This window comes from Hydra vulgaris, chromosome 01 (genome assembly GCF_038396675.1).
Source record: "Hydra vulgaris chromosome 01, alternate assembly HydraT2T_AEP".
Lineage (NCBI taxonomy): Eukaryota > Metazoa > Cnidaria > Hydrozoa > Anthoathecata > Hydridae > Hydra > Hydra vulgaris.
In genome coordinates this window covers 48,552,657-48,624,745 of record NC_088920.1, presented here as the reverse complement: position 1 = coordinate 48,624,745, position 72,089 = coordinate 48,552,657, and the positions used below count along the sequence as shown (strand labels likewise).

The 72,089-nt window shown below is 28.8% G+C and overlaps 5 protein-coding genes and 1 non-coding gene across 6 annotated transcripts; 1 reads left to right on the top strand and 5 right to left on the bottom strand.

The window, feature by feature from the left end:
* Positions 1–20,215: 20,215 nt before the first annotated feature.
* Positions 20,216–20,289, bottom strand: trnan-guu (transfer RNA asparagine (anticodon GUU)). The gene has a single exon. It is a non-coding gene; the product is annotated as a tRNA-Asn (tRNA).
* A 4,780-nt stretch (positions 20,290–25,069) lies between these two features.
* Positions 25,070–26,835, bottom strand: LOC100211183 (serine/threonine-protein kinase ULK3). The gene has a single exon (XM_065788435.1). The coding sequence runs from the start codon at positions 26,751–26,753 to the stop codon at positions 25,341–25,343; it is 1,413 nt and encodes a 470-aa protein (XP_065644507.1). The 5' UTR covers positions 26,754–26,835; the 3' UTR covers positions 25,070–25,340.
* A 10,226-nt stretch (positions 26,836–37,061) lies between these two features.
* LOC136074476 (uncharacterized) lies at positions 37,062–37,538 on the bottom strand. The gene has a single exon (XM_065786799.1). The coding sequence runs from the start codon at positions 37,536–37,538 to the stop codon at positions 37,062–37,064; it is 477 nt and encodes a 158-aa protein (XP_065642871.1).
* A 203-nt stretch (positions 37,539–37,741) lies between these two features.
* LOC136074475 (uncharacterized) lies at positions 37,742–38,528 on the bottom strand. The gene is made up of 3 exons (XM_065786798.1): positions 38,342–38,528; positions 38,019–38,293; positions 37,742–37,975 (listed from the first exon to the last, which is right to left on the bottom strand). Exons 1-3 carry the CDS (start codon positions 38,526–38,528, stop codon positions 37,742–37,744), a joined length of 696 nt encoding a protein of 231 aa, XP_065642870.1.
* Positions 38,529–52,740: 14,212 nt separating this feature from the next.
* Positions 52,741–64,329, top strand: LOC100207647 (monocarboxylate transporter 10). The gene is made up of 4 exons (XM_065788433.1): positions 52,741–52,999; positions 55,285–55,907; positions 62,780–63,149; positions 63,242–64,329. Exons 1-4 carry the CDS (start codon positions 52,789–52,791, stop codon positions 63,976–63,978), a joined length of 1,941 nt encoding a protein of 646 aa, XP_065644505.1. The 5' UTR covers positions 52,741–52,788; the 3' UTR covers positions 63,979–64,329.
* A 4,071-nt stretch (positions 64,330–68,400) lies between these two features.
* On the bottom strand, positions 68,401–70,325 carry LOC100198088 (alkyldihydroxyacetonephosphate synthase, peroxisomal). The gene has a single exon (XM_065788434.1). It carries the CDS (start codon positions 70,308–70,310, stop codon positions 68,508–68,510), a length of 1,803 nt encoding a protein of 600 aa, XP_065644506.1. The 5' UTR covers positions 70,311–70,325; the 3' UTR covers positions 68,401–68,507.
* Positions 70,326–72,089: the final 1,764 nt, after the last annotated feature.

Below are 72,089 nucleotides of genomic sequence, written 5' to 3'. Positions count from 1 at the left end.
TGATAAAAAACTACGAGCAACTTATGACAGTTTTACAGTTTCTTACCTAATTATACCTCAAGCTCATTGGGATTTATAGTCTTTCCACCTCAAAAATAAAAGGTGGCATAAAGTTTATTAGCATGGAATAAGCAAACAAACCATTCCAGTGATCTTCCTATTTTGTTTTCCAAAAACGAAGTTACACCATTATTACCTCCAGTATTTTCAACGGTTCCATCACATCCAATCGCGGTAAAAATGACAAGTTGTTCGTCATGTTCACAATCTTGTAAAAATTTAATTATACTCTCTGCAATGTGTTTACCAATACCAGATAATGGTGTTACAAGGCCTAAAAACTTTAAGTTTGGTTCTATTATTAACAAAATGTGCTCTTTGTAGTAATCATTTTGTAAAACTTAGTTCCTTTTTTTTCTTGAATAATTGTCTTAAATTCTCATCCATCAAAATACAATCCTCTATATTCGGTAATCAGGTCCTGACTGTCTTATAAAAACTTTCAGTGTAATCAGGCTTTAAAATTTGTCGACCTATAAAAATCTCGTTAAATTCGTTTTGCCAAAAATTAGTTTTTCATTTATTTCTCACCATAGCATAAAACTTATTTAACTTTATAATATAATTTTATTGCTTTAAATTTTTATAGTGTTTAAAGAAGCTTTGCTTTTTATATATAATTTTCAAAACGTTTTTACTACCCCCTAACAGTGAACCTGAAAAGCACCATTTTTGGGTCTTAAAATTAAAAGCGTTAACCTTAAATTTGCTAAAATCTTTTGAAAGAGTCTGTTAACCCACAATAGAGCTTGGTTCTAATTAGTTTTTGTACATATTAATTAAACATAATTATCAAATACAACATTTACATCAATTTTCACCAAAAATTTAAGAATTTCAAAGAAGACCAAAAAAGAGCTTATTATTAAAAAAATTGCTTATAAACAATCATAACAGATTATATCATTAAACTATATTATTAATTTCGTCTAAACAACGTATTTGTTTAAAATCTTTTTTAAATCTGGACAAGCAATCATGATTTTCAGGAGATAAAAAAAAAAGAACCTCTAGTCTGGGGTTTTTTGCGACAAACATTTTTGTTTTATGTTACAACAAAATTTAAAAAGAGACCAAATCATTTAATGAAAAATGTCGTGGTCAGCAAAATATCATACAGACCTTATATTTTTAAATTGGCTTAACTACACCGAGCTATCAGTAAAAAATCATGATTCACTCATGGGACCCCATAGAATTCAATGGAATTTTAAAGGAATTCTACGGGATACCCATGCAATTCCATGAAATATTTCTGTAAGGGATCGTCAAGGCTGCATTCCATTTACATAAAAATGTTAAAGTTGCAAAGCAGTGCAACTTGTATCCTGAAAATAACAACACACAATCATTATAACTTTTGTGCTTCTTTTACGATATAATTTTTCTGACGCATATTACAGCAAATTTATGTCACCATACCGCTCAAAGACTTTATCAAGTTCAAAATGATGTTTTATGTACGAAACAAATGTGTTACCTGGTATTACTTTACTATAAAGCATGTTTTGATGGCTCTACTGGCCAAAGCATATACAAACAGAAAATGTCTGTTGATAGCCTCCGCAACCTAAAAAAAAGTTTCATTATTCTTTTTTTTCATTTAAACTTTTTTTCGCTTCAGAACACAAATTATTGTCGAACTTTATGATTTAATTTTGAAAAGAAACTACTAATTTATTAATCGAAGAAAACAATTTGAAATATGAGATCTCTAGTCTTGTAGAAGCTTATTATAGTTATCTAATAGCAATTTCATTTCAATCAGAAGCATCATTCAAGGTACTATGATAGATGGCAAATTTACCCCAAAGTTTGCCTAAAAATGATGATGATGTTGAAATAAAAAGACATAATGTAACAAAATTCTTAGGTGTTTTTCTTGATGAAAACATCACATGGAAAACGCATATCGACTATATTAGTACAAAAATTTTTAAAAATATAGGAATTTATATAAAACCAGGACATATTTATGTAAAAAAAGTCTAACTCAACTTTACTACTCTTTAATTCATAGTTATTTAAATTATGCTAATGTTGCATGGGGAAGCACTGAAAAAAGTAAGTTAAAATGCCTTTATCGCCGTCAGAAACATGCGATCCGTTTAATAAACTTTGCGGATCAATATACTCATTCCAAAACACTTTTTATTGAAATGAAAGTTCTCAATATTTATGAGCTTAATGTTTTTAAAGTTTTGTGCTTTATGTATATGTGGAAAAATGACATATCTTTACCCGTTTTTAAAGATCTCTTTTGTTTGAAACCAATAAATAAATATACACTCAGAAACAATAATTTTATACATGAACCCTTTTGTCGAACCAAGTTTAAATTAGTTTTGTATTGCATATCGTGCACCCTATCTTTGGAATAAAATTGTTTTGGCCAATTTTGACATGCATTTTACTTTTCCCATTTTCAAATATAAACTAAAAAATTTAATTATCTTAATGGGTGATGTAGTCATGTTTTTTTAATTGTAATTTTATATTTTATTTATAACTTTTATTGTTAATTACGTTTTATTTTGTTGATTATGTTTTGATGTAGTTTATATACACATGCTTGTTAAAAGGTTCTGATGATAAGATCAGTACAATCTTCTTTCAGAAACCTTGTTTGTGTTTGTGAAAGTAATTTATTTACTACGACAACAAATGGAAACTTAAAAAAAAATGTACATTTGATCCAAGTGATCCTGGTGTTGTTGAACTTTTTATTTGTGAAAATGCTTCGTTCTAGAACGTAGATAAATCTAATTCTTGAGTTTTAATTGTAATTTCGTTTAAAACACATTTAATATTTATTTTTAGGATTACATTAATAAATATGAGCTTCTTATTAATTTTTTATGGTTTGTATAACTAAATTAAATAAAAAAAGTGTGTCATTAATTAATTTAAAAAAAACAGCAACTCTAATAACTAAAACAGATAAATTAAATTTGGCATAAAAAACGCTACACAGTCCCACACTGCGTTGCTTACAACTTTTTTAAGTCATCCATATAATAAATTTATTACTTAAATGATCATACCTTCGTAAAAAACATCAGTAAAATTATCAGATTCCTATGAATTTTTTGTCTATTATTAATTTCAAGCTCTTTCCAAAGATTTATAAAAGTATATAATTCTGATAATTTGAAATTATTGCACACATACCTATAACTAGGCACTATTATTACATTTTCTTATTTAAACTCGATTAGGGCTGGATACATTGCCGTTAAATAAGAGATTTATATAATTAAAACTTGAAATATCCAATTCTTATTCCGCCCCTCGAGTCTCTCAGTTTAGTTAAACTGAGCAGTTCCTTAATTTTGTAGTAGTAGTTGTAGTAGTAATTTTGTAGTAGTAGAGTAGCTGTTGGCCAATTACAATAAATTGTCTTTGATCAATTTTAATTCGAGATTCAATTTTTAACGGGATACCCCAACTTCAAGATCTCTAAATCAGTTGTAAAAAGCTGGGAAAAAAAAAGGCTATTTTTATCTATAATGAAACTAACGAGTTCCGTCACATGCTTTTTACTTCGAACTCTTAATGATTCCAGTTTTAATTCCATTAGTAGAGGAATAACAGTCAAGTTTCTCTAACAAAAGTTGTATTCTGAAAAAGCAATTTTTTAATTTGTGTTAAACTTAATCAATTGAGTTAGAGCTTCAGATAGGAAAATTGCGTTGGAATACTTGAGCTGAGATCTTACTAAAGATATATAAGCCAGTCTTAAAAGGTCTTCATTAGTAATTAGTTTTAAAACTTGATAGATAATTACTAGCTTTCAAGAGAACTCCTTAGATACCATAACTCTTTTTTTTTATATTTTCTATATGTGGAGCAAAAGTAAAATGTCAATCGAGGGTTACTACAGTAATTTGATAAACTTGACCGGTTTAATTACACAATTGTCTACCACCATCAGTAGATCATTAGGCAATTTCTTTCTAGAACTTTAAAAAAAAATTACTTGTATCTTAGTTGAATTTATTGTGAGGCCATAAGATTTGCAGAACTTTTTAGTATTATTGAATGTATTTACCAATATAATGATGTCATCAGCAAACTGAATTGTAAAGAATTTGGAGGCATTTGAAAGATCTCTAACATAAATATTAAAAAGCTTGGTCTAAGTTCACTTCCGAGGAAGTCTGCTAGACACTGGCATTCATTGGGTCAATTGATTCCCCTGAATAACTCTCTGCTTTCTATTAAATAAATAGTAGTGGAACCACGAAACTGTTTTCAAACTACATCCTATTTTGAATAACTCATTAATCAGAAGTTGATGCGGAACTGTGTGAAATTCGTTAGACAAGTCAATCGAAACAGCACCAGAAAGTTTATCCTGATCAACGTTGTGCATCCGAAAATCCACGGCATTTATAAGAGCATATTTACGAATTGATTATTCTGTTAACCCATATTGTTCTGGAATTATTTTTATTGCAAAACAATGAAACTTATATAGTCGCGATCTTCTTAAACAACCTTCCTAATACCCGAAGTATTGAAATAAGTCTGTAATTCTCTGATGTGCATTTTAATCTTTATTTTTTCCAAACTGCAACTATATTGGCACTTTTCCACTTTATAGGAAAATAGTGTTTTTCTTTAAAGCTTTTTTTTTAATTTTTGTAATGTTTGGCGAAATAGCAGCAGCTAATTTCTTTAAGGTAAAAGCCAGTAAGCTATCGTTACAAGTGGTAGATTATTCATAAAGGTTTGCTAAACTAAGTTGCAATTAATTTTTTAGAATTCAAATGTGTCTTTAGTGTTGCAACCAGCAATCAAGTTTAACAAAGATAATTCAGGAGCCCTAACAGAATCTGCTAAATAAGAGTTTCAATTCTATGTCCGTCTTTAAATAGAGATTCAAACCTATGTCCGTCTTTTCACTTTTTTGAGAACAAAAACTCAATTCTCTTATGAATGCCCAGGTACTCTTAGTGTTTTTTTGAGTAAACAAATTTCGGCAGTGTTTTTATTGCTTTATTTATACCAATTTTAATAACTTTTATAGTATTGTCAATTTTGTTACCAGGTCCTTATTGTTACAGTATATAGTTTTTTAGCCACACTGTTGCGGAGGTAAATCATTTCTTTAATTTCTCTGTTCATTAACTTAGATTTGTTTTTCCTGAAGGCATACTAATTAAGTGAAATCAAATTTTCAAAAATATATATTACAGAAGAGTGCAAAGTGTCTAACATTGCATTCAGCAATGCCTTATAATTGTTGTAACAATTAACAACTATTTGGCTTGTCATCAAACTAAGTTTGGCAAAATCAACTTTATCAAAAGATTACTTAACAATGGGTTTGATTTTTCTATGAATTATTACATTAAGAGATGTTTCAATCGGAAAGTGGTCACTGATGGCTAATGAGCCCACATACTAGCTAGTGCACAACATTTCTGTTAGCACAGCTATATCTAAACAAGTAGCGGATGGCAATGTTATTTTTATTGGAGCTATCTCTGATAGCTCCAATAAAAATAACATTGCCATCTATAACATCATCATCATCATTGAAATCTAATTACAGCATTAGTAAGATTTAAAGTATTAAGAAGCGACTTGTCACCAAGTAAGCAAATTTTCTAAATTGAGCTGATATCAGTAATAGTTTGGTTAAATTTCAAAAACCAATTGGCTAGAGCATTAGGCGGTTCATACACTCCTAAAACAACCGTAGTTCTTTTAGGTTTTTTTAACTGAATTGAATTTTATGTTGCTTCTATTCCCTGGTCAATAATCTTTGCTTGAAACAAACTTTTTTTTTTTACAATTATATTTGTTCTTTTACAATTTCGTAGTATAACAAAATTTATACAAATTCAAAAATAAACAAATTTTAGATATGTGAGCAAAAAGAAATTTAACATATAAAAGTTAATTATTATAAATTTTCATAAAATCGCAGTGCTATAGTTAAAAAAATCGCAGGAAACTCGCAAAAGACTAAAAGGTCTTATTATCAAAAACCACTGTGCAGCATTCATGTTTTTACAATTTTAAGTTTTTGACTATGGTGTTAAACACCATAGTCAAAAACTTAATATTGCAAAAACAAAAGTTAAAAAATGAGCTTAGTATAAAATAAAAAATATTGAAAACAGAAAAACTCTCAATTTTGTAATTAAAATAAAAATAAAAAAAGTAATTTAAAAGAAGTCATTAATAAAATTAGTCTAAAATGTTCTTTTAAATTAATTTTTAAAAGCAATATATATTTTCTACGCATGTTATAATATTATCTTTTGCTAAGATTTTACTTCAAATATGAGGAGCGCGGTGTTTAACTTTAAATTGTTTCTGCTTAGTTTTTCATAAAGGTTCAATTAAGGTGCCTTTTGTGCGGAAAATATCTTAATACCTTTGAACAAAGATTTTATTTAATGTATGTAATCACCCCACCACCTGAAAATTTCGTATCGTTCCTATTCACAAAGTAGCCTACAAGTGGAGGAGATCCACTAGTGGCTGCTTCATCCAACTTTGTTTTCTCTAAATGGACTGAATGTCCATTAGCCCTACAGGCATTTGTTTTTAAAAGTTACGTTCTAAATGTATTTTAAAAGTTTTTTAAACGTCTTTTAAACGTTCTTAACTTAAGAATGTTTAGAAGACATTTAAAAGACATTTAAAATACATTTAGAATGTAACTTTTAAAAACAAATGCCCGCTGGAAGGATTATGCCGAAAAAATATTTTTCAAAATTTTTTATCTTCTGTGGTCGCAAATTATGAACTTTTGCAGCCTAATTATTTGAAAATTATTATTAGAGCTGGTTCTAAAAAAAATGACTACATCAAGACACCAAATGTGATGGAGGGTGTCTTATTTTGCCAAAAAAATCAATTTCATAAATAACGACCTTTTTTAAATACAACCTTTTTAAAGAAGGTATTGTTAAAAAAACGTCTTAAAAAAATGTATTTTTTTATTTTTGTTAAAAAATATTAGTTTTTTTTTAATAATCATTTAAATAAGTTTTTATTACTCTGAAAAATGAAAAGGCTTTTGTTCTTTATCTAAAATTAGTTTTTATTATTTTTAGAAAGCCTTTATTGCTCTTGAGCCATCGTTCTAATTTGGGGAAACAAGCCCTTGGATTTTTATATACTTTTTCTAAATGACTTTGTTTGCTCTGACAATATGAAAAAACAAGAAACTGTATCAAACAATAAAAGGATAAAACGAACAAATAGATATAATAAAACAAAAACGAAATAGATATAAAAAAAAAAATTAAACAAATAAGAAGCAATTAAAAGCAAAATACCAAGTTAACAGAAAAAAAAATCAAAAAAGATTCGAAATAGTAATAAAAAAGAAATAGTAATCTCGCCTTTCCCTTAAAACTCTTAAAACTTTAACATTGTGTTCGTATGTAAATTATTCACCCAGCCGAGTTGAGATTTTGTCTATGACCTACCGGGATCCCGGTTAGGCGGGATGAAAATTCTTCATATGAACACAAGTTGAAAACCATCCAAGGGTAGACGATACAGCTTCGTTACAAAATTTAAATGGCATTTTGATTGGTTTTCAAATTTAAGCAGTTTGACCATATATAAATGTATGTTTATAAAACTTCAACATTTATTTTTAGTTTTAAGGCGATATTTTTTTTTTCGCAATTCAATTACACTAACACAATTTTTGTTCCTGATTTCTAAGTGTTATTTTTCAATTGCTTATGTCTAAACTATGTGAAAAAATGATTTCATTAAGCACAAACTTTGCTTACATGACAACAGTAGGAAGAAAGCTCATTTTTTTGTAAAAATAGAAGAATTCTTTTTTCATTTTCGTCGTTATGATCAGGTAAAAAAAAATTGCAGAAGGAATAGACAAACACAGTCGGAAACCACTAAACAAGGTTCATAAATATTTAGATTTTCTAGATTTACGATTATACTAATCACTTTCTCGAAGTAACCCCCAAATGCAGTCCCCCATCATGTTTTTGTTATGCTGTTCTTGGTAATGACGTTAAAAGTCCAATATATCTTGATGAAAGCGCTCGCCTTGCTCCTCGGAATGTTCTCATAGCGCCCATGTTCTTTTTGAATTTGATATCTATAACCTGGAATAGATCGGTAACTTTATTTGCAGAATCGTAGTCCATATCTTCATCATCTGCCTCGCTTTTTTTGACTTGCTGCTGTCTCCTAAAGATAGAAAATACCACCAAGGAGGAGTTGGAAGAGGCAGATTGGGGCTTTGTGGTACTAGGGCTTTGGCAGAAGGTATGTCCGGATAAACGATCTAAGGTTTTTTTTTGCCGGTGCGACAATTTTTGGGTTTACCATGCAGAAGTAGTAGTTGCTTGAGTGATCCGTCGGCTCTCGCCAAAGTTGCGTGATAGCAAACTTTATAGCTCACTTCTCTCCTCTGTACCAACCTGTAACATTGTACATAGTAATACATAAGAATTATAATAATTTGAGGACAGGAAATTTCAAAATATGGAACTATTTCAAGATGGAACGTGTTTGCCTACAGTACATGGCTTATAACAAAACTTTGTAAACTACAAATCCTTGAAATGAACTAGATCTATAACATTGAAATTTTATGAAAATAAATTAAAAAACGTCTAAACTAGAAGCAATTATTTAGTTTACCTTCAAGTGTTTTCTTGCAACATTCGCATATAAAATGCGTGCTCAAGATTTGTCTTGGTCCCCAACCGGCACGCCGAAGTATGCCTTGTAGGCCTTGCACATAATACGACTTGCTTTGACAAAATAGTTTTTTGATCTTGTCTTTATGAATTGTCCCAAAAAAAAATATATCAAATAAACAATTTCTCCTAAACTACAAATTGTTATCCTTTCCGTCTGCAATAACACGAATTGGAACCTTGGTCTCTTGAACGTTCTAGAATGTTTATGAGAATTGTAGAAACATCAGGACAGGAATATTATAGGAGGAAGCTCGGCATTGAGAGCAAATCAAGAGTTTTCTCAAAAACACGCGATTTTTCGTATTTCGTTGTCCCGGTCACAGAAGTTAAGTTTTTCTGGAACAACAGCAATTTTCTTACTGTTCTAGACCTAACGGGTTTGGAATACACACTTTTAACCCAGGAACAGAACGAAAGTGAGAATTTGTACACAATGTTAAAAATTATTTATGATATCTATTTCGTAAAACACGCACTTTTCAACTTTTATATTCATAAAGTAAGTGTTAAAATTTATTAAATAATTTTTTTTTAAATCGAAATAGTTTGAACAAAGCTGCTTTAGACATTCTGTGTTAAAATCTTAAGCGTTTTAATCGGTGAGCAAATAAGATGGAAAAAGCATATTAATCTAATAGAAAATAAAATTTCAAAAAGTATTGAAATTATGTATAAAACTAGATATATATTGGATAAAAACTGTATAAAATCTAATTACTTTTCGCTTATTCATAGCTATATTAGTTATTGTAACATTGCCAAGCAAAACAAGCCAGGCGCCTTATAATAAATGCAAAACAAGCCAGCCGCCTTATAATAAATGCTAATAAACACATCACTGCTTAGAAAGCTTGGAGTGCTAAATGTTTATCAATTAAATATTTATAATAATTTTTTATTTGTGTTTAGATTAAAAACCATATGCTGCCTAATATTTTATTTATGAGCAGCCGTGCCGCAGTGGTAGCGCACTTGTCTCAGAAACAAATGATCCTTGGATCAAAACCCACCTCTGGGCAAGTTTAGCATCATCGGTTAGGAAGGAGGCGTGAATTTCCAATTAAATGCGCATCTGCGGTGCTCTGTGATACGTCCGTAAGGACTCCTTGGGGCACTTAAATAAAAAATTTATAAAAATTAAAATTTTTTTTTTTTTATTTGCTTAAGGGGTATACTCCCCCATAAATTAAAAAAATCAAAAAAAAAAAAACAACTGATTTAGATAATTAAATATATGGGGGTTTCAGAAATCATATTGGTTTTACCTAAAAATATCTATAAATACCAAAACTTTTTGTTTTTGAGAGTTAGGTACAAAAAAGAGAAAATTTGGTACCCCTAAAATAATCACTTTAAACCAAAACAACGTATTGATTTCACAAGTTAAAAGCATTTTTGACTTCTTGTTAGACTTGTTAACAACTTATTTTTGGTATATCAAGACTAAGTTCGTTTTTGTTAATTTATAGCTCATTTTTTGTCGCATTTTCTTGCCAGAAGTTGTATACTTTTTAGCTTTTAAACATGGTTAAAGCTGATCGAATTAAAGTAAGAACTAAGCGATCAGGCAAAAGAAAGAAGATTTTTAATAGAAAAGTTTTACGTAGCAGTGTGAGTGTAAATAATGTAAATTTTCCATCTTTAAGCGTAAATATCGAGATACCTGTAAATAGTCAAACTGACATCTTCGATACGTCAAGCTCTTCTCTTCGCAAAGTTGAGGCAGTCATTAGCTCAACATCAAAAAAATATACCAATACTAAAAACAAAGTTCTGACAGGATATAGAATTATTGATTGTTCGATTTTGTCTGATGTTATTAGCGTTTTGAGCTGTCCAACTTGTTTCCAAACGACTTTAGCAATCATTGAAAACAAAAGCAAAAAGCAAGGACTTGCATGTGAACTTTCTATTATTTGTTTAAAGTGTAAATATCAAAATGACTTTTACACTTCTAAGTTAATTAATAAAAAAGGAAACTTTGATATAAACAATCGAACAGTATATACAATGAGGACTCTTGGATTAGGACATTCCGGAATTGAACGGTTTACAACCCTCATGAACATGTTAAAACCAATGACGCCAAAAAACTATGACAAACTTGTTTTAAAAATTGCTAATATTACTGAGAAAGTTGCACAGGAAACAATGACTGATGCTGTATCTGATATAAGACTACAGTGTCAAGACAATGAGATTCTTGATGTTGGTGTATCATGTGATGGCACATGGCAGCGTAGGGGATTTTCATCATTGAATGGTGTATTTGCAGCACTTTCAATAGACAGTGGAAAAGTTTTAGATGTTGAGGTGATGAGTCGAATATGCAGAGGGTGCTCCTTAAATCAAAAACTTTCTAAAAAAGATCCTACTGCTTATGCTGAGTGGAGAAATTCCCACATTTGTAAAATGAATTTTGTTGGTTCTGCAGGTTGAATGGAGTGTGAAGGAGCCAGTCGTATTTTCCAGCGATCAATTAAAAAACATAAGTTGCAGTACTTTAATTTTTTAGGTGATGGAGATAGCAAAAGTTACAATAGTGTCAAGGATGTTTATCCTAATATTAAAGTAAATAAATTAGAATGTGTTGGACAGTATCAGAAGCGTGTTGAAATCAGACTCCGGAAATTGAAAAAAAAAGTTAGGGGACTGGGTGGTCGTGGTAGATTGACAGATGCAACAATTGATCGACTGCAAAACTTCTTTGGTGTGGCAATTAGACAGAATACTGGTAATTTAGATGCCATGAAATCAGCAGTGCTTGCTACCCTTTTTCACGTTGCATCATCAAAAGAAAATAATTGGCACTATCCACATTGTCCAACAGGTGTAAGTAGCTGGTGTAAATTTAACAGAGACAAAGCAAATAGCACTAACACCTACAAGCCAGGACCTGGTCTACCTTTAGAGGTTGTATACAAGATCAGACCTGTATTTGAAGAGCTCACAAAAGAAGATGAGCTTAAAAAATGTCTGCATGGTAAAACGCAAAATGCAAATGCGTCTTTCCATGGGAAAATTTGGGATCGCATACCAAAAACAAAATATGTCTCGCTGACTTTGCTGAAGTTTGGTGTTTATGATGCTGTTGCCAATTTTAACATTGGGATGAAGTCTTCAATCCTAATATATGAAAAACTGAACATGGTTCCAGGTTTTTATACACTAAACGGTTCTAACGACATAAATAAAACACGCATCAAATGGTCGATCTATAAACTAAAACCCGATAACAAGTTGCATCGTCAAAAGTTAAGAGCTAAACAACTTAAGAAAAGAGACAAAACCTTTGAAAAAGAAAGTAAAACATATGAAGCAGGAGGTTTTTAATATTAAATATAGTCCAATATATAATGTTACTTATATTTGTAGATCTTTATTCTTTTATTTTCAGTTTTTATGCGTTTTCTCAGTTTGAGGTTTTTCAATATGCCGGCCAAAATTCCAAGAGAACCGCTTATCTAAATTTGGTGCCGTAAATCCTTAAGAAAGACTCCACAAGTCTTGGCGCAAAACAGGCGATGTTGAGCCAAAAAATAAATTGACTTAGTTTATTAAAGTTTAAAAAATGAACTAATTCTGAAAACATCTTCATTATCCAAGTAATTTTTTATCATATATCAGTGCATCGCTGAATTGGTGTCAACAAGTGCGGTGATCAAACCTCTAAACTTTCTCTAAATTTTTTTAGACCTTTTTGAAGCATTCCAAAACTATAGACCATATATACTTGTTTATAAAATGTTTGTAAAATAAGGTAGAAAATTAATAAGGACATAAGAAAAAAAATTAAATTAAACAAATTGCAAATTTTGTCTTGGTTGAACCTCAAGTTGACAACACTATATACGAATTCTTGTACAAAATTAAACATCAAAAACACGAGCATGGGTAATTCTGTCAAATTTGCATTTTTCATTTTGGTGTCACTCCTCAGTGTCAGGTCGTGATGGTGTCACACGGTGTGCCTTCACCCTCCGCAACCCCTTGCAACTGTCAGAGATATCAAGAGATATCTCTGCCCATAACTGAAGTTCTCATACTTTATTTTAAACAAAAAGATTATCATTATTCAACCAGACGAATGAAAAAATAATGCTAGCCATCCTTCTTGTCTCAAATCTTGAATCAATCTGTTGATCAGACTTTCTAAATCAACATTAAAAACGTTCACTTTTTTTCACCGAAACGCTCACCGCATCGTAACTAGCTATACAAATTCAAATGATGATAATCAATTTATAAGTCTCTTGTTTGGCTGAGCTACTCACTTGTCAAAAATAGATTTTTCACGACTTGTTTAAGAGCTACCAACATTTCTCTTGGCAAGTGGTTCAATTAAGTCAATAAGAGAGCTCCACCTTGTCATAGAAAGTCTATGAGGTGAAACCCCAGTTGCTTCAGTCAGAATTTTTGATTGAGCAAGACTTGCACTAAAAAAAATATGTACCAAGGTTCAAAATTTTTAAAGAATACTTTGATCTCAATGACTGATTCAACTGCGTACACATTAGCCAAATTCAGACTGAGCGCTACCAGAAACGTACAGAGCTTAATAAGTTTGCGAATAATTTTGCCTTATTAAGGTTTGAGCTCCCTTGTAAACATCTGATATATTGGACCCATTATCGTTTCCCTGACCGCAACATTTTTGAACATCCATTCCTAGCCTTAAATTTACATTAGTGATTAGCTTAGCTATATCAACTTCTTTCTTCATCTCAAAAGTTTCATCACACAAGTATCGTTCTTTGATTTTCCAGCTATTAATTTCTCTTTCATAGAGGAATAAACGAATAACAAAGATATCTGCTCAGTAAGAGATATATTGGGGGTACCATCGACAAAGATTGTAAAGTATTCATTCGGGATTTCTTCGACAGCTGCACTTCGGATGACATCACCATATTTTTTGATGAACTCATTTTTAGACAACGGAGAGAAGGAATTAGCAATCATTCTGGAGCTCTCTTGTTGATGGAGTTATACATTTTATAAGTGGGATGCAATGAAGGGGTTGTGGCAATCAAAAAGTTTCCGTTTTCCCCACCATTCACATGTGTTTTTTCACCTGCTAACATAGTTGTGTATAACAATTTTAAATAAATTATTTCAACAATTATATGAATAATTAAAGTTGGTATTGAGAAAAATTTATAACAATTTATCTAGAAAAGCTAAACTCCTATAAGCCAGGAAAACAGTCACATTCAACGAAGAATTGTCCGCCAATTAGCTGTCTCAGAACTTATTCACTTCTGGAACTCTAAATATATACCAGTGGAGCTGGTAAGACGAAAGTATGACTCTTTCCAATTTATGTAGAACTTTTAGTACAATGGGCTGGATTGATGCTACTTCCCACGATTTATAAGTTTCCTCGATTGATCCCTAGCTCCAACGAAGTTCCTATAGTTCTCTGTTCCAGCGAAGAAGGGACAATTACCTACTTTTAAAAACTGCATTCGTGTTGAGGTTTTTTTTTGAATAATAACATTTTGATCTTTTTGACTCAAAACAACTGGCCACAAAGTGGGTTTAGCAGTAATTATTACTAAGTCAGGTTAAACATCACATTTTCAACTGTTAGATATAAAGTTTTTCGTTCTGACTCTGATGATTCAGTTTGAAATTCATTTAGCTTAGTTTCAGGGGAATTGTTTAAGCCCCCTACTGATCCACAATCCTTCAAATCACACATATTGATTGCAGTAAATTCCACATATTGAGCGCAGCAAAGATGCAAAAACTCAAATATTTGATAACTGGACGGGTGCTGGTAGAGGCAAAACCGCTTATTTGTCTAAAAAATGCAACGCTATGATTCTCTCTTTTGCTTCAACAGTCAAATACTACCTAAAAGAGTAGCGCTTTTATCGTGAAATTGACAACAAATGTCTCGTTTGTTTTTTTGCAAGTAGTTGAAGCGAACCCATGGAACGCGCTACCTAACGAAGTTGTCAATTATATTAGACTGCTTCAAAGTGATATTTGATCAGTTACCATTATAATTACCACATCGCATCATCTTCCATACAATCGAGCATAAGCTAGCATTGCTAACTGTTTTTAGGCTTACGGAATACGCCGGCTCCCGTCTAATTCTACTACAATAAATCGTATTTTTTTTTTGTAAAAAATAGTTTATAGTTACTAATAATAATATAATTTAAATTTTAAATTATTTTTTTCATGAACATTTTTATTCCGAATACTAAAGTTTCAATCTCAAATACAAAAACTCAGCGGATTTTACATTGACAGTCATTAAAATATTTTCTATTTAATGTAAAATAAACAAAAAAAAAACAATTAAAGAATTGTCTGGCGCCCCTTAAAGCTTGGCACCGGGTCAATTTGTCCCCTTTGCCCCTGATTCGAAGGCCTTAACTTTTTTGTTGCATGCTACAGTTTTTAAATTTTTCTCAATAGTTTCAAAAATGTTCTCAACATTCCTTTAATATAAACCTGATGTCTGATCAACAATAAAGTTTTTAAGAATTAATTAATTCAATAAAAGCGGTTGTAATTACAAAAAAAAGTATAAAAAAAAGTTTTATTCTTCTACTTTTTAAAAAAGTCTATGTTGATAAAAAATTCTAAAAAATAACACAACAAAATACATTCTTACAACTCAAACGCTAAGCACGCTTTGATAAAATGGTCGAAAATTGTGATTATATAACCGGTGTCGCGTTAAATAAATAGCTCGTTGAATAAGTTGGCAAACAGTAATATTGTATTTGGACTTTAACTTTTTTTGAAGATTTAAAATTTAATCTCAGATAAAATGTAAACATTGTATACAAATGTAATCATTTGCGTATAGTTTATATACGGTTGTTAAAATATTGCAGTTATAGTTCTGCAAATGACTAACCTTCAAATGAACATATAGAAAAGTAACCGTTGCATACACGTTTTGCATACACATGTCACATGTGTTTACCAATGTTTACATGTGTTTACCAAAGTTTACATATGTTTTAAACGTTTGCATATAATTTATATACGATTCTAAACATTACAGAAATAGTTCTGCAATGAATAATATTGCACAAACTTATACAAATACTCAAAAGTAACAATTGCATACACCTTTGACATACAAATGTAAACATTGCAAACAAAATTCTGCAAACTAGTGTTCAAATGAACATTTATTTTGAAATAGTTTGATGAAAGTGTGGAAACACTTGTTTTTTATTTTTTTCCCTTGGGTGAAAGGCTGTACTATGTAACTGCTTGTAATAAGTTGCAAGTTCTTTTAACAGACAAAAAAAAACATGCTTTTAGAGATGTGCACGACTCTAATCATGGAGCTCATGTTGGCCTTAATAACACAAGAGTTAAGCTAAAAAAGTGCTTTTTTGTGGCTAGGTAACAGGGTTAAACATTTCAATTGAATATAATTTTTATCAAATTTTTACATATAATAATTGTCTGCTTTGCATTAAAAATGATTTTCATCTTGGTTTATTTTCTAGTTTAATGAAAAGGTAGAGAGTTTGTAAATAGCTTGAATAAATTTTTATTTTCTAATTTCAATATTAAGCATTTAATAACATCTGCTTATCATTCTCAAACAAATAGACAGGATGAGAGAACAAATCAGATTATTTGGCGAGCTCTTTCAAAAGTAGCTAATGAATCGCATTATACTTTATTAGAACCAGTACTATTTAGTCTCCGTACATGCGTACAATCTTCAACTAAGTTCACTCCATTTTCTTTAATGTTTAGCAGGGAGGCACAACTTTTTTCATCTTTAGCTCTCAATGATAATGATCCTGATTTTAATGATAATAATATTGACATTGTAGAAAGTAATGCAACTGAATCACAGATTCAAGAAATAATAGATTCCTGTATTGCAGTTCATGTCATAGTAAATAATATTTGTATTGCACAAAAAAAATGCAAAAGTACCATGATAAAAGCATTTAAAAAGTTTCAAGTTATTTAATTTTAAAATAGGTGACAAGGTTTTAGTGAAAAATTACAAAAAGATAGGTCGTAAAGGTACCGTATGGAGCATGGAGCATGAACCGTATGGAGCATGATTGGCTCGGACCTGCTATAATTACCGACTTTAATCCAACTGAAGCTGTTTTGTCCCTTTATGGTAAAGTTTAGAAATCAGCTGTAGCTATCCCCAATATGAAGCCTTATTTGGAAGAAAATCTAAGTTTATCTCTTCAAATATTTTAAAAGAACATAATTATTGTTTGCAAATCACTGACCAAATACATATAAAGGGAAAACCATGTGATGAAAATACAAACTCTACTTTCACAGCATTAAAGATTACATCCACATTAATGTATGATTTAGAAAGAAAGAAAATAAAAGTTAGTGAAGTCATAGCTTTTCCTACGTCTCCTAGCAATTATAATACTAACAATAACTATAGTAATAGTAACTATATTTATAGTAACAAAATTTTAGCAGTTAAAGAAGAGACGCTAGTTGATATTGTTGTAGAAAGTGTCAAATCTGATAGTGAATGTAAAAGTGAATGTAGAAGGTCAAAGTTTTCTAAAGTTTTTTGTGCAGTTTCTGTTGCCAGTAATTTTTATTCAAAATTGTCAAAACAGTCTAAAGAAAAAGCCTTTGATATTTTAAGAAATCCATCTGGCTGGCTTGACGACACCTTGATTAATATAGCACAAAGTTTGCTTTCATATCAGTTTCCTAAAATATCTCGGTTTCAAAGTTTGTGTATTTTTAGTTGTTTTAATTCAGGTGGTTTTTTATAAAATTACAGTTTTATGCAAACAATTAATGTTAGAAAATCATATTGGGTGCTTTTAAGTAATGTGTCCTCTGATGTTGTTTCCCATTTAAAGTGTGTTCAGTTCTAAGGTTCACTTTTTATTAGTTCAAATAAAGATGATATACCATTGATAGTGCACAGAGTTGCACGTTCATCCTTGAATTGTCAAACAAGCAGTTCTTTAAGTGTCGAAGTAATGGATTGTCCAAAGCAACCAAATGCAAATGATTGTGGTCTTTATGCAATAGTAAATGCGACAGCTTTGTGTTATGGTATCAATCCAAGTTTAGTTATATGGAAACATAATGATATGAGGCAACATTACCTGAAATGTATTAAGAATGGTGTATTAAAAATATTTCCCTTCGTTACTGTGTTAGACGGTCGTAAAAGGTCTGCCTTTTCTATTGATTGCAATCATTTTTGTAAGTCCAGACAAAATAATAATAATTGATTGTCATTCAAGTTTTTCTGGATATGGATTTATAATTCCTGTTACATCATTAGTGTTTATGTATCCTGTTATTTCTGCAGTTTTTTAGTTTTTATGACATAATACACATAAAAAAGTTTTTTTGTATCTATTGTTGGTTTGTTTATGTACCTTATGTTTTAGTTAATAATTTAGTTTATTTTAGTTATTTAATATATTTAAAATTTGAGTTAATAAGTTAGTTATTTATTTTATGTTTGTATATGTCTTATAGTCGTTTAAAGTTATATAATTGGTTAATTTAGGTCAACTATTGCTTTTTTATTGTTTCATTATTGGCATGATGATTTGTTTTGCTTACTTTGTAGTTTGTTTTTTATTCTTATCAGTTATTTATTATATCAATTATGATTATCGATATATAGTTAATAGCTACTGTTATTAAACTCAGTTCCGTACTTACAAGCGTTTGTTTTTGTAGCAGTTAACTATAAGTTCTTCTACTACGACAAGAGTAATATTTAAAAATATGGTTATGTTATTTTTAAGTTTAATGAGATATTTGATCAATTCATTATAGAATATTGTAATAGTTTAGATTATTCTGGCTTGTAAATGGCGTGACTGTTTTAGCATTTTTAACATTTATACATTTCAAAGACTCAAATTTTATAATAGTAAATAAATTCATTAACATATATTGATCAATGCAGTTGTTAAGTACTTTTCTGGCACAAAAGCAGGTATTTATTATTTAATTTTTTTTTTCACTGCATTTTTATTATACTATTTATGTTATACTATATTTCTATATTATATAGGCTGGTAATTCCATGTGGAAAAATCGAATTTCTTCCGAAAATACCCAAGTTTTAACTAAGTTAATTTTTTTCAAAAGGACATAGAAACCATGTTATTTTATTTTGTTATTTATATTGTGTAAGGATTTTTTGATCTTATTTTCAAAATAAAGTTTTAGTTTAGCACGAAGTGTGTCGTTTCTTTAATATCTTTTTAATTTAAAACATCACATAGTAAGAAATAGTAAACTATTGTGCTATATACATAACACCGCTAAAATGATCGAATAACAACCGTCTAGGTTGTTATTCAACAGTAGTGCAATAGTGGTGTAGTGGTAGAACGCTCACCTCATAACTGAGAAGTTCCGAGTTCGATCACCACCACGCCCCTAGTAGTACCGCGCTCAATTTGTTTCTCCGCGAAACAGTCTTGTCGGTCATAGTTTGTGTTTCGGTGTTAAAAAGTTCAGAGAGGGTTGTAACCTCAACTAAAGTAGCCTCCTCGACTGTAGTGGCTTTCTCGGCCTTGGGAAGGTAAATAAACACACACAAAAAAGCTAGACACTAATTAATAAATCCTCTTCTTTTCTTCTTGCTGTGAAAATGTCAGAATACTTGCCTTACTATTTATGTGCGTGCAATCAAGTAACAATTACTTTTTATCGAAAAGTTTAATTGTTAGTGAAAACTTTTCTTTAATTAAATATTAAATTTAAAATAAATACAGTAGTTAGATAAATAATTTAACGTGAAACATTTTGCTAAAATGCGCAGTTAAATTATTTAGTAATTACAATAAATTTGCTCGTCAGATGACTATTTCATAACTATTTTATTTGATATCATTAAAGTATGCCTTTTATTTGAGTATACTTATCCAGTAAGTGACCTAAGAAAAGAAAAAAGCTTCTCTTAAAAATATGTTTCTTGCCATACTATACTAAAAAGATATAAATTTCGACTAGAATATACTTAAATATTATTAAAAGTAGTAAATTATCACTATAAAAATGCCGTGAAATAACAATTCGCTTTACTTAAAGTTCGTTTAACGTGATTTTTTTAAATTTGTTTGTCTGGGTTAACAAAAAATGCCTTGACTGTTCAATTTGTCTACTTATTTAACGGTCTACTTATTTAACGCGACTTAATACGTTAAGTAAGTATCCGTGAACTAACGCATGCGCAGAATATCATTTTGTCTACTTATTTAACGATGATCTACTTATTTAACGTGACACCGGTGCCGTAACTCATCGGATACGCACGTACCTACTTAAGAACACTCATTGTTCTTGCTTTCAAAGAACTCTGGAAAATAGCTTGAGATAACTCAAGTTCGACTTAACTGGTTTTCAACTTATCAGAAATTATCTGCACATGTTTTTTTTCACTTTTAAATTTTAAGAAAAAAAATTGTGCAAAAGAACGCTCCCGGGTGGGCTTGAACCACCAACCTTTCGGTTAACAGCCGAACGCGCTAACCAATTGCGCCACGGAAGCTGAAGGTTTATAAACTAAGTTGTATATCTATATCTATAACTTAGTGTTATACAACAATTATTTTGAAATGAGATAATTTGACGCAAGTTGTTAATAAAAGACACTAAACCAAAAAAATTGAAAGTAATTGCACTTGAAAATTTTAAAAACAGTATATTGGTATTTGAACTTCATAAATCATTTTTTAATATAAACTAATTTTTTTCAACCTTGTTGTTGAAGCTAGTTTGGTGTTTAATCATCCATATTATACATTGCTTTCAGTCCTGGTTTTAAATTTAAAATACACGGTTTTTTTAAAATGAGAAACTTCTTTATAAGAAACTAGTACTAAAACCCCCCAAAAACTTAAGAACTTTTGGTATTAAGTTACTTTTCAATAAGGAACTTATTTGAACAAGAGTTTGAGGAGTATTTCCTAACTTTTCACCTATATATCACATCAGCATAGCACGGATTTAAAAAAAAAAGCACTGTCGACAACGGTTTAAACGAGTATTTAGTTGCTCATTTAAACGAAATACGTGTAACATATTAACAAACTTAAGAAACTCTTAAGAAACTTTTAGTTAAATTAAGAAAATAGAATCTTCAAAATAAAAAAGTTTTTAGTATTAACCCTTTTTTTGGTTTATATATATCCCTCCATTTGGGGTGTATGGGGTAGCCTAGCCAAGGCTTTAATCATAACATTTATCATATTATTTTATTTTTAAGTTTTCTCTTTTGAGCTAACCAGAGTGTTTTAATAACTTGCCAATCTGAGAAATATTTCTTTTGAGATAACATTTAAATCCTAGACAACAAATATAACTTTTATGGAACGAAACTACTTTCAGAACCGTAATATTTTCAAAGCGTAATATTTTTATTCTCAGAAATAAAATAATTTCAAAATTAATTATTTCCGATTGTAAACTAGTTATATAACAAAATTCAAATCATTTAAATGATTAATCTGAAAGATAACTGACTAAATTTTTTTTTACCAATCTAATGACCATAACTTCGAAAAAAACTCAGGTTTTTGTTTATACAACGATTCGAATATATTAAAAATTAGATTTTCCAATAAGCAGTTATTAATCTTCAAAAAGAAAGTCTTTTTACTGAATTAATTATTTTACATTGTCATGAAAGTGTTAAGCACAACAAAAGCACATAAAAGAAGCGCTAAATCAATTAAGAATGGAATTTTGGATTCCAAAAGTTAGAAATTTAATTTAAAAATTAATTAAAAAATGTTTTTTGTGTCGATGTGCCTGATGTTCCTCCGTTACCTTTAAGTAGAGTAAGCAATGATTATGTTTTTAAGTACACAGGAATTGATTATTGTGGACCATTATTTGTGAAAAATATATATTCTGAAGGAGAAATATTCAATTGTTGGATACTTCTAGCTTCTAGTGCTAGTACACGTTTTATACATTTAGATTTAATTCCTGATTGTTCAGCTTTGACTGTATTCGAGGGTTGCGAAGATTCATTAGCAAATTTGGCGCACCCTACGAAATTATTAGCGTTAATGGATCGTGTTTTACAGCCGATGAAACAGAACATTTGCATCCTCAAAAGGCATTTTATGGCACTTCAATGTTGCAGCCGCTCCGTGGTGAGGAGGATTCTTTAAACGTATGGTACGTTAAGTCAAGAGAATTCTCAGAAAAATATTGAAAACTGCAAGATTATCGTACGAAGAAGTGCTCTCAATTCTTGCAGAAATCGAAGCCGCTACGAATAACCGTCTGTTAACGTTTTCGTATGAAGAACCGGGATACGAACCGTTATTTCCTAATCATCTCATATTTGTCAAAAGAATAAGCTCAGAAACATAATTAATAAAAAACAGTTATATATATATGTATATATATATATATATATATATATATATATATATATATATATATATATATATATATATATATATATATATATATATATATATATATATATATATATATATATATGTATATATATATATGTATATGGACATAAAAAAGCGCGTTGTATATAAAAACTCTATTTTAGAACATTTTAGAAAAGGTGGCGCAGTGAATATTTAACAGAGCTCCGCGAATTTCATGAAGTTATAATTAAAGCGGAAGTAAAAATATTATAAATAAAGGCGATGTAGTAATAATCCAAGATTCGAATTTGGTTCGAGGATTATGGAAATTAGGCATTATTGAAAAACTTTTACCGTCAATGGACGGACAAGTGGATGTCGCAAATGTTGGATGTGTCTCCGCTGGAAAAACTATGTATTCGAATCGTCCAGTTAATAAATTGTGTTTAATTAAAGAAAATAAATTTGATGTTATTGAAACTGCGTTTGTGAATGAAAATAACATTCAGCTATTTGTCACTACTGTTGGTGGCGGGAATGTTGCGCTAATCAAATTGTCATAAAATGAAATCGTTTGGATTAGCTGCTTATATAAAACAACTAATGTCTTGGGAATATGTATAAATAGCGTGCTTATCAAAGCCTCGCTCTCTTTGAGTAACCTATTAAACAACAACGGACTTTAGCAACTCTTCTACTACTAGCTGTGATCTACGATCTTCTGTGTGTTTATTGTATATTTGTATATACTTATTAACTATAATAAATTGAACTTATTTTACGATACGACTCTTACGTAAAACAACAGAGATAGCATAAATGTAAATCTTGGGTATGAAGACGGTGTGATGCAATGAGTGGAAAGAAAATTAAGAAGGAGATTTGAGTAGAATGTTTGTGATCTTTACACTAATGAGGTAGAGTTAAGACACTTATTTATAAACTTAGATGACCCAACAAAATGTCAAAATGAGTGGTCTGGACCACTTGAAAAAATGTTAAATAGAGCCACAGATCTTGAAATCAATCCTAATTTTACAACAATTGATATTGGACCTCCGTTACCTGTTAATTCCCCAGAAGTACCAAAAGTTTGAGTACTGATCAAAGCTATACTTACCAAATAACCAATGCAACATGGTCATTTACCTAAGCAGTTAGTAATGCCAGATATAGAACCTGTTTACCATAGCAGATGGCTCACAACAGCACTAAGATTTTGCAGAATATGGTTTTCTCTGCATGGGCTACCTGGAGTCAACCTTCAAAATCTTACTTGGATTGTTTTATTTATAATAGGAGTTTATATTTCAAACTGGTTCACCATAAAAGCCAAAACATGTTGGATTAAGGGTCCTAGATTTATTTTATACCAATTAAAACTCCTTAAAAACCAGAAGAAACCAGTTCTTGATATTGTAATTCCCATAGTGAAAAGATCTGCTTGCTATGCACATTTAGAAACTATTTTGCAAGCAATTATATGCAGTGAGAACAAAGAAGATAGAGCTCAAACTGTGGAGAATATTCTTAGACTCCATGGGAATGAATACAAGCAAACTAATGTTGATGATTATAGCTATAGGAATCAAAGATATTAACATTGATGCTGAGAATCTTTACAGCCTCATTGACTGGATCAATAATGTTACAGAGCCACCTTTGATATGCAATTTTACATCTGCTGCTATTAAAGATTTTATTAATAGCTCCATGGTTGTTCCCCAATGGAGTTCTCATACGCAATCAGTTGAGAGGTGTGCCCAAATAGTTACAGAAGCTGCAGGACATGTACAGAGCAGAAAGAAGGGAATCTTACATTAGAGCTCTATTCATTAGCAGTGAGTTGATGTCTGCTAATAGGAGCAAAAAAGACATGATTGGACTTCTAAACTATAGTTAAAATGATTTTTTATAGTTGTCTTTTAAAATGACTTTTTGTTGTTTGAATATTTAAAGTATAATTATATACTTAGTATAAAATTTAATTAAGAATAGTATTTAATAAGTATTTCATATTTACTCAAATACTTTATTATTTCTATAAACTAGCTTTTGTTATATCTTTGTTGAGAAATTTTTCTATTTAGATATATTTAATTATTAAATATGATTCTGATACAGTCAAAATTATGAGTGAGTATAAATTTCAAAATGTGTTTAGGTTTTCCTTGAAATTCGGAGAAGTTTATTACTTTATAAAACGTTTATAAAACAACAGTTTTCAACGATTAGTTTATAAAACGACAGTTTTCTTTCAATTTAAAAGCAACTGAGTTTTAGGGACTTTAGGGTGCGCATTTAGCAGTTTCTATATTAGTCATAAACAGTAAAACTAAAACTTGAAAAAATGTAGCAAGCGTTAAAATACAAAGCGTTAAAATGCAAAAAAATTTAAATTAATTTCTTTATTTATAAATAAAACCCTAACTTTTTTTAATTATAACTTTTATGGATATAAATTTTTTTACACCCTAATATATATATATTTATATATATATATATATATATATATATATATATATATATATATATATATATATATATATATATATATATATATATATATATATATATATATATATAAGGATGTGTCATTTATAAAAATTTATATCCATAAATGTTAAAAATTTCTATATCCATAGAGTGCTCAATGTTCCTACAAGAACAGAGCAATAATAAATTAGTAGAAAATCACTTGAGAAAAATTTTTCATTTAACACTATTTTATCAATAAAGACTCCTTCTGATAAGTCTTTATTGATGAAATACAGAGTTAAAATTTTGAAAAACTGCATGGATTTAAATCAGCATTTTAAAAATTTTATTTTTTAGCTAAGTGTGAAACATTAACGATGTTATACTAAAATACCCAAATTGCTGCTGTACATAGTATTTTTCCTCATTGCCTGAAAAAATGAATCAAAACTGGCATTTAAAAAACATTTTCTATTAAACAGGTTTTTCATATGTAGATATTGCCTGCTTAAATCCTCAGTTGTATGTACAATATACTATTTTAAATAGCAAAAACCGTATTAAAAAAATACATATATATATATATATATATATATATATATATATATATATATATATATATATATTACATTTTTGAGTACATAAAATATCAAAAATATTTATATCAAAAATGTGTAAAATATAAATAATAACACAAAACTGCTAGATTATACTCCATATGCTGTAATTATTGTATACAACATAGATTATTTTGTTTTAAATCTTTTTCTTTATTTGCTAAATCAATATAGCGATTTATTTCTTCAGCACGTTCAATCATTTTTTCAGCTTTTTCTTTTATTAAATGTCGATAATCATTAGTATTTGTTGAATCTGACAATAAAGACATACATATTTCAATACCTTTATTGTATTCCTCTAAGGCTTGTTCATATTCTCCGTTATTCTCAAAATAGTCTCCTTTATCTTCATAAATCTGTATGTTAGAAAAATCAGAACTGTTTTTAAAAAAAGAATTTAAATTTTGAGTTTGTTGAATTTTTTTTTTTTCCATTTCTTTTACTGTCAATTTTAATTGCTCAGCTCTTTCGATGTACTGCAATACTTTTTCTCTAATGACTAACTTTTTTTCAGTATCTCTCTCATAATCAATTGCTGGCAAAAAGTGTTCTAAAGCTGAACAATATAATTTTAAAGCATTTTTATAATCTTTTTCGCTATCTAGTTTAACAGCTTCAGTAACAATTTTTACTGCTTTTACAAAACTTTCTTGAGATGGTGCAGTGTTTAAATCCACAAAAGGGTGAGAAAAAAATTCTTCAAATGTAATCCTTTTTTTGGGGTCCCTTTGTAAAAGTTTTTCTATCAAATCTTTACACTTGGAAGATATTATTGGATGTTTAGGCAGGGTAATTGGTTCTTTTGACTTTATTTTCATTTCTAACTCATCAAATGTTTTTGAAGCAAATGGAGCATAACCAAATAAAGCTTCATGAAGAATTACTCCAGTGGACCATAGGTCAACAGAAGCGTCATAATAGTCAGAGCAGAACATTTCTACTGCCATATAAAGTGGTGAGCCACGAAGGTTGTCATGTCCCTCTTTTCCAAGCAAATATTGAGCAAACCCAAAATCACCAACTTTTAAACTAAAATTATTCTTTGATTCAATAAACAAGTTATGAGGTTTTAAATCCATATGAGATATATTTTTTTCTCTTATGTAACGTAAAGCTAAAGCTAATTGTCGTAAAAACTTCCGAGTGGTATGTTCAGGTAATCGTTTATATGTCTTGATATACGATGATAAATCACCACCACTGCAATATTCAAGAATCAAAAATATATGTTCATTATCCCATTCAAAATCTTTCAATTTTACAATATGTTCATGATTTAGACTTTTAAGTATTTCGATTTCTCGAACTAAATTTTCAGTTGATTTTTTACTGAGAGAACTTTTTTTAATACATTTAATAGCAACAACATCGCGTAAATTTCCTTTTCTAAAAGCTTTGTAAACCGTTGCATAAGAACCTTGTCCTAATTTCTCTGTCAAAACAAAATTTTTCATTAATGGTGGAACGTAAGAAAATTTTGCTACCTCTGCGTTTCTAACATGTTCAGCATGGCCAGCCATTTTGTTGTTTTGAAGAATATACAAATTAAAATTATGTATGGAGAACTGCTATTTACAGCACATAATACAAAATGTGAGACGATGTCGTGACGGTGTCGTAAATTATCGTCAATTTAATTCACCGCACAATCGGCCACGGTGTGCAAAGTTCAATATTATTTTTATTCAATTTTTGTATAAAAAATTACTATCCAATAAGCGTAACATATTGATTTATATAAAAATATAAGGATTGTTAATCAAAAAAAGCATCTTACCTAAAACTTTTAAATTTTAATTTGTCACCCTGAACAATATTTCAGGCGGTCAAACCTTTCTAAAATAGTTTTAAAAATATTATTTTTTTATGTGTTGCAGTGACGGATCCAGGGGGAGGGGGTTCGGGGAAGGAGTACGCATCCTCCCCCACCAGAATCTGAAAGTCCTAAAATATCTTAGAAATTGCAGACTTTTTTTTTCAGGCGACGCAAATATGGTACAAAATACAAAAATATTTCAAAATATATTAAATGAGTTAAAAACAGTTTTGGTTGCAGGTATTTGCAGATGTAGACTATGTAGCTAAAATATTACACATAATTTTATACTGCAACGTCTGTCAATAAAACAGAATGAACACTTGTTTTGAAATCCTAATATATATATATATATATATATATATATATATGTATATATATATATATATATATATATATATATATATATATATATATATATATATATATATAAATATATATATATATATATATATATATATATATATATATATATAAATATATATATATATATATATATATATATATATATATATATATATATATATATATATATATATATATATATATGTATATATATATATATATATATATATATATATATATATATATATATATATATATATAATATAGGTTAACTTTTCTAGTTTTATAAATAAGTAATGATATAAAAACGAAGTACGATGACATATAAAACTGCATTAGATCCAATAATATGTCTTTACTTGTTGTTCTCACCTTTGGGGCAAGGGCGATAATTGTAGGCCGTTTTTGTTCCCAGACTCCAATTATCGTAATTTTTTGCGAAGCATCCTTATTTGGCATTATTATAAACATATAAATGCTTAGAATTCACTCCATGTCAGGAAGTTATCTTTAAAACCAAAAAATGCTGGATCCACCCCTGAGTCTATTGTTGTTGATCATATAATTGAAATTACTATGGTTGATGGTAAATCTCATACTGCATTATCAGATGTAACTGACTCGTCGCAGTACTGGTCTCTATGTGGTGGTAATCTTAAAGGGCTATTACGTAAAGAAGCTACAGAGGCCCGGAATAAAGGTTTTAAAAAGTATCGTTCGCATTTTGCACGCAAGTGCGACCCTATCAAATGTAATAAAGATTTATTGAAGCGATTATTTTGTTCTAATGATCCAGTCGTTTCTTCGCAACAATATTTAGTACTAAGAAGAAGATTTTGTTAAAAGGTGTTCTGCAACTCTTAAACAGCAGTATTTAGTTGTTGTTTTTAAGGATTTTTACAGGCTAAATTTTGGTTTCTTGTTTTAATTATCAATGTTTTAATTATCAGTACATATAACATATTTGCAAAAAGTAGGTTGCTGCTATGCAAAAAAAAGGTATTCATAGCAAACAAATAAAAAATAACACCCTTATAAGAGGCGCAGACCTTACACTGGTGCTTGTGTCAAATTTAATGTATGTAGCACACATAACAAATCTGCAACTACAAAAAGTAGGTTGTTGCAATATAAAAATAAGGTAACCATAGCAACTAAATTAAAAATAACGCCTTCATAAGAAGCTTAAACCTTATATTGGTACTCTTTCCAAATATAGTGAATGTAGTACTAATATTAAATTAGTTATTATTTTTGTCTCAAAGTTGGCCTTCTGACCTACGAGGCACAGTCTCACTTTCGTATTTTACTAAGTACTAAATCTTAAATTAAAAAATCACCGTGTATTACCAAGGAACTAAGAAAATCTTCAAAAATTAAACAAAAACTATATATTAAATATTTAAAATTAAAATCAGTAGAGAGTAAAGCTATTTATATAAATTACGCTAAAATCTTTGAGCGACAAAGAAAAAATCCTTAATATAAATACTCTACTAATTTGCTAGAAAAATATAAACTAAATTCTAAGCGCACTTGGGAAATCATTCGAGAATTTACAGACAGTAACAAAACAAAAATATCTTTGCCCAAAACAATTAAAATAAACGAAGAGTTTTTGATTAATCAAGAAAAGATAGCTGCTGAACTAAATAAATATTTTGTATCTATTGGCCAAAACCTAGCCAAAAAAATTCAACAAACTAATACTTTTGAAAAATATCTTTCTTTCCACCTAACATCACACCTTAACTTCCTTAACATCACACCTCACCAACTCACCTTAACATCACACCTTAACTTAACCTTAACCTAGATATCTCACCAGATTTTCAAATAACAGTTATATTCAACCCAAAAGTTATTTTGCGGCGACCGAATTTTCAATTTCTACTAGAGGGCTGAAATTATGGAATAAAATATTAACTAATGAACTTAAAACAATTTCTATGCTAAATGAGTTTAAGAATAAATTAAAGCAAAAACTACAGATGATCGACGTAGCGCTCAGCTTTTTTTGAAGTTTTAATGAGGTTTAAAAATATATATATATATATATATATATATATATATATATATAAAATTATGGTTTATAAGAATTATTCACATATTTAAAGGTATATGCTGGTGTAAAAGGAAAGCTTCAGGATTATGCGTATTTGCTTGCTTGCTTTTTAGTAATACAGTTTCTTTGTACAAATTTTTTTTTCTTTTTTTTTAAATTTTTCTTAACCAACACAAAAACAAAAAGTTAAAGTAGGACTTTAGAACCGATGATTTTTATTCTATTAAGTCTAGAAAAACGTTTTATATTATATAGTATTACGTTCTTTAATTTTTGTTGTCTTATATTTACGGTATAGACTAAGGGGCTTGGTGATAAGACCAATTATGTCTTCTTCTTGCCCCTGCTACTTGTATTTATATTATGCTTTACGACTTTAATAAATTTATATGGCAAAAAAAAAAAAAAAAAAAAAAAAAACCTTTGAGCTAACTATTGATGAATTTGAATGTGCTTTTAAATGATTAAACCTAACAAAGCCGTTGGCCATGATGATATCAATGGAAACATTGCTATTAATTCATATGATGTCTTAAAAAATATTCTTTTTAGGATATTTTCATATTTCATCAGACAAGGAATTTTTCCTAATCAATTAAAAATAGCTTTAAGGTTTAAACAATATTTAAGGTTTAAACAAAGGTTTAAACAATATTTAAAGGCGGAGATTAAACTAATATTAGCAATTACCGTCCTATATCCATTTTTTCCATTTTCTCAAAAGTTTTAGAAAGAATTTTTTATAATAGAATCACCTATTCGATAATAATCTCATATATATTAACGAATATGGTTTTTAAAAAGATAATTCTACGGAACATGCAGTTATCAAATTTTTAAGAAGTATAACTGAATCATTTGAAAATTCCCAATATACTTTGGGAGTTTTCATAGATTTAGCAAAGGCATTTGATACCATAGATTATGGAATTCTTATAAAAAAAGTTACAATATTATGGAATAACTGGTAATGTTCTAAATTGGATTACAAACTATCTAAGTAATCGCAAGCAATATGTCTAGGTTGATTAAAATTGGCTTAGAAATTTGCTTGATATAACATGTGGAGTACCTCAGGGATCAATATTAGGACCCTAAATATTTCTTATTTACATAAATTATCTCTATAAAGCCTCAAACTTAAGTTACAAACAGATTAGTGTCGTCGCAGATGACGCTAATCTGTTTTATCTCACAACAACATAAATTATCTATTTGAAAACACGAACAATGAACTAATAAAATCTCTGATTGGTTTAAGACAAATAAATTATCTCTCAATATTGGTAAAACCAAATGGACTTTCTTCCTTCCTCATTTTAAAAAACACTTACTGCCAAATGACATGCTTTTTCTTTTTATTGACAATACTCTAATAAAACAAGTAAGCTTTACCAAATTTTTAGGCGTTTATATTGATGAAAATCACTCATGGAAAAAATACATAAAAAATTTTGGCAATAAACTATCCAAAAGTATTGGAATATTATATAAAACAAGAAATATCCTAAATAAGCACACCTTAACTCAACTATATCAGTCATTTATCCATTGCCTCCTAAACTATGCAAATTGCGTGGGGTAGTACAAATAAAAGTAAACTTGAACCTCTATATCGTCAACAAAAACATGTTGCACGCCTTATCAATTTTAGGGATCGTTTTACTCATGCCAAGCCTCTCCTAATTGATATGAATGTTTTTAGTATATACGAGCTGAATATTTTCAATGTTCTTTGTTTTATGTATAAATGTAAAAACATTTTATCTTCTAAACCCTTTCAAAATTTATTTACTTTGAAAGAAAAGAACAAATATATCTTAAGAAATAATAAAACTGTTCGACAACCTTCTTACTATACAAATTTGGAAAGTTTTGCATCTCGTTTCGTGGAGCTTTTCTGTGGAATAAAATAATTTCAAAAAATTTTGATATTTTTAAAAAACGTAGTTACCCCTCCTTTAAACTAAAACTAAAAAATATTATATTTTCAATTCATGAAATGTCTATGATTTTTTTAAATTTTGATTTTAAGTTTTCTTATTTTGTGTTTTCCAGAAAATTACTTTATTGTTAAATTTATTATATATTGTAAACATATACTGTGTTCTTATGTATTAATTCTGTAAATTTTTTCTTGAATAATTTTATATACAGTTTAGTGAAATATACTTTGTAAAATATATTGAGTATGAGTGTATATTTATGTGTATATATGTATGAGTGTATGCACCTGTGTGTGTATATAAGTGTATATGTATATATGTGTGTGTGTACGTAAGTATGTCTATGCGTATATGTATGTATGTATGTATGTATATATGTATGTATGTATGTATGTATGTATGTATGTATGTATGTATGTATGTATGTATGTATGTATGTATGTATGTATGTATGTATGTATGTATGTATGTATGTATGTATGTATGTATGTATGTATGTATGTATGTATGTATGTGTATATATGTATGAGTGTATGCACCTGTGTGTGTATATAAGTGTATATGTATATATGTGTGTGTGTACGTAAGTATGTCTATGCGTATATGTATGTATGTATGTATGTATATATGTATGTATGTATGTATGTATGTATGTATGTATGTATGTATGTATGTATGTATGTATGTATGTATGTATGTATGTATGTATGTATGTATGTATGTATGTATGTATGTATGTATGTATGTATGTATGTATGTATGTATGTATGTATGTATGTATGTATGTATGTATGTATGTATGTATGTATGTATGTATGTATGTATGTGTATATGTATGTATGAGTGTGTGTATGTATGTATGTATGTATGTATGTATGTATGTATGTATGTATGTATGTATGTATGTATGTATGTATGTATGTATGTATGTATGTATGTATGTATGTATGTATGTATGTATGTATGTATGTATGTATGTATGTATGTATGTATGTATGTATGTATGTATGTATGTATGTATGTATGTATGTATGTATGTATGTAATATGTATCTATGTGTTTTATTTGTATATATCTATGTGTTTACTTGTGCTCATACAAATGTTCTAAATGCACATATGATGTTATGTATGTACATACGCGTAAGTGACTAGTATGACCTTCAAAACTAACTTACTTGCCTAAAACGGCTGAAATTGTTCAAAGTTGCTGCACGTGGGTCAAAGAAGAACTTTTACAAATCACCAAGTGGAAAATATTCATCATATTACAAAAAAAATCTTGTAATAAAAAATTCAACAAGACAATCGTGATATACTAAACAATATTCGACAAAGATAATTATGATATACTTAAAAAAAATAAAAAATAAAAAAAAAAAGAAGATAGGCTTAATCTATTCAATAATGAATTTGCAGAGGTGTTTTACAACGGTTGAAGGAAATAATAATTTTGAAGTGAAATGATAATTCGTCAAGAAAATTGTGCTATACTGAAAAGAATATGCAAAAAAAAATAAAATAAAAAAATAAAAAAAATTCAAAGAATTATGATCATAGTAAAGCCTACCATATTTCAAGTTAATTTAAGAAAAACTTCAAATAGTATTCTTATTACCAAAAAATTATGCGATAGTCACATTGTATGAGTTTACATCAACTTTTATTGACGCGTCAAACTTTAGCGGTTGTCATGACAGTCCTCTAAGTCTTCTTTGAGTTCCCGCGCTCTTTATTTTTATTTAATTTCTATCATTATTTTAACGTAATCTTTAATTGTAAACTTTTTAACTGTATATATTTGCATAAAAATTTTCATGTAATAAAGAACAAAAAAAAAAAAAAAAAGTGCCGTGAATTATAACTCCAATAATAAATCAACTCCTGTTGCGTAAAAATTAACCGGGGAGTTAATTTATTTTGAAATATGTTAACTCCCTTTGAAATTAGTTAACTCATATCATATCATAGCAAGGATCTTTTTAAGGATATTAATGCAGATCTTGATTTCTTTCTTTCTTTTTAAACATATTATAAATCTTTAAATCATGCTATACTGCACGATTTTGATTTTACTCTTGAAGAGTATGCAACAACCCTTTAAATATGGAATGAATCATCTGGTTTTGATGACGTATTTAGTTATCTAGTTATTGAAATTATATTCTTAGACATTTGATTCCAAATAAAGCTTTCAATAAATAAAGTGATTTACCTTAAAACAAAAAAGGAATGTTTTATTTACTAAAATAATTATTAGTTAAATCATGGAGGTTTAAGAAATATAATATTTCCATGGTTCCATGGCTCCATGGTTAAATCTAACTAACTATAGATCTACAAATACTTTCTGTATTCTCAAAAATCTTTAAGCGTATATAATATATATAATAAAATCTATAACCATTTTACTGAAAACAATTTTTTTACAAATTATTTTTTGCAAAAACTATTCAACCGAAGAAACAATAATTGAAATATGATCAAATTAAAAATAGTTTTGAAAATAATAACTTTGCTCCTAGATTATTAATTTATTTATCAAAAGTGTATGATACCATCAGAGGTGCACAGAGGTTTCATGAAGTCCAGAGTATATTAAAAAAAATTTACGAGATGCCCCCCCCCCCTAACCACTACCAAAATAAAAATAATAAGAAATATAAAGCTATTATTTCTAGTATTCACAAAATATTGTAAAAATTCTGTATTTAAGACAGTTCACGAATCAAACAATTAAACACAACAAAGAAAAAAAATAACATTTTTGGATTTGGTTTTCAAGTTTTTCTGACGTTAAACCAAGACTTCATGAGCTTTTCTAGCAGCAAAGTTGGAAGTTACAATATCGTAATAAATTTTTTTTGCAAGATCTGTTTTAATTGGAAGGATAACACAGTCGTTGAGACAATCCTGTCTCATGGTAGCTCTTAGAGAGTTCTTGACAAAAGCTAACTTGCTAAAAGATTTCTCGTCTTCAGCCACAGATACTGACAAAGTAAAAAAGATACAAAGATAGATGCATATCTGGAGGAAATTTCCCTCAAACCCCTTCTCATATATGCTATTCAGAAGATCTAATGACCTATAATTTGTCAGTAGAAATCTCTCTGTAATCTGATGGATGGAAGGTAACAAAGTAAACAATTTTTATTTCTTTATTGGATGTTTTCAATTTTTTATTTGGCATACTGAAAGTTTTTTTTTTGTCACCTGATGAGGCCTCATAAACGTGATACCCGGGGTAAAACTGACCCGGATCCCCAACCCTCAGTGCGCTTCTGGATTCCATTGAATGCCTTATTATTTTTGAAAAAACTAAACACTACAGAGTAATGAAACAAATTTTAGTGGAAACCGAAAAATTAATTAATAATACCATGGCTGACATTGATGGTCGGGTTGGCAACTAAATGCTTGGTTTTCTCTAAAAGAAATAATAATGTCAGAGCTTTTCAGCTATGGAAAAAAATGTACCAGGTGTACATTAAACCACATCTAGATTTTTGTGCGCAATCTTGTTCATCCTTTTATTAAACCAGAAATGGCTCTTGTCCAACAAAGCGCAATATTTTTCAATATCGTTCAATTAATTCCACAACTACATCTTTTTTTTTTTTATGCTTTCTCATCAAATTAGAGGTGCAGAATATAGTTAATGTACCTACAGTAAACGCTTATAAAAGTATTTTTATAATACTAATTTGGCTGTAGCCATCTCAGTTGTCAGCGCTTGAAAGCGTAGTGTTGCTTTCTTTTATCAATATTAAAAGTTTTATGTATAAGTTTGATTATTCTTTGATTAAAAACAAAAATCAAAGATCATTTTATTTTTAGATGAAGTCCCGCTAGATGGAAGATCATACTTTACAAGCTTTTTGGATACACGACGTTCAGCTCAGATTGCCGCTACAAAACTAATGGCAAAGAGATCACGGAAAACTACTACTGCTTTCAAGCCCAAGGTTTAACCTCAAGCAACATATTAACATATGATGAGCAGATGACTTGTCTTGGCGATGAAACAGATTTTTTTGTTAAACGACTAATCATACAATTTAGATAAAAAGTATTATTATTAAAAATAGGAGATTAGTTGATATTAACTTGTATAACTGTAATAGCTTTTAATTTAAGATTATGCATATTTTTAGCGGCGCCTAATTGCTGCTATGTCCCGGGAGTCATAAAAGCTTCCGGCGTCCCTGGACATCAATCGACTTTATTTTGACCTAAATTTTTAATCAAAAAAAGTCAATTATTAATTTAAGGCAAATAAACTCTCATTCAATGTAGGGAAAACAAAAAATTATCTATTTCATTAAAAATTGAAAAAAGAAAGTCTTATTCCAATACTACCCGATCTGTTTTTAACTAAAGAACTAATTACAAAAAGTTCACAAAATTCTTATGAATTCTTTCTTATAAAAGTTCATTGCATCATGACTTCTACTAGTAAATTACAACTGGTTTGATGTAACAAATTCATCTATACGTATTTTCACAAAGCCTAAAACTAATATATCTAAATACACAGTTTAATTGACTAGGGGAGAGTGGGGTAATGGCGAACGCTGGATAACTCCGAACATGGTCAAAACAGCATCCTAGAAAAATAAATTCGACAATTTCTTTTTACCTACTGAGAAGGGATCCTATGCTCAGTTCCAGACGTGCAGTAGTGTAATGAAGCTGCGGATGTTGTTTATTATAATTTGAATTTAGCTTTTTCTGAACACTCTGTTGTAGCTTCTATGGAAATAAAGTCACTCCTTTTTTCGTTGTTGTTGCATAATATAATTTTTAGACTTATTTAAGTTATTAGCATTTTGTTCGCTATTACAAAACAGTATTTGTGATTGCCCCCCGATGTGTTCGGAATTGCCCAACGTAGGTAGGGTAATTCCAAATATATATATATATATATATATATATATATATATATATATATATATATATATATATATATATATATATATATGTGTATATATATATGTATATATATATATATGTATATATATATATATATATATATATATATATGTATATATATATATATATGTATATATATATATATATATATATATATATATATATATATATATATATATATATATATATATATATATATATATATATATATATATATATATATATGTATATATATAAATGACTTAGTGAAAGAAGTTTACTTTCCTACTTCTTTCAGATACAAAAGCTTTCAATTATTCAGTAAAATCTAATTTTTTCGCCATATCACTTTCTATGGAAATTAAAGAAAGACCTGTCAAACAATTCTGTAACATAGTAGATATTAAGTAATCTTTAACTAATTTCAGTTTTGAAAAAAATACGCTTTCCAGATGCTACTGATACTGGCTGTGTTAACAGAATTCGTAAAGCAATAGAAACATTTGGAGTGAAATTATTGTTTCTTAAAATAAACTCTAGTACTTTTAATGGTGACGTTTTTGGTTCAATTAATTCAGACAATGTAAGCAATTCATCTAATAATTCCATGCCATCAATATCTGCAAAAGTATCTGTGCTTAATATTTTTTGAAGATTTAAACATTTTTCTCTAAGACTTTCCTTTGAAAAATCTTTTTTAATATTTGCAATATCGTACAGGAATTGAAAAGCATCACAGTGTTGATTTAACTGGTTAAATCTTTCTTAATCGAATTTATAGCACTATCCAAAATGTAATTAAAACATTCTATTTTAAGTCTATCTTTTGGACTTAAAATGGGATCATCTCGAGTTTCATAAGAAAGCATTTGTTTTTTAAACCTTGGTCTAATAGAAACTTCAAATGAAAATGATGGCTCCAAATCTAATTCAGCTGCAATAAATTCTGCATCAGAAATACCTTTTTCAAAAACTTCATCTGAGCGATATAACTTTAAGAAGTTAACAGTTTTGTTCAAAGTTTGTTTGGCTTCAGAAATGTCATTTTCAATATTCTGAATAACTTTGCTTGCTAAGTTTACTTGGTTCAAAGTATTGAGCCATATCACAGTACAGCAACAAAATTTAAAGTTTTTCATCTTTTGAGCTAATACCTCTGCTTCATGACGTGAAGATGGATCATAAGAAATGTCCTGACTGATTTCAAAAAGAGCATAAAACATTTCTTCAGCACAGTATCAAAAAGGTCGCACAGCTTCAATCCTGCTTTCCAATCTTGTTTTGCTCTCAAAGGTTTTGGAAAGATTTTTTTTCCAAAATGATTTTCAAAACTGTCCATCTACAAGATAATCCACTAAGAAAGTTATAAATGGCTTGCACCATTCCAAAATAAGCCACAGCCTCTCTAGATGATTTTGCAGCATCATTAACGACCAAATTTAATGAATGAGAATGACATGGTACAAAGAAGGCTCTGCTGTTCTTTTCCAATATTCTTTTCTGCCCTCCTGACTGATGTCCTCTCATATTCGCACTTTGTTGGAATCCCAGTTTGAGTCAGCATTTGTAGAATAACATCTGTGAGTGCTGTACCAGTTGTCTGCTCTACAGGTATGAAACCGATGAAATGTTCACAGACTTTAACTTCAGCATTTTCCATCTTAGCAAAACGTAATAATTGACATATGTTCTACTTTACTCACATCTTGGGTACAATTCACTATAATGGGAAAATATTTTGCCATTTTCAATTTTGAAAAAAATTCTTCACGAATTCGTTTTTCAATTATTTGAATGAGTTCATTTTGTATATTTTTCCCCAAGTAATGGGTGTTAATCTTCTCATTCTTTATTTGGTGAACATGATCTGCCATAACTGCATCAAACTGTGCGAGCAGTTCAACTAGTTTTAGGAAGTTTCCATTACTTTTCTCATGTAAAACATCAGAATTTCCACAAAAGGCAAGACATTGTTCTCCTAAAAATGTCACTATTGCAAACAATCTTTCCAGAACTAACTACCAACGCTGTATTTCTGCACTGAGAAGTCGTTGTTGTGATGCATCAATTGTTTTGTTGGTATCTAGTCGGTTTGCTAATTCCATCCATTTGCTTAATGAACAGATGTGATTTTTAGAAGTTTCATGTTCCTTCAGCTGTCTGTGCAAATTTTTCCAGTCTCCAAAACCGATTGTCTTCAAATGTATGTCCATGTCACCAAACAACTTACATGAGAAACAAAACAAAACATCTTTTCTTTTAGGGTATATAAGCCAGGATCTTTCAACAACTTCACCATTCTTAAGTACTTTTTCCATGCATGAAGGATTAAATCTTCTGTTGTTGGCATTGACAGGAAATAGAAAAGATGGATTAGGTGTTGATGGACCATTTTTAACAAGAGTCACTCAAAGATCATCTGGAATTCGATCAGGCCAATTGGCAGGATCTGTCAGGTTTGTAGTTGGTAAAGTTTGAAAACTCTGTTCTTCTTCTGGCAATGCAATTTGCGAAGTCGTAGATAAACTTGCTTCATCTCCCAATTTAGATTTTACACCTTTCAGCTAATTTTTCACTTCCAAGTTTGAACTTGTTGCTACATCTTGAATTTTATGGATTTCATCACAAACACTAACATCACAAGGATCTCTCATAGTTGTTGTTGGCTTGCTTTTGGTGTTATTAAAAAAACTGCTTAAAGATTCAGACATTTGCTCATCCTCTTCTCTTCGTTTTTCTTTTTGCTTTCTGTAGAAATCACCAGGCTTCTTTCTTTTATGTCCTGTCATTTTTATCTATGGATGTCAGAAAATATATAATCAAAACTCAAAATGCCGGAAAGGACAGTGCCGCCCGAGGCAGTTGCCTTACTTGCCTGTGCCTAGCGCCGGCACTGTATATATGTATATTCATTATTTTAACTGTTTCCAAATTTAAAAAATCTTGAATAGTAATGATTAAAAAGTTGAATTTTTTCTTATGAAACATTTTTTGGCTTTTTAAATTTTCACTAGTTTCATGTGCCGAACATATATAATTTTTTTTAGCTTGTATGTAAATTTTTTAAAACAATTAACAATATTAATTTTATAACAAACACGTGTTAGGGGCGTTTTTTATAACAACCAGATGGTAAAATGCTGCGGCCAAGGTTTTTGCTTACCCTTCTTTTATTTTAATTATTTTACAAAAAGATAATCCTAAAAAAGATGAATTTATAATTAAATATATTTTTTCAATTCAATTTGCATGAAGTAAATGCAAACACAGGCCCGTAGGAACAAAAGTTATATTGAGGGGGGCAATGCTAGATTAAGAGGCCTTTTTTTTTTGGTCATTTTTCAGTTAATTTTTTCAAAATTATTGGGGAAGAGAGAAGGGGGGAATGTCTCTACTACTCCCCCCTCCCCTTCTACTCCGGTTGCAACGGGCCTGAAACATACCTTTCTTTATATTAAAGCAGAAAGGTTTAGGTGTAAGAAAGGAATTGAAGAATTTGACGACAAGCAAAACGAAAGTTCAACTATCCAGATCTTAGGTGATTCAGAAACTGTAAGAAAGGAATTGTGTGATGAAAAACGAGTCCCCAAATGTGATTTGGGAACTCGTATGTTTCAACAAAGCTGGAGCTGATCCATAACTTTAGATGATCTGACAATAATGCTCAATAAAAAAGGTTACACTGTTGAAAAAACTGCTGTATATAGACGTCTAATACCCCATCGTTGAAATACAAATGAAGGCAAAAGACATGCACAAACGGTTCCAGTGAAATTTTTCAAAGCTAAATTCAATGCTATGAAGAAAAATGTAGATGCCCAGTTTGATTTGGCTGCTATTAGGCTTGTTACGAAACTATGCACACTTATTGATCCAGAAAACACAATGACTGTTTTCATCTGACAATAAAGCTAGAGTTGCTTTTCAAATTGCTGCAGCAAGTAAGGAGCAACCAATTATGATGAGTACAGATTATCGATTAATATTGACAGATCACGATTGGTTTGTAGCCGAGAAACATAATTTGATATCTTTAGTTTACGCTTTCTTAACTATCAATAACAATATTGTTGGCTACAGGACGATCGCGATAGAGGACTCTGTGCCAACATATATAGCGATCCGTTCTGGAAAATATGATTCAAATCCCTTTAAGCATCAAAAGATTCCTAATATTATTAAAAGTATTTTCTTATAAAGTCAAATGTCAACCAGGGTCTCAAAAAAAGTCAAATTTTATAAAAAGTTCAAAAATGGTAATCATGTTTAAAAAAGCATTTCTAAAAAAAACCTTTTATCTTAATGTTACAAAGACCATCTTTTTTATGGAATAAAATCTAAAATAGTATTGTTTATATAAAAAGGTTATTGTTTTGAAGTTTTTTAGAAAGTTTTTTTGAGACTTAGCCTTTTTAGAATTAGACGAACATTTTGGTTCACATATTAGTGAAAGTGGAAAAATATTTGATGAAACATTGAAATAAAAGAGTTTCTTTCACGCCATGAACGTTTTAAGCATCAATATGGAGTAAAACAGTCATTGATAAACATCCAGTGTATGCGATGGCTATTCTAATACCAGAGTGCAATCTTATTTTACGAGTTTCCAGAGAAGAAGTTTCAAACCAACTATGGCAATCACAGCACATAATGAGTTCAAAGTAAATGCTTTAAGTGGTCAAATGCGCAGATTTATCTTGCTGCAAATCATTTTGCTATCCTCAATTTCAAAAAGTTTTACTTAACAGGTTTTTGCCATACCCTCTTTCATTAATTCCAAATTCTGTGTATTCGAAAACCTAGAGGCTTTTAAACACACAGAATTTAGAATTAATGTCTCCAAAGATTCCAATACCAGCAATCCTTCATTTTTGCCATCTGTCCATGCTTCTGCTTCTTCAAGATATTCACCCGGATGTCACAAATCAAGTCAAACTCAGACAGTCATACCCATTTGATCTGTGTTGTCTATCAGTCTCCTTCGTGAGACAATGTCAAGTTTTTAGCTTAAATTTTCCAACTATTGAAGCCAAGACAAATCACTATTGCATCTGTCGCCGACAAAAATTGAATAGCCCCGTATTAGTTTAAGTTTTCGAATTCCCAGACATTAGCGAATGTTCAGAAAAAAAACGTCTGCTTACCCGCTTGTGTGATCCATAAACCGTAGTTTGAACTGTTCGGTTCTTTTTTAGTTATACCTTCGGAACAACTTGGTAATTCTCCATGGATTACTGATTTTGAAGAACAAATATCTAAAGCAATTTTACGAGGTTAAAATTTTGTAAATAGTTTAAACATAAAAAAATGCATTTGATAATAGAAGTTAATACGTACGGCTGAATATGAACAATACGTACGACTGAATATGAACAATTCAGTATTTTTAAATAAAAATCACCTCAATTTCGGGAAAAATAATAAAATGACGTCTCGCTAGAGAAGGTGGGTGAGTCAAGGGAAATGTGACCAAACGTGACAGGGTGGGTGGTTCAAAAATGACAATTTTTGGCGTTACGTAGTTATGCAATGACCTCTAATTAATTAAAAATTAGTTCCATATTTTTTTTAGTATCTATTATGTTTTAAATAGCTTTAAGCAACAAAATCTTAATTCGCCTTTTTTTTCAAAAAAACACTCAATTAGATACATATCACTTACTTAAAATTATATACAAATCACTTGCTTAAATTTAACACGTGATTGATCTGCTTCGTAATAACTCAAAAATTTGATTTTAATTGAATTTTCAACATAACATGTCGTCGAGTTGCTGGCAGAAGTTGGATACTAACATTTTGGTGTTTCTGAGATATTTGAATTTTAATATTTGAAGAACTCTATAAATCAGGAATCATAAGAAAAACACATGTTGCATACTTCAAAATGTTTATTATTTTAAAAAGATACAGATGCAAAATAATTTTTTTCACAAAATAAGGTTTTTATAAATTTTAAGAAAAATCAAAAATTGGTTGCACTTACTGACTTTTGCTTGTCAAGAGATGAGGCTTATAAGAAACTTAATTGAATGATTTCTTATGATAATTAAAATAAAGGCAAACCTATTATTTTGTGGCAGACAAAACTACTTTTAATCAATTGTTGATAAACGAACATACTAATAATAAGATTTTTTAATATTTAAGACATATTTTTTTAATCGTAAACTAAAAATTTAATGCTACATAGTAGGTGACATTCATTCGTCGTCTTCAGAATCATCTTCACCAGACTCTGGTGCCACGTCTCTTGCAGTCTGACTGACGGGCAGATTATGGTACCATTCTTGTACTTCAATATGAACTATTCCCAAAGTACACAATCTTTCCAAGCCATTCTTTTTTGCCTGTGATATGGGCAGTAGAGTTGAGTATGCCTTATTTATTTCTATTGACATGCTGAATTTCCGACCTCTGCCCTTTGTAAATACATTTATATACGGCGTAGTAAAGTCATAACGATACTGGAAACAATTTAGCTTAGATTTCTCATACTTTAGACATTTTATTTTCAGCCATTTAACGGTAGCACCATTCTTATCTTTGTTACGGTTTTTTATAACTTTTTTTGATAAATCAGACAAATCTAACATATCAGAAAATGTCAGTTGATGTACATTGAATGGTTTAGCATTGTTTCGTTTCCTTGAAGACCGTGCCAATCTGAAAACTGTCATCCAATCAATTATTGAAAAAATTGGTACATTTTTCCTTTGAGCTTCGATTGCACTGTGCATGGAGTCAACTTCCATGTGAGTATGTCCAGTTTCTAAGAATTTGTTTTCAATGCAATCGAAATGGAGTGTTTGCACCACATACATAAAAAATGCAGCTATGTGTTGATTTCGATATTGACACAGTAATCTGAAAATAAAGACAATTCTTTAACAGTTTTGGGAATTTGTTTCAGCCAGAACCACACGGCACTTCCTATTTCCAAACTACTCTTCCCATTCATTTCTGTCCAAATATTGAAATATCCGTCATTAGGCAAGCGTGATTCGTATATCGTCAAATTGTAGACACAAATCTTGCAAGAGTATTACAATTGAGAAGTGTCACTAGACGGTATTTGTAGCACACTTTAGAGATCGAAGGTTGAAGATAAAAAAGACGGATCAATGTTCAATCGCTCTTTGTCCGTAGCTTTGGCTAACCAAGCATCTTCTATCTTTTTTCGGTGAAGCTGATATTCTGTTGAAAATGTTTGTTTAGCTTCATAAGAGGCACTGTCGTGATTGTTACATCGTCACACATTGATCCTTCTTTGGTTTAAAAAACAAATAATTGTAGTTCGATAAAAATATTCGTTTGTACGATATAGTTGATACTAGAGATTTATTCTGGCTTGCGCACTCTGTCAAATAAAGCTCGTACATCTTTGCAATTGAAAGCTTGGAATCAAGGTACAGCCTTTTGCTTGATCGACGATAATAGTGTGATTCCATTACAGGAAACTTTTCTATGTATGATTTAACAAAATTTAGAGAATCTGCTGAGGTTTTATGTGACGGAGAGTGCTTACCTCGTTTGTCTTGTTCTTCAAATACTCCCATATTGCTCCGTGTTTTAAAAGCGTGGATGATAGGTCCATCAGAGATACTTAGTGTATTTTTTTTTTATTTTTTTATTTTATTCATTTATACAACTTCAATATATTTACACATCGTTACGTTACAATTACATAATATAATATAATGCAACGTAAAAAATAAAATTATATATAACATAATATTACCACGTATCATAATAAAAAGTGGTTTAACAAATATAACTAAGTATAACGTAAACTAATAGTGTTTCTTATTATAAAAACATGTTGTTGTAAAGGAAAACTCGTAGATGTCTGAGAAGACTTATCATCGAGTACCTCTTTAAGTGGTTAAATAAAGTCTATTTTATATTTACATATAGTCAGAAGTGGTTAAACAGTATACAGTCAGTGATACATATAAATATTTTAGTATAAATTTTGTTGGTAAGTTTAATACATGTCAATATAATTGTTGATATTAAGTATGAGGTGTTTTAATTTATTTTTCAAGTTGACAGGATTATTTAATACTTTAAGTTCTATATTTTTTGATATTATTTTGCTATATAGGTACCGACCCCGGTAGGAAATAAAAAACCGTGAGAAATTTGTTGTTCTTTTAGGCAGTATGAAGTTTCCTGTTGCTCTTGTTATACATCTATTAGAGTTAACTTGAAAGAAATTATCAAAAAAATACGATGGGACTAGTCCAAGTTTGTATTTAAGCATGAATAGTACATTTAGGTAGATGTTCATTTGGTAAACATTTAGAGCATTCAAGGTTTTTAATAAGGGTTCAGCATGGGTGAGTTTATCTTTATTATAAACTAATCTTGATGCGTGTTTTTGACTTATATAAATAGTACTCAATTTGGATTTGTGTGTACTTGCCCATGTAATATTAGCGTACGTAAGATAACTTTGGATGTAAGAAAAATAAAGGGATTTAAGATTATGTTGGGACAACATAGGCTTAACTTTGTAGAGTATCCCAATATTTTTTGAAATTTTAGTGTTTATTGTACTTATATGGGTTTTCCAAGATAAATTTTCGTCAATAAGGATCCCAAGAAATTTAGTTGTTTCTGTTCTTTCAATGTTTACCTTATCTATTTTTAGCGAGGGAAGGATAGTTGGTATATTAATTTTTTGTTTTTTGGAATGAAACAGTATGTATTTTGATTTTTCTGTATTTAGTGATAATTTATTTAGTTTCAACCATATATTTAATCTTTTAAGCTCATTGTTCATACATTCATAAAGATCTTTGATTGAGTTCGAGGAATAAAATAAGTTTGTGTCATCGGCAAACATAATGACATCAAGTTTATCCGAGACATTTGTAAGGTCGTTAATATATAGAAGAAACAGAAGAGGTCCAAGAATGGAACCTTGAGGGACACCGCACTCAACTCTTAGTAGTTTTGAGTGTTTATAATTATCTGAAAAAACACATTGTTTTCTGTTGCTTAGATAGTTTTTTAACCAGTCAAGGGTTATGTTTTTTATCCCATAGCTTTCCATTTTTTTAAGTAAGATATCATGATCTACAGTATCAAACGCTTTTGAAAGGTCTATAAAGATGCCTAGAACAAACTGTTTTTTATTAAAAGTATCACATATATTGTTGATTAGATCTGGAATTGCGTGTTCAAATGAATATTGTTTTTAAAAACCGAATTGCTTTTTATTTATAATTTTATTTTGGATTAAATACTCATACTATCTGTTATAGATTACTCTTTCGAGAAGCTTAGAAAAGGTAGGGAGTACTGAGATAGGTCTATAATTATTAACTAAGTATGTTTCACCTGTTTTAAATATTGGTACTACTTTAGCTACTTTAAGCTTGTCTGGTACAACTTCTGTTCTAATCGAAGACTTAAAAATTTCAAATATTGGTTTATTTATCGTTGTAAAGACATTTGCCACTACGCTACTACAGATATCATCGACACCTGGAGTTTTATTTAATTTTAAGGAATTTAGAGCAACAGTAAGTTCTTGGTAGTTTAGTTCTTTGTATTTTATTTCGCTCTGGGTATCACTTAGGTATGATTTGAATGAGATGTTAGGAGACTTAATTTTTGAGGCAAGATTAGGGCCAATGTTAACACAACGTTCAAATTCGTTGATTTTTTCAGCAATCGTATTTTTGTCACTGTACTCTATATTATCTATGATTATTTGAGCAGGTAAACTATTTGATTTTACTTTTTTGTTTCCAATTATTTCTTTTATAGTATTCCATATTTTTAAAGAAAGTTTGACAAATTAGCACCTTTGCGTCACCTTTCTTGAAGAAATAAGACCTGGACAATTGTCGATTTCCTTTTGTTGTTTGCAACTTCTTTCTTATAGGTAAATTTTGCTCTATATTACCAATGTAAAAATCCTTTTGCCTATCATAATCCAATGACCAGAAAGTTCTACATATTTCTTTCTTCTTCAGTAAATACCTGTGAGCATTTAAAGCGACATGAATTATTACATGCCGCTTTTGGTTGCTTTGCTGGTCTTTCAATTCTTTTCCTTGATTTATAAGGTAAACATTTTTGGGTTTACCTTTTTCTACATTGACACATTGCAGTGCTTCATTACCCTGAAATTGAATAATATAATTATGAATTCATAATATTTTAATAAAATGTACCAATTACCATAGTGTAAAAACGACTATGGAAGACGTTAAAAAATAATAATAGATAAATACTTATAATGAATCTCCTTACTTTAATTTAATTTGTAATTGTTAAGTTATGATCTTTACCTGATCGGAATTTGAGTATTGATTTGGTACAAAATTTACCACAAAAACTTCATTATTACTGCAATCATAGTAGTCCACAATAATAGTATTACAATCCTCGAATAATGTAATTTCACTAGTATCCATTTCCGGCGTTAGGATTTTTTCTTTAACCTGTAAACAAAATTGTTATTATAAAAATTATAAAAAACTGTGCACCAATGATTAAATAAGCTCACAGTAATACTGGGGCAAAAGGATTGAATCATTTTCTTCATTATAAAACAATAATACTCACATGAGATGTCGTGGATTGGTAGCAAGAATCATCATTTTCGGAACACGTTTTTTTCACAAGATTCACCATTTTTAGTGTCCTTTTACTTACATTTTCAGTAGTTGACATGTTCTTTAATATTACAAAAAAATTAAAATGAATAAATTACGTTTTACACTGTTTAAAATACTCCAAATAATATGAATATTCAATCAAAGCAAAAAGCACACACATCAATTTAATAGGAATGGCAGTTGTGTTTAATGGTAAGTGCTGCCACCATACTGGAATATTTTCAAAATATGTCAGGCAAAAATAAGTAAGTGACTTTACCAAGCAGTGTTGCCCATAGTGTGAGCAAAACCTAATCCCAGAAGTCAGTAAGTGATGTTACAAATCTTAGCCTGTTCTATTTTGATCTTAGGAGCACTTACATTTATTTTGACTATGAAAAAGAGTAATTTATCCTTATATCACTTACAAGTTTTTACCTGACGAGGATATTGACCAAATGATGACAAATATCAAAAAATATCATTTCACGAAAAAATGTAGTTACCAACTTCTGCCACCAACCCGACGATGTATTTGTGTATTTCGCCAACTTAAAATTTTTTTTTTTTTTAATTATTGTGAATAATTAACGGAAAATATATGGAACACAAAGTATTCCTATTTAAAAGTTCAGTGTTTTATAGAAATAGAAATGTCACTCACGTGTGTTTATTTTTCATTACTGTGATTGAAACTTTTGTTAGCAAATTTTGCGATAGTATGAAAATTTAGTTTAGCATCCTAGTCGGCACAACTATGTAATAAGTTATGCATGGTGTCTTTTGTGTGTTTAAAACCCCTTAAAGAAAAGATAATAACACGTGTCTAGAATAGGATTTCAATTCCATAATATTAACTATTACTATTTAGTGAAATACTAATTAGGATACTTATGGTTTCACCATTACGGAAACGTTATATATACTATACTAAGTTTCCGTCACGAATGTAAAACCAGTTATAAATACAAGCGACAATTAAATTAAATTTAAAATCTCAAAAAGCACATGTCGAACTTGAGTAAAACTGCCCCCGAAACCAATTTGTTTTTGGTTCATGCCTGGATTGTGACAAAAGCGTGTCCACACGTAAGCTGGTGTGAGTAACTGAATGATAAGCTTATGCGTATAACTACGCAAGTTGACCTAGATAACTCAAGAACAGTTCTTTCTTGGAGTAATTCTCAGTTAGAAATAATCACGAGGAGAACATTATTTTTTTTGTATTCATTAATTGAAAGAGCGTTAATTATAAAAAAAAGAAAAAAATTGGTTTATTGAGTCATAATCCCGAATTTGTTCTTTATTAGTTTACGGTTTAAATTACATTTTGATGGTGAACATCCTATATAATTGGTTAAATACTAAACAACGAAATTATCTTTTCAAAGAAGTGAGTTTATTTCAAATTTTTTTAATTACATTCAACCGCTAAATCTTTAAAATTTACATTTTGTACAGCTGCTATACAAAAGTTGCTGCGTAGCAACTAAACGTTATGTTGGCAACGCTCTAAAAGCAGTTTTTTGAAGCTAGTTTTCCAAGTTTTTTTATTATCTCCAATAAAATCTTTTTGTTCTAATTTAATCAAATATTTTTTTGGTAATACACAAGAAATAAACGTTCAAAATCAACCCACTAATCCAATTAATAATATTTTGCTTCATTTACGTAAATAAAATATTTTCAGGATCTAACGAGAAGTAAAAGTAAATTAATTAAAAAAAAAAGTTTTTTTCTTAGTTTTTATTTAAAGACTTTTGCTCTCTATTTTACATGTTTTTTTATTAAACATCCCAGGTAGCCCACTAGGTAAGGCTAACGTTGAAACGACGTCGGAAACGCTGGGCAAATGTTGTTCTGACGTTGGCTTAACGCTTTAAACTACAAAGTTTAAATTTGTAAAATTTAAACTTTGTAGTTTAAAGCGTGAAGCCAACGTCAAATAAAAATTTATATGCAGCCAAGGATAGTTTGACAAATAGAAAAAAATTGAAACCTTAACAACTTTTGAAAAATTAAAAGCTATAACAGCCTCCACTTTTCAATCCAAAATTATAAATATTTTACTCTGCTTATTAGTACGACCACGAATAAAATGTGATAATAGATTTGGGAAGGCATCATGATGCAGTTTGTTTCATTTTCGTATACGTTTAGTTTCATTTTCATTTGGTGCTTTTTTGTTGCTTCAGCTATTATATATTGTAATTTGTTTTCTTTTGTAATTTATTATTCGCGTTTAAATTTTTTATAAGTTTTGGTAAAACGTAACAAAAAATGAGAGAGCAAATTTACCATAAATAAATATAAAAAGTAAACTTAAAATGGTAGTTTCAGTTTTCAACTTAAGTTTACCGAATTTAAATTTCTATAACTTTCATGACTTTAAAACCTTCTTGTCTCATTTTTATATGCTTTAATTTTTAACAAATGAAGTAGTTAATTCATCATAAATATTAAGTGGATATTTCATTGACTTTAATTATGCGTGGATATTTATTCGACAAAAAGTAAACAAAATTACAAAAAAAATAATTATAAATGTTTAGCACTTTAGTTAAAGTATTCCGAGCTCAGTATAAATGAGCTTAATCAAATCTTTTTAGCAATCATTATGATTCCGCTTAAATGGCTTCTTCTTAACCATCGGCTAGAAATGATACTAAGGGCAATAATACGTAAGATTTTTATTTATTTCCAGCTACTTTGTGCAGCACTGTGAACAAAACGTACCGCTTTGTATTACTGTAGTTGCCTAAATCATTGCATTATTATTAGGAATTTATCAATGATTTATTTTACTTTTATAAATCGTCGTAAACCAAGGAGTTATTAATTTAATTTATCTTTAGCTTTAAAAACATTGAGTTTTAATTTTTTTAAATATTATGCTTTTATTATTTCAAGATTTTTTTATCAGTACTTTCCAAACTTTTGAAAAAGTAACTTAACAAGCAATATATTCTATTGAAATTAAAAAACCCAACCGCAGCAAATGCAAATATTAATTTCAAAATTAAAACAAGTTACTGCATTGTTAGCAATTTTGTTTAATAGTTAAAAATAATAATAACTAAGGTGGGGCTACCCACTATTTAAATAAAATTTTTAAATGAACCCTTTTATCCCCCCATATTTAAACATTTCTATTGCATTGGAATCAAATAAGACAAAAAAATAAAAAAAAATTTATAACTTTATTATTACGTCATTAATTATGCGCATAATTAACTCACAAATAGCAAATTTCTAACAAGGATAACTAGTTGCAGAGTTTTCCAAATTAAGTGAAACTTTTCAAAAACCTTGCTTCTTATATGAACTGTGTGCTGAGTCAAAAATAAAACTTATAATACTTTTATCTAATTCTCTGAAATTTACAATTTAGTATAAATCCCTAAAAAATGGCCCCATTGACCCAAATTTTAGTTTGAATGCGATACCATAGTATATATATTTTTGACTCAGCACATTCATCTAACTAAGTTTTACCTCTGTAAAAAATTTCAAAACAAAAATATTGAACAAAACCAAAGATATCTTTGTTAGAAGGTAGAAAATCTTTAAATGGAGAAAAACGCATTGGAAAAAAAAAATTCAAAAATAAAAAGCTACAAATTCAAATAAGGTCTGATTTTAGTACTTTTGACTAATGTCATTTAGCTCGGGAATAACGTAACAGTGTAGATAAGAACTTGGTTAAAGGTACAGTAAAAATATGGAGAAAAAGTGCATATTAGTTCTGAAGGAAAAAAGTTCCAACTGTCACTAAGGCCGTTGCTAAGGAACCTTTGGATGTTTGCTCCTTTTTAAGGAACAAAATTAGGGCAAACTTATAAATTTTTCTTCCATTGTCATATATTTTATTGTTTATAAAGGTTAAAACTTCCAAAAAAAAGAAAGACAAAAAGACTTTTAATAGTGGGTTTAATAGTGGGTTTTAATAGTGACTTTTAATAGTAGCCACCTTAATGCAACTAAGTAATTGCTTACATATTATGTTATCCACTTGATTCTCCTTACACATAAAGTGTTAAGTAACATAAAATTTTAAATATTTTGTTAAAATCAAATGTTGAGCTTAAAAAAAGGTAATTAGGAACATGTCGTTGCTCGATTTATTTTATCTTAATTTTTATATTTAAACAAAACTTAACCTAACTCTTTTTAAAAAAGGTAAATTAACATCTTGCATCCTTTTAAAGCGTTTAGTGCAGTCTTATCAATCAGTCCAACGAGCGACTAAACGAGAGACTATGACGTCAAAAAAACGACAGTCAAAAACAACAAGTCAAAAAGCTTGTTATGACAAGTTGCGTATTATATATTGGTTTCTGCTGATTGATTTAATTAGTTTTAACTAATTTTAAAAAGCACATTTTCTTATTACAACTCTACGTTGAAAAAAAATATCTGAGGATTGTTAAATACAATATTAAAGTTGTTAACTTTAATATTGTATTTAACAAAGGCTCTATTTTACCTGAGTAAAATAGTAATTAAAATATCACCTTCTGCTCCATAATTGAGCAAAAATTTTCCTACTTTTACCATAATTAAATATAGGTCAACACTTATTCAATTACAGTAACTTAATCATTTTACTCAAAGATGCGTTAAACTTCTAAGAAGTGCGAGTGGCGTCTACGCTGCACGTAAATACTTAATTAATTTCCTCAAATTTGCGTTGAACTTTTAAGAAGTGCGAGTGGCGTCAACTCTGCACGAAAATACTGTTTGTTATCAAATGTTTAAGGAAACATTGATCGAAATAAGTTTAAAAAGAATTTTGGTCTCATTTTTATATCTTTTAATATTTATTTATTTGATCAAACGTAATTTTATCGAGGATATAATTTCTCAATACTATTTTTGCGCTCTTAATCTAAAAACGCGCACTTTAATTTTTCAGAAAAAGAAGAAAAAAGCAAAGAATAACGAAAGAAATGAAATAAAGAATGCAAAGAATAGGAAAGATTGGAGCCACATACCAAATCCTTAGCTGATGCAGAGTACTCCTTTCCGGCATCAGGCTATAACATAGTCAATGTGTGTACTGAAGCCCCCGCAACTACCTGTTTAGTATGACGTCATCAGTGTGCCACTAATGCTGCATTTATATATGTATGTGTGTGTGTGTGTGTGTGTATGTGTGTGTGTGTGTGTGTGTGTGTGTGTGTGTGTGTGTGTGTGCGTGTTCGTATATATATATATATATATATATATATATATATATATATATATATATATATATATATATATATATATATATATATATATATATATATATATATATATATATATAGCTAATCCTTACTTTTAAAAATAAAGAATAATATTTTGCTCAAATTATAAATATCACGTATAAACTAATCTCGTTAAACAGTATCTTACACTTTTCAATAGATTATTTTTAATCATTTTAATAGATTTTAATTAACTTAAAGAAAAAAAATTATTAAAAACAACCAATGTTTTTTTTTTTGAAAAAAGGCACGATAATCTCAAGATAATTTTTGTTCAATTACCTGTTTAAAGATTTTGATATTTGTTTTGGTGTGTCTTTAATGATTTACAGAAATTTTTAAATATAATATTTTTAATGATATACAGAAATTTTTAGAGTGTTAAATATATCTTAATCTGAAAAAAAAAAATTATTTATTGATTTTTGTTTTGTTTTTCTCTATCAACTTTGTGATCATTCTGCCAATAAATGTAAATAAAAGATAAGTATATAAAATATATAAATATATAAATCTCTAATAATTCATATTTATAGATGTTTTCATTATATCTATCTTTTAATACACAGTTTTAAAGATGTAAAAAGAGAAAGTGAAAGATCAAAACAATGAAAATTTGCAATAAAAAAGAAGAAGCAAACTCTTTGGATTTAGATGAAACTTTAACACACAGAAAATCTAATCTCGATGGAGGATGGGGTTGGTGTGTTGTTGTAGCAGCGTTTCTTACGCAATTTGTTGTGGTTGGTTTACAGAATTCTTCTGGTGTAATATTTAACGAGCTGGTTCTGAAGTTTAACCGACCGAGAGGAGAAACAGGTAGGTATTGATTTAAAAAAAAAACTTGTTTTCTTTTATTGTATTCTTTTTTTCTCTCTCAAAAACAGATTTGATATAAACAACGGTAAACTAAATCAGTTAAGAATTTTTACTTATTTAATTTAATGATAACTGTGTACAAAAAGTACGCAGCCTAGTTTTGCTTGGCATTAACAGCTGGTTTTTGTAAATGTTGTATCTAACTTTGATATAAAACATTTCAAATCAAAGTTATATGCATGCTATAAACTATTTCATTGATCTAAACTATTTCAATTACAACTAATCGATTTGATAAGAATAAGTATCTTTTTACATTTTTTGTTAACTGACGATGAAACCTCTTAGTATGACCTCTTGTAACTAACTTTATTAAATTATTAGGTGGGTACTTTTAAGTTAAACTATCTAGTTGTTTTACTATTTGGAAAGGTTTTTTTAATCGCGTCATTTTTTGAAAGTTCTAATTTGAAATACATTAGTCTTATCTACATTTACATTACATGCATGAAGAAATTTCATGCTGCTTTATGTTCTATTTTTTGTTTTTTGGTTATCTTGTTGTCATGACACTAAAGTTGCGCAGTTCTGGCAACGGTCTTGCAACGGTCTTGCAAAAGAGTGTTCAAGTTATTAATTGAACGTTTTACCATATCTAGCGTTTTATTTGCATTTCCTGACACAAAATTAACATGACTAGATCATTTTAAGTCATTTCAAATCATGTTTCTAAATTTTATATATTAGTTTCTAAATTTACTTTTATATTTATACCTATTTATTTATTATATATTTATTTTATACCAATTTATTTATACATTTTTACTTATTTATATTTATACCTATTTATTTACATATTTATTATACATTTATTTTATTACATTGTTGTTGTTTTTTTTACATATATAAATGCGTTTACATATGTTTACTTAATTGCAATTTTTTTTACAATGTCATTTATTTATTTAGATATGTTTTGTTCTTTTCTAAATCAAAAGCTAATCTGATTATGTTGAATAGCGTTAAATCATCAGCATATATTTTACACTTAGTTACCAACTCGTTTGGTAAACCGTTTGTATAAACAGTAAAGATAAACGGACCCAAAACAGAACTATTTGACTTAAGATAAATTTGAAAACTCGTCGTTACAAACAGCACGTTGTCCTCTGTTACACAAAAATTTTTCTACAACATTCAAGTTCATTTTTTTGAATTCCATAGCCTTTTAGTTAAAACACAATACATGGAAACAAAAACTTCTGACGAGAATGTTATAGCTACCAATAAGATTTCTTACAAATTTTTCTGTCTATGTAATGTTAAATCCATTTGTTCTAGAAGGTTTTTACAACGGTTTTTCTCAATAGTAAATCCATATTGTTTTTTAGTGAAACTGTTTCCTTTTTCCGAATGCGACATAGATGTAGCCTTTGAGATACGTTTCATTATTTTGCTTGTAACTAAAGTAATTGATATTGGCCAATAACATGGATTTATTTATTTCCATTTTAAACTATGTCGTTACATTTGCACTTAAATGCATCAACGGTACTGTTCTAGCATGATTTAAATAAAATAATATTCAAAATAAATTTCGAAAAAACTGACCAAGGAAGTGAAAATGCATCCGCGCATTTTTTTTTTCTAAGGGACACATGGGGACACATGAGGAAATCTTTTATGAGAGTTTCTGATTTAAAATATTCACTGACTTAAAAGTTTGAAATATTTTATTTGAATACAAACTCAAAACCATTCAATTAAAGGAAGAATAGATTCACAACCTTATTTGTCTGATTTAATTAAAAGAAGCAATTTTTATTAGCACAGAGATGACGCAGGGCCGTAGAAACAAAAATTATATTGGGGGGGGGGGGGCAGTACTGCCCAGATATAGTTTCAAGGATCTTTATTTTTTATTTTTATTTTTTTTACTTATTTTTTCAGTCAATTTCTTTAAAATTATTTATTTAAAAAATTATTGGGAGGGGGGGCAAACGCCCCTGCTGCCCAACCAGTTGCTACGGGCCTGTGACGTAACTAATAATCACTTTAATTACTTAAACAAATTGATTTTTCAACATCAACTTTAAACATCAAACTCGTACTAGAACTTTTAATATAGAGCTTTTAAACAGTAATTCACTTATATGAATTAAATCAGAACTTTAGGATTCAAAAATAAAGTTCAATACATGTTTTTTTTTCTCATAATTTAGTTTTATACAAATAACACTAGTTGTAATATTTTTTATTAAACAACAAACTTTTCTTTTATTTAGGTTTAGTTAGTTCAATTTCTGTTGGAATGATGTTTCTATTAGGTCCGCTAACAACAACACTGTGTGAAAGATTTGGTTGTCGAACAATTTCTATTTTCGGAGGCTTGTTATGCATGCTTGGAATGGCTTTTTCAGCATATGCAAAAACATTAACTATTATGTACTTTTCGTTCGGAATTACATGGGGTTTAGGAACAAGTTTATGTTATTTTCCAACAATGATCATTTTGGTACCATATTTTAAAAAAAGACTCGCTTTAGCAAACGGAATAGTTGGCGCAGGAAGTGGTATTGGGACATTAGTGCTTAGTCCTTGTATTCAGTGGTTCGCTAAACTATACGGAATTAAAAATACTTTTTTAATGCTAACTGGACTTCACAGCATTGTTTTCTTTTCTGCATTTGTTTACCGACCAATCAATAATGAGTATGAAATTAAGCAAAATACTGAAAAGGGAACAAAAAATTTTCTTCGACCTCAAATTACTGTCTTAGATACAACGGAAAACAAGGTGTCTTTATACGCAGATATTGCTTCACTGCTGTTGGACAAAGCTTTTATATCGTGGTGCGTTGGGCTTTCTGTATTTATACTAGGATATTTTGTTCCATTTGTCCATTTGGTAAGACAATATTTTTACTAAACCTTTTTAATACATACATAAAGTCATTATATAGGTTATGTGTTTATGCATATGTAAGAAATTAAAAAGTATAGGCAGTTGAAAAATTGTTGCATAATCAATTTAAATAGAATAGTGTTACAAGTATATTGTTAAAGAACTATTTGTTAAAATATTATATATTTATTCATATAATATTTAGATTATTACAAATTAGTGATATATATTATTTTTCAAGAGTTGTTTTTATTATTACTTAAAACATTTTCAAAGTATAATACTTTGAAAGTCTTTAAGTTCACCTAAATGGGTAATTTTTCTACGCTTTTTCTCATCAAAGCAGTTTTTAAAGTTACCTTTTTGAGGTGTATCAAAGAAATACAATAAAAAATTGATTTAAATTGTTTAAATGAATTTCAGTTGCTAGTAATTTATAACTTTGCTTTTTTAATTTAAACGCACATTTAGTAAATACTAAGTTAGTAAATATAGTAATCACTATTTAGTATAGCGCATTTTTTAATTTAGTAAATCAGTGCTAAAATTAACACTTTGTCAAAAATTTAAATTGAGCATTAGTTTGTTTGGTTAAATAAATATAATTATCATGCAATTTAAATTACCACGTACCGTTAATTACTTTTAAACATTAGGTCTGAACAATATTAATAATTGTTGTACTGAAGTTTATTCAATATATGATTAAGTTGAAAACGCCATACAACTTTAATTACCGTAAAAAAAAGTAAACCTAATTAAAAACGGGTTTGATCTAAGTAATTAGCAGTGTCTTCAGTCATTTCATGTCATAATTGTTTTATTCAACCGTTTGTTTTGTATTACAGATATCATAATATACTGAAGTTAAACAATAAATGCATTAGCAATAACATTAAGTTTATCATTTGTCACATATGTGACAAATGATAAATGAGTGTAACAGTATGCTAAAGCATAGTTTTTGGTGTAGCAGATAACAACTACCATCTTTTAGCAAGCACATTTCTGTCTATAATGGTTTTTACACAGTTTTGCTGAACAATCTTGATACAAAGTTTCTACATGAACGAGCGAATTTGTTTATATAAACGAAACTCGCTTTTCGAAATTTTCGAAAATTCGAAATTCGTTTATATAAACGAAAAATTTGTAATCTGCTATACCAAGAACTATACATTACCATACTGTTACATTAATTTAACATATATATCATTAAAAAGAAAATAAATGTTTATTTTATTCATCGGTAAGATTAGAAAAAAAATATTAGGATGAAATGAAATCGAAAAATATTTAAAAGCTTTCGTAATTGCTACAGATAGGCACTTTTTATTTCCGGCATATTTGACATTCAAAGGCAAATTTGCATGCAAATAACTATTCATTGATGCTTTTATTCAGAGAAAATTTTTTGCTTATATTTATTGTTATTTTCAACAAGTGTTGGCTCTCCTTCAAGTAAATTAAAATTGCTTATCAGATATTGGGTAGATTAGAGTATATGAGCACCCTTAGAAAAAGTTGGAATATTGTCAAAAATATTTATGCTGGATCCAAAAAATTTTTTAAATAAACAAACTTTAGGGGTCGCTACTCATGATCCATTTAGAAATTTTTTATAAAAAAAAAAAAAGGTTTTTAAAAAAAAGCGCAAGTGCTCATATTACCAAGACCACTTTAATTAAGTAAAGAAATACCAACCTGACAATTTGAACTTTTAGAATATAATGATTTGTTATTAATAAATAGTTAAATGATCAAAAAATCATGAAATGATCAAATTTTAAGCCATTTTTTATTGAAAAAATACTTTGTTTTTATGCGAAGAAAAAAAAATTAAATAGTTCTTTTTCAATTTTTTTAACTCAAGTTTTTAAACGATGAAGATACAAGTTTTTTAAAATTAAACAACGGAAAGATATTTAGTATTTTATTAATATTAAAAATTTTCACTACTTTTTGTTTTTATTTAAAAAGTAATTAAAACCACTGCAAATTTAGAACTTTAAGTAGGTAATTTTACCTAAAAAAACACTGGCTAATATGAAATGCTTATATTACACAAAAATGGCATCTTTAAATAAAGTCCCAAGTAAATGTTCTTATCCGTATTTTTCATTATGAAAAAGTAAATTTCTATATTTCAACATAAAAATTTCGCGCATAGATTCTTTCAAATGTAATGGTAATATTTTAACAAAACAAAAAATTTAGTTAGACGAGAGTCGCTAATTACTGCGTATAAATTCGCTTATTTATACTGTTTTCTGTTACCACCTCATTAAGTCAATTCAAAAAAAGAATACGAAGCAACTTGAATATCACTACTTACACCTTTTTGAAACTTTTTGGTATACTCATATATCTGGATGGATGCTCATATTCTCCAAACCTATTCTGAGAATATTCTTTTAAAATCAAAAATTAATCTTATAAAATTTTTAATAATCCAATATAGTTTATAATATAATTACACTTTTTCGTGTATCTTTTTTTTTTTTAACTTTTTATTTCAGTGCAGCTGAAGTAAAAAATTAAAGAAAAATCTTATCTAGCGGCTATCCAAATGTCCACTTATAACCACTACATATCCAACTTTCGAAGAAAGTGAACGACTATTATAACTTTTTATGACGTTTAAAATTCAAAGACAGAGTGGCTATATTTAGCCACGCAAATTTTTTATATAAAAAGAATTATTTTATGCATCGAAAGTGGTTATGTGATCGATACGTTTTATACAAAAATTTCACCGAAACAAAAGGCCGGGTGAATAAAAATTAGCAATTGCTTTTACTCAGTAATTGATCAGCTTTACGTGAATAAAAACTAAGGAGTTTTGTTTAAATTTTTAGTCACGTAAAGTTAATCAATTTACTCAGTAATTGTTCAGCTTTACGCGAATAAAAAGTTTTTTAAAATTGTTAAAGTTTTTATTCATCTAAAGTTGACCAATTACTGAGTAAAAGCAATTGCTTCAATCACCCAGCCTAATAACTTCTTACTAACGCGAGTCATTATGGAATTAATATGCAGACAAATATGTTCGATGACGTAAGCAAAGCCCTTATTAACATAATCTTTTTAAAGATGATTAAAGCAGCAAGATTTAAGAAAAAAAAATGCAATGTTTAAAAAATCGAAAACTTCTTTTTTAAACCAACATTAATCTTTTAAATCAGGTTTTTTTAAATTGTTTGTTTTTATATTTTGAGAACTTATCTTTTTGATTTTTAATGTTCTGTTAAATGACTTTTTTTTAAATCCGTACACTGAATTTCAAAATCCAAACTGGTTGAAATGCTGATAAATATTATATGTTTTATTTGGGTCATTCCATGCCAAATGCCAACTGAAGAATATTTTTATGAGGTTCTTCATCCGTCATCTCAGATTTTGATGAAAATTTTTGTATATATACATATGTATGAGTAAAGTTTTGGAAATAATTTTTGAGAAAACACTATTTAAGTAATTTTGCATAAAGTTTTTTACCATTTTTAGCAGCTTATAAGTTTTAATGCAGTTTTGTTTTATACTTAAAATTGCTACGGATACTTTTAATAAGAATACTATGGATACTTCTATAAAAATAAAAAGTTTTAAAATCTTTTTAGTTTTTCCCAAAATAGATTTTTAAATAAGTTTTCCATAACTTCATGATCTTAAAGAGCTTAATCTTAAAAAACTAGATTAAAAATTTATACAAATCAAATTGTCTATTAATCTACACGCAGTGGATAAACATTTAAAAAAAATTAAGTTGATTGGATAGCTGCATTTATAAGTTAAATGTCATCAATTTGAGTCGGATCAAGATTTGTTTTTATTTGATTCCCTATCCAAAGCATCTATTACTTGAGGTGACACCTTCTTTTTTCCTCAAGATTTTTTATACGCATGAATTGAAAAGTGTTTTGTTAAAAGTTGTAGTTTTTTAAACCAAAGTGACGAAAAAAATTACATAAATTACATAAATTACAATAAATACAAAAAGTAACACTAAATATTCGGACTAAAAAAATATTTTAACTGTAATTTCAAGATTCTAACATTTAAAATAGTTTTTAAATGTTAATTGTGGCTTGACTTTTTGATATAAAATGTAAATTCTCTCGTAAATTGTCTAACTGTTCATTAACTATTTCAATAAATTAATCTAAAAGTAAAGTTTCCGGACTTAAAGTATATTAGAAGTTTGATTTTTACCATTAATAAAAATTAACTTTGCTAATTTTATTTTAATCAAAATTGCTAACGTAATCAGACAAAAACGTTTTTCAAGGACAGCTTTCTCAGCTATGCTGTATACAATCTCTATTTTCAATGTTACGAACCATTAGTTTCAATAAACTTTTGTAATTGGCTATACTTCGATATTTTTGTACAAGAGGTTCTACATTTTGATGGTACTAACGAACTGCATGCAGACCAGAAGCTTCGCTACAGGAAAAACTTAAAACTTACTTTCTTTTTTGCTTGCCTGTTCAAAAGATTACAACTTCAATGTTCATTCTCGTATCTCAACAAAGTTAAGTTTCTCGTGATAGTTACAAAAAACCTCTATGGGACTTACCATATAAAATAATTAACACACCATATGAAAAAGACAAATAAGTTTAGCAAGATTTTATCTAAATAATTTTTTTTTACAAAGATAAAGTATGGCAGAAATAAAATCTTTTAAGGAACTACTTCTGGCTTGTCTTTTTGTCTAATATTGCTGCCAACATGAGTACCATTGTTTACTCTTAACACTAAACTTTCCATAACATGGTTCGATTGAATTAATAGTGCCATAAAGTAATGTTTACTGTTAAATATGAAAATATAGTAAAAAAGTTCTAGTTTTTTTAAACCTAGCTGGTTATTTAGGATACATGTCCGTAAAAATACAATAAAAACGCTGGTTTTGTATAAGTAAAGTTGAACCAAAATTCATTTCATGCATCACAAGCTCTATTCATGAATTAAAATTCTAACAAGGATTTTGTGGTGTGTGGTGTGTGTATGTGGATGTTTTGATATACCGCCAACCCACACCCTCCAACCCCTCTAAAGTTATTAACTTTCAAGTTTTAGTCGGTTTTTTGAGGAATGTCGGTTAGCTAAAAATTTTACATTTTTAGTTGGGTGGTTTTTAGTATTGAAAACTTTAAAGGTTTTCAGTTTTGAGAAAACTCCCCTACCCCCACCTTCCCATCCACTGTATTTTATTGCTAGAATTGTCTTTGAGTAACACGTTCAACAATAGAATTTGTTCGTGCCACAACACAGTCTAGAGTTTGTGGTAATAACAGTTTTATTCATACTTCAATTTCTTCTTTTTCTAATTTTAAACAATTAAGAATATTTAAAGGTCTTCTAAAGTTTTTTTCTATGTTATTATGGTGTTTTATAAAAGACCTAACAATCTTACCACAAAGCACCTGGAAAGAAAAGAAGAAAAAAGAATATATTAAACAGATGTGCATGCCACCATCTTTACAAATGTTGGTTATTTGGTTAAAACCAATAACTTAAAACACGCGCATGTTTTCATTTATACTTCCATTAACGACTTGTTGCTTTTAGTTTTCTTATTGACAATATTTTTTGTCTTTTGAGAAAAATGGTAAAAATGAAATAGCATTAGTTTTCTGTTGTTTTATTTTTACTCCAACTTTGCGGCATTTTTATGCAATTAGCATAGAGGAAATTTATGAAAAACCATATTGGAAAATTTACTTAATTTTTTTCGAAGCATTTTGTGGATCTCTACAATATAAACCTAATCCTGACTCTGACCATAATAAATGGAAAAAGCTTTTTCTATGTATGTTTTGGAGATTCATTATAGCCACATTCATCGTAAATGGACCTTAATAAACCCACATAAGTAATAAATAAACAATTAAAAACAAAACATACTTTTGTTTATTGCAGTATTACAACAGACTTTAGGAATTCTAAAGTTTTAACAATTGCTGGTTTTAATTGAAAATAATATCAACAACATTTTTTATAACATTTTAAGAAGTTATTACCCTCTGAATTTTTCTGTTATAGTTTTGGATAATTGCAGCCTGCATTACTATATGATAATTAATTTTCAATGGATTAGTATATTGTAACATACACACTAAAAAAAAGGTAAAATTTCTACCTTAGGGTAGGATATGTGATATAATTTTATCATTAGTAAGGTATAATTTTCTACCCTTTAAGGTAAAAAATTATTATAAAAACAGTGATTTGCCATACAATTTTCTACATTAAAGTTATAATTTTTTACCTTAAAAAGTAGAAAATTACACCGTACTAAGGGTATATCACATATCCTACCTTAAGAAGAAATTTTTTTTTAGTGTGTACTAATCCATTGGAAATGGATTAGTATATATTAATGTATACAAATTTACTGGAAATGGTATTATTAATGAAAAAATAAAAATTATTAACCCCCCCCCCCCCTTATTTTATTTGTAGAATCGCCTCTATTTATAAATCTACTGGAAATGGTATAGTGTATAATACTATATATTAATCCATCGACACATGTTTCCTGCTAACTCCACAATTACTGTATTTACTCCAACAAACTTTTGTTAAAAATATTATGTTAACAAAAGCAGAGTAATAAAAAATACAAAATATGGCAGTTAACTATACATAACTTAAATTTATTTGAGCTTATTTTCTATTAAAACTTTTGTGTTCTTCACAACCTCCACACGCCACACCAAAAGATAAGTTAGTAAAATAGAAAAATTTTGTATGAGTTCTAGAAAATTATGTTTCCTTCTAGTTAATTAGCCCCAGTTTTTTTATTACTTTAGTGTTTTAACTATTTTACTAAAACTATTTTTGTGTAAAACTTCTATTTATCATAGGTGCGGTATGCAACTTTGGTTGGAATTCCAGAAGTAAAAGCTTCCTTTCTTATAAGCACATTATCAATTACTGCTACAATTTTTAAGGTCATAAGTGGGAAGGTTGCTGGTTTAAATAGCACTAATAAGCTACGAATGTATCAAATGAGTTTACTTTTGATTGCCATAGCAACAACACTTGTACCTGTCACTCATTCATTTGTTGGTCTTATGTTTTACGTTGTTGTGTTTGGAATAGGAGAATCGTGTTTTGTTATCATGATACCACTAATTACAAAAGAAATTGTTGGTGTTAGACGCTTGCCTTTAGCTTTAGGTTGTGTTTTTATGATAATGGGGATCCCTACAACAATGGGCGCTCCTATTGCAGGTACTTTGGTTTTTCATTTTAGTCACCTATTTTCATTTATAAAAAACACTTCTAACATTTTATATTTTAGATAAAGTAAATTTTTTTTATAGGTTGGATATACGACTATTTTAACGATTATTCGATTGCTTTTTATGTAGCCGGTAGCATGAACATAATTGGTGTTTTAATTCTGTTTTTAGTAGAATATTACACTGAAAATAAAGCTATTAAAAATATAATATATGGAAATGGAGTTACAAGTATTACAAAAAGCAAAGATGTTTTGTTTATAGAAGAAAATGTACAAAGACCCGATTCAAAAGTAATTGAGTATACCTGTTATGGTTCGAGCCAAAGAATCTTTTACACGGAAATTGAAAATGAATTATTACAAGAAACAATTCAAAAGAATAAAAGAACCAGATTTGAAAGTGACCGCTCAGTATATAGAGTAAACTTTGAATCAGATTTTGAAAATTTAAATAATAAAGACTTTTTAAAAAATGATAACCAGCATTTAAATCACAAACAAATGCAAACTATTTCACCGTTTATAGAAGATCGTTTATGTGCATCATGCAACCATATACCATTAAAAGAAAAGAGTGAGATCTCATTTAGTAACCGTTGGTCGTTTGTTCCAGAAACGTTTAAAAAGTTGAATAATTTATATATTTCTTCAACAGCGTCAAGAGACATGCTCTCAAAATTTACACTCCAAAACGGGTTGTCAATTACTTTCATTGAAAGTATTGATAAAGGAGCGAGCATGACTACAGCTAAAAGGTTTTCTTCTACAAAATCGTCTGGTTTTTTTATAATTGATTTGCCGCCATTTTCCGAATAATTTTCCAATAATATGGTAAAAAAGAATATAAAAAATAGTTGCATAACAAATGGTTAGTCATAACAAGTGGTCATTTGAATTTTAGTCATTTATTAGTCATTAGTTCAATTGGTTAAACCATTGGTTAGTGCAATTAATTGAGCAATTTATTTGTTAAATACTAGCGCAAATGGAAAGCTATAGTAATTGTAAATACGAAAAAAAATTTATAGTCTTAGATAATTATTTATCTCATATGATGAGTTGGATTTTAGTATATTGGTATGTTGATAATATATATTAATAAAAAAACTTTAAATATGTAAATCTTGTAATGTTAATAATATAATGATTATAAACAATTACAAATAATATTATAGTATAACTATTATGAATCATCAAGACCATTAAACGGTCTTGTGGACTTATCATGGAACTATCGAGACGATTTCAATGACGTTTTAAAGCTCTTCATTTACACGACTTAAAATTTGTTTCTTTTTCAAAAATATAAAGTCGGCTTTTAAAAACCGTTTTATATTGGCTAATTCAAAAGTTAAAAAAAAAGAAAGCGTTTAAATGACCGAAAGTAAATCACAATACATTTCTAATTACAATTTCTTAAACAAAATACGAATAAAAGATATTTGTATTTTATATAAAATAAAATACAAATATAAGACTTTGTGTAAACAAGGCCTCAGTAATTGATTTTCCTGTCTAACATAGTTGCAGGAAGAGCTCTAAAAATTATAGTTGACACTCACAAAAAACGTTTAAGTAACAAATATTTTAATTTTATATTTCTTAATAAATTGTATTTAATTGCAGATTGATAAGCTGCATCAGTGGCGGATTGATGTTTAGAGTTGTGGTTTGGCAATGAAAATAAATAGGGGACAACATGGGTTAAATGTGGCTTATTAATCCCCAGAAACCTTTTAATCGAGAATCGCAATTATGATAAAAATATATTTTATTGATGTTTTAATGTGACTTTTATTATAACTACGACGCACATCCAAGACACTAAAAAACCCAAAGTTTAATTTTACGAAGTTTATTTTAGTTAACAATTATCGTAAATAAAATAAAAAAATTATTTTTTTCTGTAATGGTTTCATTAGTTAAAAATGTATTTACACTAGACAATAGTGAACGCAAGTATTAAGAAAGAAATTTACTTTCCTGTTATTTTACACACCTTTTTTTTGTGTGCATGATTTCATTCTTATGATTTCACGGGCTTATGACAATAATGAGACGTTGTATAAAAGTCTTACCGACATCTCTGTGTCCGCTAGGTTGAGGCAAAACAATTTATTGACAATTCAGTTTTTTCAGTAAGCTTGTTTAACTGATATTAATGCCGATATAGTAAGACATTTGTTTGTCATTGTTGATTGCAGAAAACTTTTGATAATTTCTAGTCTATTCAAACTTCTCTCATTGTTAGCAGATGTGACAGAAAAAGTCAAGTTGATTTTTATAGAGTATAGATAAATTCATGGTGCCATCTGTTATTCAAGCAAGAATTACGTCTTTCATTTGTAGTTTAGTTGCCAGCTGCCGGTGATATTGATGTATGTACGTATGCATGCATGTATGTATGTATGTATGTATGTATGTATGTATGTATGTATGTATGTATGTATGTATGTATGTATGTATGTATGTATGTATGTATGTATGTATGTATGTATGTATGTATGTATGTATGTATGTATGTATGTATGTATGTATGTATGTATTTATGTATGTATGTATGTATGTATGTATGTATGTATGTATGTATGTATGTATGTATGTATGTATGTATGTATGTATGTATGTATGTATGTATGTATGTATGTATGAATAAATATATACGGGTGATTCCGCGAGAAAAAGGAAAAGAAAAAAAAGAGAAAAAGTTATGTTAGTTAAAACAAATACTATATGATTTATAACGTTAAGAATCGTATCATATATCCATAATTGAGAGCATTGATATTGTTCTTTTGCATCTTTTTAACGTAATATACATAGTTGTCAATAATCATTTATACTTTTTTTTTTACATTATTGATTGAGTAGTTTTATTTGTTGTTTTTAACCATTGCTTTTTTCGTTACGACCGTCACGGCAAAAAAATCAACATAAAAATGCTTGTAAAAATTGAAGTAAAAACTCAGCATATAATAAAATCAATGTGAGCCAAAAACACACGCCAAATGATTTTTTTTTTTTTTACTATGCTGCATTAAGTCTGACAAAGTTGTTTTGTTTAGAAGTGGTAAAAAGTAAGCGTTAAGACCGTCACGCTGCGTAGAGTTAATTTTTGAAAAAAGTTGAAGACTTTATTGCTGTAACTTTAACATACTAAAATATATGATAGTATTTCACATTTTTGGATATATATATGATAGTATTTCACATTTATATATATATATATATATATATATATATATATATATATATTAACAGTATTGGACAAAACATTTGCAACCAACATCGAACAATGCTAGAAAGTTTTCCTAATTTTACATGTCTTAAAAACGAAACGAACTATACTACCACAGCAAACAGTTCAGGAGTCGGGAGTCATGCATGCCATGACATGAGCAATCAGCTGACAGGTGACAGCACACAGGCAGAATTTCGTTGACAACTGTCATTTTGCAGCAGGACAATGGCTCCCGACAGTCTTGAATTGGAACTAAGAAAGAAAATTATTAGCGATTACGTAAGTGGAGTATCACAAAAAAGTATTTGTGATAAATATCGCGTGAAAAAATGGAGCGTATCAAGACTATGTTTCAAATATTGTTCTACGGGGAAGTTGGCAGCAGATAACCGCGTTCCACCACTTCTAAAGAGGATTCTATGATTGTCAGATCCGTCAAGAAGGATCCCTGGATATCATCAGTCGAGATACAAAAGCAATTAGAGCTGCCTGTATCGGACCGAACAATCAGACGACGAATTAATCGTGAAGGTGTTCGTAATAAGGATCAACTGTTTGAACAAATCCAAAAGGCCTGGGCAGCGATTCCACAAAGTTTCATTGATCACCTGATCGAATCTATGCCTCGAAGATGCAAGGCTGTAATCTACAAAAAAGGATTCGCCACGAAATATCGATAGCTAAATACAGCTTGGTCAACATTTTGTCGAGTTGCACTTGTTTTGTCCAGAAGGAAATCAACTTTTTTTAATACTTTTTATTAATTTTCGTGTACAAATAATGAACTTTGTGATGAATAAAACTTAAAGAACTTTGTCTCTAAACAGTTACATAGTTATTTCTCTAAATTGAAAAAGTGCAGCACTTTTATATAAAGAAACTGAATTAGCATTATTTGGTTGCACTTGTTTTGTCCGATACTGTATATATATATATATATATATATATATATATATATATATATATATATATATATATATATATATATATATATATATATATATATATATATATATATATATATATATATATATATATATATATATATATATATATCATATATATATATACATATATATATATCATATATATATATATCATATTATATATATATATATATATATATATATATATATATATATATATATATATATATATATATATATATATGATATGTAAACGATGGTTTGTTGATGCCTTGCTTTTTATTTTCGTTAAGATATACTCAGGATTTTGCAATGACAAACTTAAATAAAGAGCAAAAGTGAATGATTTAGAGGTAACCTGGATGAGTATGTTTTGTTCTGCGATAACCTGACAACCCAAGTCAGCGATGAGTTTTTGAATGAAGTGCGACAACATAAAGGTTTTGTCTGGTTTGGTGTTCCCAACGGGACACATTTTTGGCAACCTGTTGATGCCGCACCAGAAAAAGCATTCAATGCCAGATGCCGGACCAGGAAAAGCATTCAAATCACATATTAAAGCAGAACAAAACATCTGGCTCGAAAATGATGAAAACATCGAACTCTGCAACCAGGTTAGGCCAGTTTATTATTTTAAGTGACGATCTTTTTTTAAACAGGATTCTTTTTCAACTTCAAAAACAAAATATTTTCCAAAAAATAATCCATTTATTGATGATACATACATAATTATTTTTTATAAATGACTTCAATGGCTCGTTGGCCTATAATCAAAATCTCTTAAATGCAAATTAAGCATTTGTACAGAACACGCAAGAAACAATTTAGTTCTGGTGTGGCCTGAGGCCTAAAACTCGTATTTAAGAGCAACTATTTTATTATAATTATAAACTTAATATTAAAAAAATTTATTTTTACCAAATTGAGATCTACAACAGCTCGAAGATTTTTAAAGCCTGATTAAATTAAAGTTTTTTTTAAAAAACTTTTAAGCTCTGTTTTGTTTTTTTGTTTGGGAAGAGAGGGGGCGGGGTAAGGGTAGGTCTTAATAAGTAAATTAAATTTTAAAACAAAGTAATAAAAAAGATTACCAATGTTATAGGGATAAAAAAGTAATCAAAAAAGATTTTTTCAACTTTTCTTATAAATTACTAAAAATTTTATTTCATTTCTTTTAATCAGAGAAGATTGTTGACACCAAAAATATTTTGTGGATCTACAGCTTGTTTTAGTCCTTTTAATGCATTCACACCAGATTCAGAGATAGTTTTAGATAAAAACTGCTTTCGAACTTTACCAACACCATGGTGATGAGAGATGCTTCCTCCGTTTCTTAAAACCTCTTCGCGTGCAGCATTTTCAACTTTTTCATAGACTTCTAAAGGTTCTTTTACATCGTGATAAAGAAACCCAAAATAAAAGTATATGCAAGCACCTGCATCATATGTTTGAGTAACACGGCATGTTACAAATGGGCGGCGAATTACTCCTAATTCTTTGCACATCCGAAATATTACTATTTTTGTGTTACGACATAAATCCAAAACACGGTCCCAAGGTACAGAAGTTTCAAATGACTCTGCAATATAAGAAAACTCTAAACCAAAATCTCTCAAATAAGCGATAGCATATGTAAGAGTGTAACCACGTCTTCCATTAGCTTCTCCAGCTGGTATTCCACCATACTTACTTACAATTGAATAGATTTTTTTCTGCTGATGTTCAACACTATCTTTTGAACCTTCAAACAAAAGAGTACAAACACAAATTTCCTTGGGATCAAAACCTTTGATTCTAGTGATATAAAATGCTTTAATTGAATCAACTATTTTTGTCCAAAATGGTGTACTTCCAGCTTTTAAAGCTTGACCAAACAAAAACTGCTCATTATCCATTAGACGGATTGAGGCTGGAGCACATTTACATAATGCTATCTCACGTAAACTAAGAACACCTGACTCAAATTTCGGAAACACAACAGACCCATAAATAACAACTTCAGGAAGTGGTCTTATACGAAGAGTTACTTCTGTAATAACACCTAAAGTACCTTCTGATCCCAGCATAAAATGATGAATATCTGGTCCTGCTGACATACGTGGAACTTGACAATGCTTTTCCATAACTCCATCAGCTGTTACCATTCGAATACTAACTACTAAATCTTCAATATTTCCATACACATTTTTTTTCATTCCAGAGGCACGTGTGGCTACCCACCCACCAAGAGTACTAAACTCCATAGAGTCTGGCTCATGTCCTGTACAAAATCCAAATTCTTTAAGTTTGTTTTCCAAATCTTGACCAACAATCCCAGCCTCACAATGAGCAAGTAGATTTTCTTCATCAAACCATAAAATTCTATTCATATCTGTCATATCTAAGGAGACTATCATGCGCTTCTCAGAAACTGGACAAGTTACAGCTCCTGACACTGTTGTTCCACCACCAAAAGGAATAATGCAAACATCATGCTTTTTTGCTGCAGAAACAATTTTAACAACTTCGTCATGAGATTGGGGCCATATAACAATATCAGGTATACGCTCTAACTTTTTATACCTCAAATCAAATATTTCAAAGATAGTCTGACCATGGCCATGAACAACTCTATCTTCAGTATCAAAAGATGACACGCCTATATTGTAAACATCTTTCAAAAATTCTTCATTTTGAATTGGAACAGGATAATCCTCTACATTTAACTTTTCACGGGATGCAGAACGCAAACTTAAATTTGCATCACAACTTTCTTCAAACCATTTCCCCAGCTTCGGAAGCTCTTCATTCGCAAGTGCATAATAACGATCACCTTTAAATCTAACAGTTTCGTTGTTTTCCATCAACTCAAACTGGCAATCTTTGTAACCCCAACCTTTCCATCTAAGTACTTCTTGACGTTTTCGAGGAAAAGCTTTGATGTTGCTGCTATTTTTATGTGTAAAATTCATTTTAATACTTTCCTTAAAATTTTTAGCCATTTTGTTCTATAATACAAATTAATTAGTTAAAATTTATGTATAAAATTAAATTAAAATATATATAAATATATATTATGTATAAGTATATATATATGTATATATATATATATATATATATACATATATATATATATATACATATATATATGTACATATATATAAATATATATACACACATAGATATATATATATATATATATATATATATATATATATATATATATATATATATATTATATATATATGTATGTATGTTGTATATGCATATACATAATATATATGTATGTATGTGTGTATGTATGTATGTATATATGTATGTATATATATATATATATATATATATATATATATATATATATATATATATATATATATATATATATATATATATACTTATACATATTATATATATACTTATACATAATATATATATATGCATGTATGTATATACATATACATAATATATATCTATGTATGCAAGTATGTATGTATATATGTATAAATGTATATATGTATGCATATATGTGTGTGTGTGTGTGTGTGTGTATATATATATTTATATATATATATATATATATATATATATATATATATATATATATATATATATATATATATATATATATATATATATATATATATATATATATATATATATATATAACTCTCAACAAAGCTTACATTAATATTTTTATAAGTTCTTAAATTATTTAGTCATTTTTATATTTATACTAATTATTAAATATTATTCTTTGGGTAGAAAATGGAATACATTTTTAACTAGAATATAGTTTTATAATATGTTTATTTACGTACTAAAGCAATAATATAAATAAAATTGAATACTGTATATAGTTTGTATGTAATAGTCTATTTGCATCTAATAGTTAAATGGGTGTAGCCTGCTGTAAAGAAGCGGATAAAACTGTGAGAAAAATTTCCTATCTATATATCAAATCGGTAATTGGATCTTTAACTAATAAAATAACTTAAATTAATTGATAGTAATTAATTAAATGTAAACATAAAAAATCTCCACTAAATTTTATAAAACGTTTGATATTTTGCCGACAAACGTATCAAAATTGAGCTAAATTTCTAACTATTTGTTGAATTTAGGTATTTGAAATGTTATCATCTGTTTCCACGTGAAAATTATTTTTTATATTTTAAAACAAAGTTATAAACAGATGAAGTAAAGCAATTTACTTGGTTAAAAAAACATTAAATTGTCGATTTAATTCATTTTTCACTTGGTCGGTTGTGGATTTAAACGGACCGTAAGACACACCTCTAACTTTTTAACCCATAAGGGCGTTTCCTCAAAACCACTTACGGAAAGACGATGGCGAATTTACTCTCATTTCAAATCTACAATTTACTCTCATTCATTTTTAAAGTATATAAATAATTTGTCAGCAAAGAATGGTATACTTTAGTAATGTTATCAAAAAATAAATTGAGTTTGAAATGGAATCACGCACGAAACAGAAAAGTGCAAATTTTAGTAACTAGGTTTATAAACTTTAATTACTCGAAAAAAATAAATTTTAGCAGTACACTTTTTAAATATTATGTTATTTATATATAAAGTTATATATATATATATATATATATATATATATATATATATATATATATATATATATATATATATATATATATATATATATATATATATATATATATATATATATATATATATATATATATATATATATATATATATATATATATATATATATATATATATATATATATATATATATATATATATAT

Excerpts from the sequence above, each read along its gene's own strand:
- LOC100207647 (XM_065788433.1), top strand. The coding sequence starts at position 52,789 with ATGAAAATTTGCAATAAAAAAGAAGAAGCAAACTCTTTGGATTTAGAT. Across the intron at positions 55,908-62,779 it reads TTGTTCCATTTGTCCATTTG|GTGCGGTATGCAACTTTGGT; the intron begins GTAAGACAATAT and ends TATTTATCATAG. Across the intron at positions 63,150-63,241 it reads AATGGGCGCTCCTATTGCAG|GTTGGATATACGACTATTTT; the intron begins GTACTTTGGTTT and ends TTTTTTTTATAG.
- LOC136074476 (XM_065786799.1), bottom strand. The coding sequence starts at position 37,538 with ATGTTTTATGCTCTTTTTGAAATCAGTCAGGACATTTCTTATGATCCA.
- LOC100211183 (XM_065788435.1), bottom strand. The coding sequence starts at position 26,753 with ATGGCTGGCCATGCTGAACATGTTAGAAACGCAGAGGTAGCAAAATTT.
- LOC100198088 (XM_065788434.1), bottom strand. The coding sequence starts at position 70,310 with ATGGCTAAAAATTTTAAGGAAAGTATTAAAATGAATTTTACACATAAA.
- LOC136074475 (XM_065786798.1), bottom strand. The coding sequence starts at position 38,528 with ATGGACATACATTTGAAGACAATCGGTTTTGGAGACTGGAAAAATTTG. Across the intron at positions 38,294-38,341 it reads TCTCAGTGCAGAAATACAGC|GAGAACAATGTCTTGCCTTT; the intron begins GTTGGTAGTTAG and ends TGACATTTTTAG. Across the intron at positions 37,976-38,018 it reads TAGTGAATTGTACCCAAGAT|ATGGAAAATGCTGAAGTTAA; the intron begins GTGAGTAAAGTA and ends CGTTTTGCTAAG.